Below are 72,089 nucleotides of genomic sequence, written 5' to 3'. Positions count from 1 at the left end.
CCTATATCTACAAATTATACCTTTCACGACGAAATCCAAGACTTTCTTCGAGGAATGGTGACTAGAGGTGATGGTAGCTAGATGTTCGGCCTTGGTCCACTTCATGAAATAATCAACATTGACCAAAGCATATTTTACTCCCCATTTTCCAGTAGCTAAAGATCCTATGAGGTCAATTTCCCATACTTCAAATGGCCATGGGGAGCTCATCATGGTAAGCTCGGTAGGTGGAGCTCGTGGGATTGAAGCAAACCGTTGACACTTGTCACAGTGCTTGACGTATTCAAACGATTTTGCTTTGATTGTAGGTAAGAAGTATCCTTGTCTAATCACCTTTTTCGATATACTATGCCTCCCAGTGTGGTCTCCCCAAAATCCTTCATGGATTTCTTGTAAAAATATTCTAGATCCGGGCCGAGTTACACATCTCAGTAGTGGCATGGAATACCCTCTTCTGCACAACTTCCCTTCCAAGATGGTGTATCTTGGTATTTTGTACATACGATTCCTAGCCTCGTTTTGGTCTGCAGAGAGGCTCCCACTTTCGAGGTAGTCAATTGTGGGCGTCATCAAGGAAGATATTGAGTCAATCTTGTTGACATCTTCTTCTTCAAGCTCGGCTATGCTTGGGACCGGTAGGAATTCAACTGGTACTACATTTAGTGCCTCTGCTTCTTTGATCTTAGCGAGCCTAGCTAGAGCGTCCACATTTGAGTTTTGATCCTGCGGGGCTTATTCAATGGCATATAACTCAAATTGCCCGAACGTCGCCTTAACTTTCTCCAAATAAGCTTCCATTTTAATGCCAGGAGCTTGATATTATCCTAAAACTTGGTTCACGACTAATTGGGAATCACTATATCAGTGAGTAGCCTTTGCTTTGAGCTCGGAAGCTAACAAAGTCCCGCTAATAGTGCTTCATATTCGGCCTTTTTATTTGATGCTTCGAAGCCAAACTGTAAGGCTGAATGAAAATGATTTCCTGTCGGAGTGATCAAAATTAGTCTTGCTCTCGACCCATTTTCAATTAGAGGATCCATCGACGTAAAGTCTCCACAACTCGCCAGCTAGGGTTATGATTTCCTCGTTGGTGATCCTCGTACATTCAACTATGAAATTAGCTAAGGCCTGCCCTATTATAATTGTTCTTCGATAATAGATGATCTCGAACTACCTGAGTTTGACAGCCCATTTTAACAATCTCCCGAAGGCCTTAGGCTTTGATAATACTTGTCTTAATGATTGGTCAGTCAATACGTGCACAGGGTGTGCTTGGAAGTAAGGTTGGAGCTTTTGACATGAATGTATTAGGCACAAAGTCAATTTCTCCATAATGGATATCTCAACTCTGCCCTAGTAGCATTTTACTAACATAGTAAATAGATTTTTGCACTTTCTTATCTTCTTGAACAAGTATTGCGCTGATTGCATGCTTGGTTGTTGTGAGGTACAAGTATAGTACTTCCCCTATGACTGGCTTGGATAAGATCGGTGGTTCGATGAGGTGCTTCTTAAGGACTTCAAAAGCAAGCTCACACTCGTCCGACCATTCAAATTTTGTGCCTCCTCTTAAGAGATTAAAGAATGGGAGGCACATATCTATAGATTTTGAGATGAACCTACTTAAGGCCGTCATTCGTCCAGTTAAGCTTTGGACATCATTATGTTTTCAAGGTGAGGGCATATCGAATAATGCTTTAATCTTATCCGGGTTTGCCTCTATGCCCCGAGCATTTACTATGAATCTGATAAACTTTCTCGAGGATACCCCGATTGAGCATTTCTGCGGGTTAAGTCTCATATTGTGCTTCCAGAGTACAGCGAAGCATTCAGCGAGATCATCTACATGGTTGCTATTATGCTTAGACTTGACCAACATGTCATCCACATAAACTTCCACGTTATTCCCTATTTTCTCAACAAACATCCTATTCTCCAATCTTTTGTATGTGGCCCCAGCGTTCTTGAGCCCGAAAGGCATCACATTGTAGCAATACAAGCCTTTATCGGTCATAAAGCTCGTATGTTCCTAGTCAGGTGCATGCATGGCTATTGGTTATATCCAAAGTATGCATCCATGAATGACATGATGTTATGACCTGCAGTGCCATCTACAAGTTGATTAGTTCGAGGTAAGGGAAAGAAATCCTTTGGAAATGCCTTATTGAGATCTGAATAATCAATGTTAGTTCGCCACTTTCCATTAGGCTTCGAAACTAACACATGATTGGCTATCCAATTGGGATAGAAAGCATCTTGGATAAGTCGTTTTGCCTTTTCAGGGCTTTCTTCCTTTCATCATCCAAGAGCCTTCTATTATGTTTCTTTGGAGGGAAGCTTTTGTCTATGTTGAGTGCATGGCTTATAATGTTTCGGCTGATTCCAACTATGTCTGAGTGCGACCATGCAAACACATCTTGATTAGACCTCAAGAAGCAAATTAATTGCTATCTTGCATCTTTGGGGAGGTTATTCCCTATCTTTACAACCCTAATGGTATCCTTTCATTGAGATCTACATCCTTGAGCTCCTCGATTGGTCCGAGATTGACCCTATCCCCTTCTACTCTAGGGTTGATTTCTTCTTTGAATTTGAAGAGTGTTCCGCTTATTTTCTCGATGACAAGTGCTTGTGCACTTGTTTGGCCCTTCCCTCTCATGGAAATTCTATAACATTCTCGGGCATTTAGCTGGTCTCCCTTCAACGTCCCAATGCCACTGGATGTTGGGAATTCGATGGCCAAGTGCCTCACAGATGGCACTGCCCAGTCAGGGCTAGTCTCCTGAGTAGTACTTCGTACGATGATGGGGTGTCCACCAATATAAACTCCATAATCTTGGTTACTGAGACTGGATAGTCTCCCAAGGTTACCGGGACCCCAATGGAACCCGTGCTGGCAATTCCTTCTCCTAAAAATTCATACAGCGTTGTCGCACATGCCTTCAAGTCTCGAACTGTGAGTCGCATCTTTTCAAAAGTGGCCTTTTAAAGGATGTTAATCGAGCTCCCATTATCTATCAGGACCAGGCGCACCCTTTTATTGTCGAGCTGGAGTGTGATGACCAAAGGGTCATTGCGGGGAAACTGGACATGCGAGGCATCTTTTTATGTGAAAGTAATGGGTTGAGTTTCAACCCTCTGTTGTTTTGGAGCTCATGGTTTAGGTTCATAGGGAGAGCCATCCTCATCATGAGCTCATTGACGTATCTTTTCTGGGCATTTCTTCCCGACCCAGTGATATGTGGTCCTCCGGCAATGGTTACCACCATCTATTGGGGGAGGCTGATCATCCTCCCTTGTGTGTGGGGCCATGTTCTGTTGGGCAGGCTATGTAGGAGTTACCCTCTGTGTAGCCGACGCTTGGGTCATATTTCTGTATATTACATATTGCCAAAAATATCCTCTCGAGATCAAACCATCGATCCCGTAATTTAGTTGTCTGCATTCATCGGTGGTATGACCGATGTCCCTATGGAATCTACAGAATTTATTGATATCGCTCTTTGACTTTTGATTTCGCATTGGGTCAGATCATCTAAATGGGACCTGATTTTCATTTGTAATAAAAATGTTTTTCCGAGTATCTGTAAGCTCAATATAAACTGTGTAAATGGAGAAGTATTTATCTCTTTTTTTATTTTTCCCTGGTCCGCCTCCGAGTTATTCCCTTCATTTTTCTTCCATTTTGAAGGGCTGTCTCCTAAGGTTCACGACATTAAGGGACCAGTCGAGGTAGAGGCTGAGTTAATGTTCGTCGTTGTAGTTATAACAGGCGAAGGGGTCAATTTTAATGTTGACCTCGCCTCTTCTACATTGACGAATCTCTAAGCCCTATTGTTGAACTAGGTTATTGTCCTTATAGGTTTCCTTTGCATATCGTCCCAAATGGGACTTGTAATGCCCTACACTCCAAGGACCATTACGGTGTGCCTTTTAAACAGTGATAAACACGCTAACCGAGTCATTTGGCCATAATCGTGTGACTAGGTAAGATTAGCGGTTTAGGGATTAAAATTTTTGGTTAAGATATAACGCATTAGAACGTTTATTATATACATTGGGATCCCAAAAATATAATTTAAAGGTTTATTACAACAAAATATTTACAACCAGCCGATCTAAGCGGCAAAACAGGGTTTAACCCTAGTTCCTCTCCTTCAAACCTCGGCCGTGGCGGTCGAGCAGCTGCATATGTACACATCATCACCTAAGCTCTCCAACTCAAGGATGGTCCAGCTTTCTTTTGCATTTACCTGCACCACATAGCACCCATGAGCGAAGCCCAGCAAGAAAACTCAATATGCTCAAGAACAATCATATCATAATATCAAATCATACCTGGCATGCCTAGCAAACATAGCTCTATTCAAGCATGGAAATAAATTAAGATAATGTTGGGGAATCGAGGATAAGAAATCCTGCCCTCCTGATTGGATGACTACCAAGTCGATCCTAATGAGATGAATGATTTAACACTTGAGGTTTTCGTAAACCATACTGAGTAACTGACAACCAAGTCACCACGGGGCTCAGTACCCAAAGCCATGCAAATGATGATCAGAATGATCATACAGAGCTTATAGTCCTGAACAGATGAGTGAATATCACTTTGAGGTTCTGTTACACCATAATGAGTGACTGACAAGTAAGTCACTATGGGGCTCGGTGCCCATAGCCGTGTAATGAACCCGTTACCTGGGCTTTCCTGCAATGGTTCTAATAAGATGAGTGACTAACAGGTAGTCACTATCTTAAACTGATGAGTGTCTCACGGGTACTCACTAGCTTGAACAGATGAGTGACTGATGGGTAAGTCACTAGCTTAAATAGATGAGTGACTGATGGGTAAGTCACACAAGCGCTTTTAGTTTTCATCGAACTTGAGGTCGGTCCAACATTAATGCTCTTGTTGAGTCATCTAATGCAGATGTCGATTAGATCTGACCTTTTATCGGCTCTGCGTTCATGATGCTTATGCCGTTTCTAGCTCCCAAGTCTGTAACACACGGCTAATGCCAAATCTGAGTGATCAGGGCCATGCATAAGTAAGCAATGCTAACAAACATATATCATATATCAAATATCCAAATACAGGGCATTCAGCATGCTTATTTAACAATTTCTAGCACAATTAGGATCATGCACAAACACAGAGGCTCAAGCTCTGAACAATCTCATATTCAATATTCAAGGCATGCCTTAATCACATGTTTCTCGTGCATCACATCCATCACATTTAGACATCCAACATGTCTCAAAAATAACCATTTACAAGTGAGCAAGATTGCTAAGCATTCAATATGTTATCAATGTTCACATTTAAACATTGAACATGCATAAAGAATAACCATGCATGTCACATATGGGGTGCAGTTTTCTTACCTTTGGTCCAAGCACAGGTTACCAATAAATGAGCCACAAGCACGATACTTACTCCAAGCCTCTAGTGATAACCTAGTCACAACCAGAAATGGTGATCCAATGAGCTCAAGTTCTAAAACCAATCCCGGAACCAAGACCTAGCCTTCGAGACATAAAATCCCACTAAACCGGGTAGTAGGAACGATTTTGAGGCCTAAGGTTTGAGTTCCCACACTCAAAACATTAATTTGGCCAAAAACAGCACCAAGCCTCACAGCCCTTATCCAAGCGCTGCGGCCCCCAGCACACACACATCCTTCCACCTGCTTTTTCGAGCCTGGGCCGCGGTGCCCAAGAACAGGGCCGCAGCCCAATCCTGGACCAGCCATTTTTCCCCGTTTTCAACCTTTTAAAACCTCCCAAAAACATATCCAAACATATCCAAACTCAAAAATCAAAGTTCCCAAACATCCCCATGATCTAAAACCCATAATTCCCAAGCTTCAATTCAATAAAAAACTCATCAAAACACAAAGTCCAATTAAAAACTTTTAAAAACTTAGAACTTAAAACTTGGATTACCTCCGATTGAGTTGTTTCCAACTAAATCCTCTGGCTAATAAGCTTATAATCTTCCCTAGGATCGCTATTCCTCGATCCTCGCTTGAATCTGAGTCCTAGAACTCAAGTTACCTTTGAAAATGCGATCGGGAGATGAAAATGGAACTTAGAGGGACAGAGAACGTACAAAACGTTCTTTTTATTTCTTTAAATGTTACTCCAAGCTTAAGTAGCTTCAACAAAATCCTAATGCTCGGGGTCCCGAAAACACCCCCGGGGACAAAATAGTCAAAACCTCCAGAATTTCCCCCTGATCTTACTAACTCGCAATTTATCACCAAATATTAATTCCCATTACCCAATAACCCGGTAGTGCTCTAAATACCCCTTGACTCACTCCGAGTCAAGAATAAATCTCGTTGTGACTTTCCCACTAGCTTACCTCTTAGGATCGTCTCATGCTAGGTAACCCTGGCATAACCAAATAATAATAAAGCACCACGCACATATCACATATATGCCAAATATGTCCGAAATGGCCAAAATATGAAAATCACCCAATTACTCAGAAATGGGTTCACATGCATATTTAATACACCTAAACATGCATATAATCATTTAATAACATAATAAAGCAATTATGGCCCTCTCGGCCTCCTAATCAATGTCATAAACCTTATTATGAAATTTGGGGCATTACAGGACTTCCTAGCAATATCCCAGCTCGTACTACCATAAGATGACCATTGTCATGGACATTCTGAGCTCGTGCCACCTTTATGTTAAACCTGGTCAGGTAGTTCTTTAATGACTCTCCCGACTGCTGTCTAACATTAGTCAAGGCAGAGGCATCGAGCCTGACACCTACCATGGCCTTGAATTGTTTCTTGAATTCCTTTGCCAATTGTTTCCAAGATGAGATCGAATGCCTTTGGAACTTGTCGAACCAATTTTTTGCTGGTCCCGTCAGTGTGGTAGGAAAAAGCATGCATCTGAGCTCGTATTCGATGTTGCTAGCACGCATTATCGTGTTAAACATACTCAGATGGTTGTATGGGTCTGAAGTCTCATCAAAAGGTGCCACTAGGGTGTCTTGATTTCATAAGGAAATAGAGTGTTCGATATGTGCAGAGCAAAAGGCTCAAGCTCCTTATCGGAGTCGCCAACCTTGTATTTATTTCTCCTCTTTAAGGAGCCTGAATGCTCTTTCAAGTTGGTTAATTCTGTCTTGGACTAAATCCATCGGAGGTTGAGCTTGCACTTGGTGTAGCTGGTTATTGTTTGTGAAAAATCTAGTTCCCTGCCCAGTACAGGGTTATATTGATTCCCGCATACTGGTTGCATGGGCTCTTTTCGACTATTTAAATTTGTTCCTAAATCCGGGTGTCAAGAGCTAGCCTGTCCTTGATTTTGATTCAATTGATCTTGAAGATCAGGATTATTGTTCTCATAATTCCCACTCACCGATCTACTAAGGTCAAAACTTCCACTTATAATGCTTACATTTATCTCAGGTTGTCGTGTGGCTCGATGGTTGCGAGGTGGGTTTTCCACTGGCCCCCTCACTCCAGTTGTTTGTGACCTCGATATATGGCATCCCGCTGGTTGAGATGCCCTATGTCCTCAGGAAGCTTCTGTTCACCTCTGTGTCTAGGTCAAGCCCTATGGTTTCTATCTCATCTACCACTCAGAGAGGGTCTTTGGGGTTCCCGTTCCCCCACAAGGTTCCCATTAGGAGCTGACTAGGGTGCCTCTCGAACTGGAGAGGGGTGTCTTATAGGCAACGGCAGGGGCCTTTCGTTATTGGGTCTAGAAGGTCAAGAATTGGCTTGGATTGGTTCCAGATTATTCCTAACAGGCTCATGGTTATTATTCTGAGCTACAGGAGGAACTCGAATATTCCTCGTTCCAGCAGTTACTCTCACTGTAGGGTTTCCACTAGTAGAATTTTGAGCATTTCTCCTAGGGTGACCATTGCCGATATTTTTCATGGGCCTCGGATGGGCCTATTGGGCCCTTTGTTCGGCCATTCTGGAAATCGTACTTTCACGGGGATGCCATCTACTCCTCCAAGGAGGTGCCTATAATTCAGCGACTTGCCTAGCCAATTCCTCGTTTCGCCATGTGACTTAGGCCAGCTGTTCGCACAATCTACGATTCTCTAATTCCAAAATGGGCACGTATCTTTCAGGATTATAGTACATATCCTCATCAAGCTTGGAGGTTGGATAATGTTTCCCCCTGGAGTCAGATGATGCACTTCCTTCGTGGGTAGTTCTCAGTTTGAGGAGTTTTTTCCTTAGGGATTTGTGCCAATGGTCGCCCACAATTTCCAGGATTGTTCGTAGCTGCCACTGATGATATGTAGGAGGTTTTTTTATTAAACAATACAAAGATTTTTTTAATGCCCTCAATGAAAGCATCAAACTGTTGATGTCGTTTTTTGTCAACATAGATATGAAGAGCACTAAACAGAGATATAGAAAAAATTGACGGATTCACAAGCTTTTTAAGTGGTTCAGCAGTTAAAATCTGCCTAGTCCACGAGTCACTATTATTATTCTCACAACTCTCTCACAGCTTTTTCAGAAAGAAAATTGACAGAGTCGTCTCGAATACAATTTTGTGTCTCCATACAAATGAAATACTCCATGCTATTTATAGACATGGTTTAGAGAATATCTTCCCTGATTCAGGGAAGTTGCAATCAATCAAATAAATTTGAAATAAATACCATAAATATGGTAATTACATAATATCCCATGACAATAGGGATTTAATATATGATAATAATGAATCCCTACGAAATAAGGATTTCCTAACAGTTTTTCCGCGTGCAAAACACGTCATTGAGCTCGATCATTGTGCTGACGCACTTTTGAGACTGGCCAAGCTTCGAGCTAGTTGCTCCAGTTATAACCCCCTCCTCATCTAATAATTTGGTCGGGTGCGTTCCTCGAAGAAGGTTGGTGTCTTCGAGCTTGGTGTCTTCGAGCCTGCAACTTAGACTCGAACAATGTGAATCATGCTACAGTGCTAATAACAGATCTGGAACTACTTAACAATTCGTATAAGTGTGCTGCTAACATTTGCAGATATGATCTTAACTTTTTCGAGCCTACATTTCAAGGCTATTTATTTTATTCTCGAAATTTGGGTGTAACAACACCATTGTCTCTTTACACCACTATGCTCTCATTTTAATCTTTCATGAAGATATGTTCAAATAATTAAATACATACATAGATAAAACTCTTAGCAATTTACAAGAAACTTTAGGTTACAAAATATGGAAATAACACATATTCTACTCTAAAATGCTTCCTAATAAAGCAAGAATACACATATAACAATAACATTCTACAAGATCATGATTTCCAAATCAGGCCCTAGCCTAAATCCATATGCTCAAAACAATAACCAATTCTTCCAAACCCATAACAAAACAAAGAGATCCTTAGCATGTTTCTAAAATGCAAGTATCAAATTATATATGCCATTTCATTATTCAATTAAAATGTCTAGTCTACAACAAAGAAATAACTCCTCCAAAACTAAAGAACCGTCATGCATATATCTTGTGAAAACACAAACCAATATTACAAAGCCACAATCAAACAACAAAAAGGCAAGGAATTCTCATTACCTCTCTTGATCCAAAAACTATGGCCACTCTCTTGAACATACCTAACGGTACCAAGTTTGTCCAAATCAGGCACAAATAGCTTAAGTTATGGCTGTTTTACTATGGTTGGGACGTGAGTTACGAGAATTAAAAAAGATGGCAACTCTTTCTCTTCTAACCATTTGTTTGTCATTTCTTTTTTGTGTGAACACAATCCTTCTAGAGAGTTCTCTCTTTATTTCTCCTATTATTTTCCTTCTAATTAAATTAAAACTAAATAACAATAAAAGGAAAAATCTTTAATAATTAATGGGAAAACTATTGCATGCTCACCATGAAATCATGCACATGCACACACACAAGTGCTAAGGTGTATTGCTACTAACCATGCACCTTGGTGCGTACAACCAAAACTCATGAACCTACGAACTAAAACATTTATATATAAAAATTAACAAATTAATTTCACACAATTTCTACCAAACAATTCAAACAATAAAAAAAAATTACTAACACTAAACAATTAAAAAAATAAAGCACAAAATTAATTAAACTAAAAAAAATAAAATTGGTGCGCTACATTCGATCATGATTTGTTGTTTTCAAAATACTTGATTTAGGGATTTTAAATTTTGGCAGTGGTATATGTTTCCAAAATTTTGTTGTTGTGTCACAACTAATTTTACTTTGAATTTTGTATGCTATGATTTAGTATACTTTATTTAGGTAATCAAATATTTGGTCTTTATATTTTTATTGAATCTTATGTTTGCTTTGTATTTTTTTTGAACTGTTTTAGAATATATACAAGTAATGTTTTAATTAGACTTTATTGTTTAGGTATATCAAGTGTCAATTTTTTTTCCCTTGATGTTGATAGGGTTGTACACGATTTCGTTTGGTGCAGTTTAGAATAATTTTTAAACCAAACCGCGCATGCAGTTTTGTCAAAATGAAAAACAAAACAAAACCATTTATAGGGGTGTACACAGTGTCGTTTGGTGTAGTTTAGAAGAATTTTTAAACCAAATAGCTCATGCAGATTTGTCAAAATGAAAAACCAAAAAAAACCATTAAAAAAACAAAAGCAAACCATAAATAAAAACCATATAACCAAATTATTAAACTTTTAAAATATTTTTACTATAAAATAATTATATTAAAAACTAATAATAATTTTAGCTTTACATTTAAGACAATAAAAAGCCTACAAAAATCTTAGTATCTTTGCTTTAGAAATGTAAGTATTTTCAATCATTTTATAGAAGAGAGAAATAGAAATTCTTACTTTCTAAATAATGTGGGACTTTACAATTCTCATTTCTTGGTTTTGGAAACTTGTGAATGTATTAAATACTACTGAAAATCTATTATTAACAATTAAATTACTTTGCTTTGATAGTTGGACATATTTATCAACTCAAGTGTAAAGGTTCAAAGCTTTGCACCCTCAATTCTAAAATTTATTTTTAGAGAAAATCATGGTCTAGTCTGGTGTAGTTGGTCTTAGAAAGTTAGAAACTGCGACTGAACCATTTAAAGTTGATTGATCAGGTTAAATTGAACTGTTGGAAAGTGTTTCACCGATCATGGTTTTTGGTGGTTTGATGTGGTGCAGTTTGGGTGCCAAATCGCAGTTTGTAGTTTATATGAACACTCCTAGATGTCGAAACAATGAGTATGCTTATTATGTTTGTAATTATAGCACTTATTGTGCTTATATATTGTTTTGGTATATCAAGTGTCATAAGTGCCCATAATTAGTCATATATCAAGTGTCTAAAATCCTTATGATGATTAAATTAGCGATGTTTTCTTCCATATAAGACTGCTTTTCTTTTGTTTTTTTATTTTCTATGTGTGGACACTATACACATGGGAGTAATGTTAGGACTGGTTAAACACAAAATCTAAATGGGTTTACACAAGGTGGTGTAATTTCATTAACAATTTCACATGATAGAGATGTAAAATTTGAGTTTGAGTTGTAAGCATTCAAAAATTATCTTTATAGATCTAAAGTTATACAATGATGTATTTAAGCATGCCCAAAAAGTTTGGGAGCAATTGGAGCTATTTAAGGTCAATTTTAAGCAACTTGACCAGAGGTTAGGCAACATGTCATAGTTCACTAGGTGACATGTGACCTATCCATGCATAAAACACATGTAACACCAAAAAGCAACAGGTGATATATCACCTGTGACCAGCGACATGTCGCGATACAATAGGCGATATGTCGTTTGTTCCTGATGTGGAAAATATGTTCTTAGCTCAAAATTTAAAACGTAAAAACTCTAATCCTACTGATTAGAGTTAATGACAGTGCATACAATATAAAAAGGGTCAATAAGAGTTGAGAAGCCTTGATCTCAATTCTTAATTCTTTCACTAACCTCTCCCTTTCTAGCTCTCAATAACACACTTTCTCTCCAAGAACTGCTTGACTTATGTGATTTTCAAGGCATGTTGTACCCCAATTATCATTTCACTATTGTAGAAGCTTCAAGCAACTTGAGAAAGGCTTGGAATAGAGAATTTGGACAAAGATTCTCGTCGTGGAATTTTTTTTTGCAAGGATTTTGGTATCTCTTAGACAAGAAGTTTTTTATTTTGTTTTTGAGTTTCCCATCTTCTTTCGTGTTATTACTTTTGATATTTACATTTGTTAGGGTTTGTGCCCTAAAATCATGTGAAAAGATATTTTTATTGATTTAAATAAAAGTACAATTTTATTATAGTTAAATATTATAATTATTTTTTAAATAATTTATATAAATATCATAAAATTACATATTCATTTATGAGAATATGATATTGCTAGTACGGTTTACTAAGCATGTGAGATGCAAGTAATCTAGATTCGGATTACTGATGTGGATAGACATCTTGGCAAAGTTATTATATATAGTAGTGATTATATTGTTAGATTAAAAATTAATCTAGATTCATAACAATCCTAATGAGGAATAAACAGATTGTTATATATAAATTAATAGGATCGAATATTGTACCTCCAGCCATTGCTATTGATAATCTTGATCTACAACTCTAGAACTACAAAAGAAAAAGAACAGAAATTAGAACAAGTACACGGGCTTCCAAGCTCTCACTATCTCTTTAGATGGAGTTATTGAAAGGCAGAATGAGCAGTGAGCTTGGGGACCAGTACCCTATATTTATAGGGCGAGACATTCCATCACAGTCTCTACCACAGATTGAGATATTCTCTCAATCAGTTGGCATATGCAAAATTGGGTAACAAATAACGTTGACCATTAATTAGAATATTTGCCAATAAATAAATTATTGACTTTGATATATTAAATGAATTTAAATCAATTAGTAGTAACATAATTGATTCTATATAGCATATAAATAAATATTCTAACATTCTCCCACTTGGTCAACATTTAAATGAATGTATTACTTAAGCCCAATGATTATCCCTATTAGATAATAAACACATGAATCATTGGATAGGTCCTCTTTTATGGCGAGTATTATCTTCCATGTATTACAATATATTTATTACATAACAATGTACTTAAACGAATAAACCCTATGTTTATTCTAGTCCTATGAAGAGAAAATTTTCTCAAATAAAATTAAGATGCGCATAAATATGAGAAAACATCAAAATAAGAGTTTCATTGATAATAACTTTAGTTTGTACAATAAATTTAGATAAGGGAACCAATTCCCATGTTCACTACATGATCCTTGAATTTATGAGGTGGTAAGCCTTTCGTCATAGGATCACCAATCATTAATTCAGTGCTAATGTGTTGAATGACCAATTTATTTTCTTTAACACATTCTCTCACGGCTAAGTACTTTATGTCGATGTGCTTGCTTCGACTACCACTTTTGTTGTTCTTAGCCATGAATACAACAGCTGAATTGTAACGACCCAAAACTGCTAATAAGGCTTAAGGGCCTTGATTAGTGTGCTTAGAGGATATTATTGGTATTTATGTGAATAAATGGTTAAATTCATGATTATGTGGCATGCATGATTATATGATTTTATGGATATGATGGAATGCATGTTTATGAGTATTAAATATGCATGTGGGCCCTGTTCTGCTAGAAGGGCATATTTGTAATTTTGGCCGGTTGAGGGAATAAATGTAATTATTTGTAATAAATTGTTGAGACCAAATTATTATGTGGATATATTTCCAGCTTATGGCTTGAGGTGATCCTAATGAGCGGTTTAGCGAAATAGTAACGACGGAGATTTATACCCGGCTCAGGGGAGGCTGAGGGTATTTTTGGAATTTGGGAGATATATTGGAGACCATTTGACATTGGGGAAAATAAGTGGTGATTAATTAGATGATGGGACTTAAGTGGGAAACGTTAGGGACACTCGAGGAATTAGCAGGAATTGGGAGCAAATGACCAAAATTCCCTTAGAGTGGTTAAAGACTTGGTTATATTTGGGAAGGCAAAAGGGTCTTTTGGTGTTTTAAAGGGGATAAGTGACTTTATGCCCATTTAGACTCTGGTTGAAAATTGTAGAAGGGTTAGAAACTGAAGGAAAAGAAAAGGAAAGAAAAACAGAGCATGCAACTCACCATTACACTCCCACACGATTTCTTCCTCCCCTCTCTCCTTCTTGTGGATTTTGGAGCTGTGAACTCAGGGAGGTCTAGGCTTGGTCTTGGGACTTTGATCCTTGTTGTGGCTAAGGAGCTTATTTGGAATTACCTATCAATTAAGGTAAGGGTTAAAGGTTTTTTTTGAGTTTTATGAGTTCTTATGGTAAATCTTTGAATTTGGATTTTTGGTGGGAATTTAAGGACTTGAGCTTGAGGATCTAAGGAACTAAAGTATGGAAAGGAATTTAAAGCAACCTAAAATTGAATTCCCTCAGCTAAGGTAACATATTCTAACTTTGAAAATCTGGGTTCCTGGTTTTCTGATGATGTTCATGAGCTTTTGAGCTCAAGTTGAGTTTTTGTGATTGATGATGTTTTTAACTAGGTTTTGGTGTTGATGTTGAGTTATAGTGAGTTGTAAGTTTGATTTTGATGTTGGATGAGGTTTGGTGGAGCTTTGGCTCGGGAAAGATTGAAGGAAAAACCCAGAAAGTGGGCTTGTGCTGGTTGTAGCGCTAGCAGTGGAGCGCTACAGCGCTATACCTCGTGTTCTGGGGATTTTGTCTTTGTCTATAGCGCTGTAGTGCCCTTCTTGTGGTGTTGTAGCAATACCCTGCCTCCAGAAGTGGGTTTAGGGTATTTTTCTTAAGGTTTTCGCTTGGGGGCTCGGGGATCAATTCCACCACCCCGTTTGGTGGAATTGGACTTCCCGAGAGCATTGAATTGGTTCCAAGGTGAGGTTACGAAATTGAACGATAATGAGGATTCTATTTTGTGGTTGTGATTAGGTGTTCACTAGGGCTCGGACTAGGATCGTGCTCGAGGGTCATCTCATTTAGCCAAAACGCTCAGAATCAAAGGTAAGAAAACTACACTCGGTTATGTGGTTATATTGGGACTAGGAGTTCCCTATACTTGCACGTGATGTCATATGATGGTATTATGCCATGGGAATATGAGATAAACATCCTAAGAGTGCCAATCTATATTTGCGCACATGATGCGGCTCGACCACTGGTAGCTGCGGATAATTAAATAATCACTGAGCTTGGCCTAAGCGAGCCAGAGTCAGTGGGTTGAACATTGGGCTCAACCTAAGTGAGCCGAAGACGGTGACTTAAACAGAGGGTACAGCCTAAGGGCGTCAACCCTAGTTATTGAATGATATGTTTATTGTGTTAGTCTAATGATTATGACATGCTAATTACTTGGTTAAGAGACTGTTGATTTGTCAATTACTATCGCTGATTATGTGAATGATGTGGACTGCTGAATAATTGATTATACTTTGTGAATTATTTGGTTATCGATATTGATTGTGCTATGACGTTATGGTTTTCTTGCTAGGCCTCGGCTCACGGGTGCTACGTGGTGCAGGTTAAGGCAAGGGTAAGAGGGATCAACCATGGGTTGCAGAGCTCTAGGGGTGAGGTGTACATTGTCAGCTGCTCGGCCACCACGGTCGAGGGTTTGTACAAGGACGAAGACATAAAATGTGTATTTTGCCATTAGATTGGCCTTGTTGATTTGTAACTTTTGGGAATCTTGTAAATATGTTCTTTAAACCTTGTTTTTGGGATCCCATGTACTAAACATTTATTTCAATGAAAATTATCCGTTTATGACCAAAATATTTTGAACCTAATGTGTTTACGACTTTAAATGACTTTAGGTTCACATTTTCTTTTAAATGACTTGATCAGCAAGTCTTGCACTACTTTAAACTCATAGTGTAACGATCTTGGATATTTAGGATGTTACATGAAATTGCATAGAACATTCTCAATGGCCTAGATATGACAACTCTAAGGCCTGATATGAAACTCTTTAGCCATACACCATGTGATGTAGCCTCAAAACATGAAATGAACTTGGCTTCCATTGTAGAAGTAGTATTCAAGGTCTATTTGTTACTCCTCCATGATATAGCTCCATCGGAAAACAGAAACACGTAACCAAAGGTTGATTTACGTGAATCAATACAACCAGCAAAGTCTAAATCTGAGTAGCCAACTACTTCTAGGTTGTCGATTCGTCTGAACATGAGTTTGTAATCCTTAGTACCCTAAAGGTACCTCATAACTTTCTTTGTAGCTTTCCAGTTGTCTAACCCCAGGTTACTCTGAAATATTCCTAACATTCAGAAAGCAAAGGCAATGTTGGGTCTTGTGCACTCCTGAGCATAGATTAAACTTCCATCAGTAGAAGCATATGGGATGTTCTTCATTTCATCCTTTTCAAAATCATTCTTTGGACACTGGCTCAAATTTAATTTATCACCCTTAACAATAGGAGAAACACTTGGTGAACATTCTTTCATCTGAAATCTCTCTAAAATTTTTTTAATGTAGGCTTCTTGAGATAGACCTAAGATACCCTTGTATCTATCTCGATGGATTTCAATGCCAATGACATAAGACACCCATATCCTTCATCTCAAAGTGCTTTGAGAGAAATTGTTTCACGTCATATAACATGCCTTTATCATTGATTGCAAGGAGAATGTTGTCCACATATAAAACAAGAAAACAAATCTTACTCCCACTGACCTTCTGGTATGTACATTGATCCATGACATTCTCTTCAAATCCAAAAGAAGAGATGAAATCATGGAATTTTAAATACCATTGGTGGGATGCTTGTTTTAAGCCATAAATGGACTTCTTAAGCTTGCACACCAAATTCTCACTATCACTAGAGGAGAATCCTTCTAGTTGTTTCATGTTTACCTCCTCCACTAGGTCACCATTCAGGAAGGTAGTTTTGACACCCATTTGTTGCAGCTCTAAATCAAAAGGAGCAACTAATGTCAGGATAACTCTGAGGGAATCTTTCTTAGATACCATAGAAAAGGTCTCTGTGTAGTCATTTCCTTCTTTTTGAGTGAATCCCTTAGAAACGTTTCCTGCTTTGTGCCTCTCAATGTTGCCTAATGAGTCTCTCTTTGTTTCGAAGACCCATTTACACCCAATAGCCCTCACCCAAATTAGGCAACTCAATAAGATCCCAGACTCTATTGCTCTTCATACAATTCATTTCTTCATTCATGAATTTGTACCACGGTTTTGATTATTTGCTATTCATAGCTTGTGAAAATGTTTCTGGATCATTTTTGGCTCAAATATTGTAGTCAGATTCTTGCAAATACACAACGTAGTCACTAGGTATCGCTGATTTTATTGTCCTAGTGGATCTTCTTAAGACTACACCACCAAGCTCTTGGGGAGCAAGTGGTTCAACTTGTTGTTCAACAATTATAGGGAACTCCTGAACAATTTGATATGTTTGAACTTCATCATCAACTTGTGGATCTTAAACAATTGGTTGTGGTGGTTCAACATCCATTTGGACTTCAGGGGTGTTATCAACCACAATCAATCTTGCTCTTGAGGTGGAGGGTTCTGAAGGATATTTCTCAGAACCTAAGTCCTTTGATTGATCACTCCAACAAATCAAGGAATTTTCAAGAAATTTTTCATTCCTTGATTCCACAATCCTAGTGCTATGAGATGGGCAATAAAACGTGTAACCTTTAGACCATTTAGCATAGTGAATAAAGGATCCACTTATTGTCCTTGGGTCCAGATTCTTTTCTTGTGGATTGTATATCCTATCATTAGATGGGTATCCCCAAATGCATACATGTTGCAAACTCGGTTTCCGACCTTTCCATAATTCAAAAGGAGTTTTTGAGACTGCTTGGTTGGAACTCAGTTTAATATGTACACAGATGTCTTTAAAGTCTCAGTCCGTAAGGATTTAGGAAGATTATGGTTGCTGCTAAGCATACTCCGCACCATGTCCATCAATGTTTGGTTTCTCCTTTATGCAGCACCATTTTTCTCGGGTATACCATGCATGGAATATTGGGAAACAATCCCATTTTCTTGAAGAAACTTTGAAAATAGGCCAGGTGCTTGTCCATCTTCAATGTATCTACCATAATATTCTCCACCTCAATCTGATCTCACTATCTTAATTTGCTTGTTGCATTGTTTCTCTACTTCAGCTTTAAATATCTTAAAAACATCTAACACTTCACTTTTGTTATGAAGTAAGTAGATATACATGTAGCGTGAGTAATCAACTACGAAAGAGATGAAGTATTTCCGACCCTATGAGTCCATGTCTGGACTACATATATCAGTATCTATGAAATCTAATAGTTCGGAACTCCTATTACCTTCTTTGTAGAAATCAAAGTTACACAAGATAAGATCAATCCTTTGACACCTAAAGACCTAGATTCAACCAAAACATATAGAAAATAGTCTATTGCATAGAACTCCAAATGAAGAAAATAGATGAAGAGAAGAAAAAAAATGAACTCTAAAACATGTTACCCTAGGATTTTGATATCCCCTCTTCTTCTTTTTCTTCTTCCTTTCACTTCTTTCTTTTTCTTCTTTTTCTTTTTCTTTTTCTTTTTCCTTCCTTTCTCTCTTCTCTTTTCTTTTTCTTTCCTTTCCTCTCCTTTTCTCATTCTGATTTAAGCGACCACACTAAGAGATGATGAGCAAAATGCTCTCTAGGTTCCTAAGGTTTTATATATGTTGTGTACTAGGTTTTCTAAAATAAATAAAAAATATTAATTTATTTAATTCCAAAAAAAACTAGTAAATTACATAAATACATTTTTATCTATCCAAAAAGGCAGCTGTAATTGTCCACTCCCCCTTTCTCTCCCCGACTTTCCACACTAACAAGGAAAGTGTAATTTTTTCAAGCTCTAAGGTCCTACCACTTTTGGACTCGATTTTGACTCTTATTTGTTGCGTGTTAGGGAAAACTCTATTTCACAAAAGTTGTAAATATTTTAATTAGTTTTCTAATGACACTAAGGTTTTCTAAATTGGACATTTACAACTCATGTTATGACTATTTTACTGAGGCTGGGTCTAGAGTTATGAGAACTCCAAAAATGGCAACTTTCTTCATTGTTCACCACTTCTCTCTTTGTGTCCTTTTCGCAGTATGAACATAAGAATTTCTAGAACCTTCTCTCTAAAATTCCCAATTCTACCTACTCAACAATAAGCAAGGACATCTAATAAAATAACTCACAAAATTTACTTACCAATATTTATTTTCTCTAATTTCAAATCAACAAAAGATGACAACAACTATAAAAGGAAAACTATCCATTTTCTCTTCCATTCCTTCCACACGCATCCCTCTCTCTCTCTCTCTCACTCTCTCTCTCTCTTCCTTCTTACTTGTTTCCTTTTCTTTCTATGTGAAAAGAAGCCTTCTAGAAATCCTATCTAATTGATAGTTTCTAAAATTAGGGAAATCATTCACATTTTCACAATTCGGTCTAGATTCATGCATTCCTATCACTACTTACCATGCACTCACATCCACACAATCAAAGCTCATGCATAGCAAAAAAAATTTAGAATTAAGACAATTAGAAATCAATTCACACAATTAACACTTAACACTTACATAAATAAATTAAAATAACTATTCACTTAAATAAATAATTAATAAAAAAAATTGGTGTGCTACAATATACCCACCTTAAGAGGAATTTTGTCCCAAAATTCTTTCTTACCAAAAAGCTTAGGGTATATTTCTCTCATGTATTCCTCCAGCTCCCATGTTGCCTCTCTCTTCGTACTACTCTTCCACACCGTAACTAATTGACTAAAAACGATACCAAGGTTGATTAGAAGACAGTTTGTGAGGAACAGATGAGCTGAAGGATCAAATCTGAGAAAAATTGAATTAAAGTTGCGACTTGGACTTTAGAGTCACGACTTGAGGGGAAGTCAGACGTATATGTTGCTGGAAAGAATTAGTGTCGCGACTTGGGCTTACAAGTCGCGACTCAAGAGGAAATAGAGGCTAAGCACAGGAGTAAAAGCAGACACGGGCCGCTACTTGCATAAGCTGAGTCACGGTGCCTGAAGCCTTCTCTATTCTAATATATATAATGTGTGTTTAATGCTAGTAAATACTTGATCACTGTTTGCTTCAAGTAATTTGAACTATGAGAATTGAATATGTTATCATTATATAGACATAGGTTTCATATTGGGCGAATGTACCTGTATGACTTGTGTAGTAATTAGGTTTCCATACTTAATGTCTTCTATATGTTTAAGTTATCACAGAGATGTAGAAAACCTGCATATAGGCTGACATCTTATATCTTGAAAAAGAATAGGAATTGATTTATGTTAACCTGCTATTAGAATAGAAAGAAAGAAATCTAGAATTCATTAATACAATTAGTAGAATGAAAATTTGATGAAATTAACACCCTAGGTCTTTTTCATAGTGATTTAAATATTTTATTTAGTTGTTTTCTTATTTAAAGTATTTTCATATTTAAAATTAAATTTAAAAGTCAAATTCTTAGTTGCCAAATAGAAATTTAAAGAACAATTAGTGGTACTTTGGAGATAGTCTTCGCGGGAACGATACCTTACTTATCATATATTACTTGAATCAATTACGTGCACTTGCGTATATAAATATATATATATATATATTCACGATCAAGTTTTTGGCGTCATTGCCAAGGAATTAATTTCCAATATCACATTAATTATTATTTGTTCTAATTTGGTTGTATTGTTTTCTTTTAATTCTGTTTAACATTTATTTGGATCAAGGTTATATTGTGTTTCAGGGCTTGTTGGTATATGTGAGGAAATAGACAAAATGAGATTATACCAATAGATCTAGAAATTGAAAAAACGTGCAGACAGAACCGAAAAATAAAGAAAAGGTTGGAATTCACCATGGCTGAAAACATGAATAATGGTGTGAACAACAATCCAAATATGGGTAATGTAGCTAAGGTAGATCCACCATTAAGTAATTACGTACTCTCTACTGTTACAGGGATACATTCAAGTATTCGACCTTCTACTGTAGAGGCGAATAATTTTGAAATAAAGCCCTCAATTATTCATATGGTACAAAACTATGTTCAATTTGGAGGGTTGCCACATGAGGATCCGAATCTACATATCACAAACTTTTTGGAGTTATGTGCTACATTTAAGATGAATGGGGTTAGTAATGATGCTGTAAGATTGAGACTCTTTCCATTTTCACTAAGGGATAGAGCTAAGAGTTGGTTGAATTCATTACAAGCCAACTCTATACTTACTTGGGAAGATTTAGCTCAGAAGTTTCTTGGCAGATATTTTCCTCCAACTAAGTCAGCGAGAATAAGAGGAGAGATTAACAATTTTCATCAACTGCATGGGGAGTCTTTCTATGATGCATGGGAATGATTTACGAAATTACAAAGAAAATGCCCACATCATGGAATATAGAAGTGGTTGTTAGTACATACTTTTTATAATGGTTTGGGGGGAAATACAAGGACAATTATAGATGCAGCATCTAGAGGAGCATTTATGAGAAAAAGCGCTAATGAGGCATATAAGTTGTTGGAAGAGATGGCTATGAATAATTATAACTGGCCTACTGAGCGAAAGAATAACAAAGTAGTGGGAGTCTTAGAAGTTGATCCAATTGCACTCTTAATTGCTCAAGTAGCATCTCTAACCAAACAACTACAACAAACTAATCTCGCTGCACAAGCAATGCAAGTATAGAATGTCATGAGTTGTGAGATTTGTGGAGGACCTCATTCTTATGAACAATGCCCGAGCACAGCTAGTTTCTCAACTGATGTAAATAATATGCCCTTGGAACAAGCACAAGTTATAGGTAATTTTTCAAGACCTGCACCCAACACTTACTCAAATTCCTATACACCTACTTGGAAAAATCATCCTAATATGTCTTGGAAAAATAATCAAGGGTTACAACCACAATATCCACAGTACCCACCTCATCAACCAACTTATGGATTACATGCTAGACCATATTATGATCCAAACCCATGCCAATCTCATCCAGCACCTCCTCAAATGCACCCAACAACAATTCAGCCAAACCAATTAAATCAATTCATGACAAAGACAAGGTCTTCCATCAGAAGTTTGGAGACACAAATAGGTCAATTGGCTAAATTTTTTTCTAGTAGACAACAAGGAAATTTTCCTAGTTCTACAGAGGTAAATTCTAAAGAGCGATTTCAAGCGGCCACTTTGAGGAGTGGGACTAAGTATGAAGGACTTACAGTGGAAGAGAAAGGGAAGAAAGTAGAAAAACAAAAAATTACTAGTCCGATTAAAGAGGAGGTTACTGATGACCTTCCAAAACTAGAAAAACCAAAATATTCTAAGCCCACACCAAAAATTCCATATCCTCAACGGTTTCGAAAGGCTAATCTTGACAAACAATTTTCCAAATTTCTTAAGTTATTTAAGAAACTTCACATTAACATCCCTTTTGCAGAGGCTTTGGAACAAATGCCTAGTTATGTGAAGTTTATGAAGGAAATATTGTCTAATAACAGAGAAATGGAGGATTATGAAATTGTTGCTTTAACTGAAGAGTGTAGTGCAATTATTCAAAAGAAGCTTCCTCAAAAATTAAGAGATTCAGGCAGCTTTACTATACCTTGCACCATTTGAAACTTTCATTGTGAAAGAGCTTTATGTGATTTAGGTGCGAGCATAAATTTAATGCCACTATCTGTATTTAAAAGAATTGGTTTGGGAGAAGCTAGACCAACTATTGTTACTCTTCAATTAGCTGATCATTCTTTAACTCATCCCAGAGGTACTATAGAAGATGTTCTAGTAAAGGTAGATAAGTTCATTTTTCCAGCGGACTTTATTGTATTAGATATGGAGGAAGATGAGGATGTGCCTATTATATTAGGACGACCAATTTTAGCCACTAGGCAAGCATTAATAGATGTTTAGAAAGGATAATTGTGGCTTGGAGTACAAGGTGATGAAGTTGTTTTTAAATTTTTTAAATCTTTAAAATATCCTTCAGCTAGTGACAGTTGTTTTTGTGTTAATGTATTGGCGGAACTAATTAAAGGGGTTGAGTCTATTAAAGATCCACTGGAGTTGAGTCTGATAGAAATTCCTAAAGAGTGTGCTGGTACTGAAGCCGATGAGTATGTTAAGTGGTTGAATTAATCAAGGAAAATATATAAAAAAAAAATGAGGAAATAGGTCAAGTACCTGAGAGACCTCTTCCATCCATTGAGAAGCCACCAGTTCTTGATTTAAAAACCTTACTTGATCATCTTAAGTGTGCTTATTTAGGTGAGAATAATACTCTCACATTTATTATTTCATCTTCTTTATCTGAGATTGAAGAAGAGAAACTTTTGAGGGTATTAAGGGCTCAAAAATTAGCAATTGGATGGACTTTAGCCGATATTAAAGGTATTAGTCCATTGACAGTAATTCATCGTATATTAATGGAGGAGGATAGTAAGCCTAGTATTGATGCTCAAAGGAGGCTAAATCCTTCAATGAAATAAGTGGTAAGGAAATAAATTCTTAAATGGTTAGACACTGGACTAATTTACCCAATATCTGACAGTCCTTGAGTTAGTCCTATTCAGGTAGTTCCAAAGAAAGGTGGTATGACGGTAGTTAAAAATAATAATAATAATAATGAACTTATTCAAACTTGTACAGTGGCGGGGTGGAAAATTTGTATTGATTACCGTAAATTAAATAAAGCCACCATGAAGGACCATTTTCCTTTACCCTTCGTTGATCAAATGTTAGATAGATTGGCTGGCCATCCTTATTACTTTTTCTTGGATGGATATTCTTGATATCATCAAATTCCTATAGCACCGGAGGATTAAGAAAAGACTACCTTCACATGCCCTTATGGTTCATTTGCCTTTAGGAGGATGTCGTTTGGGTTATGTAATGCTCCCGCCACCTTTCAAAGATGTATATGATGTCAATTTTTTCAAATATGATGGAAAAAGGTATTGAAGACTTTATGGATGACTTTTCAGGATTTGGTCCTTCTTTTGATGGGTGTTTGCTTAATTTGGAAAGGGTTTTTGAATAGATGTGACGAGTCAAATTTAATTTTAAACTGGGAGAAATGTCACTTCATGGTGACAGAAGGAATAGTCTTGGGCCACAAAATTTTATGCCATGGAATTGAAGTAGATAGGGATAAAATATCAACAATAGAAAATTTACCTTCTCAAGTAATTGTTAAAGGGATTCTAAGCTTCTTGAGCCATGCTAGATTTTATAGGAGGTTTATAAAAGATTTTTCAAAAATTTCAAAGCCCTTATCTTCCTTACTTATGAATGGTGTGATATTCAATTTTGATTCTAAGTGTTTAAAGGCATTTAATACATTGAAGGAAAAACTAATCTCCACTCCAATTGTTGTATCACCAAATTGGGAAATTCCTTTTGAATTAATGTGTGATGCTAGTGATTATGCAGTAGGAGAAGTTCTTGGACAGGGAGTTGACAAGGTATTTCAAACAATTTATTATGCTAGTCGAACCTTGAATGATGCTCAATTAAATTATGCAACTACTGAGAAGGAATTACTTGCTATAGTCTTTGGATTTGACAAGTTTAGGCCATATTTAATTGGTAATAAGGTGATTGTTTACACAAATCATTCAACTATTAAGTATCTTATGACTAAAAAGGATGATAAACCTCGCCTGATTCGATGGGTTTTACTATTTCAAGAGTTTGATATGGAGATTCGTGATAAGAAAGGGACAGAAAATCTAGTTGCTAATCACTTATCTAGATTGGAAAAAGAAGAAGAGCATAGTGTGAAAGACGAGTCAAATGATGAAAATTTTCCAAGTGAACAATTATTTTCAGTTGAATGTGAAGAGAAGATACCATGGTTTGCAGATTATGTTCACTATTTGGTAGCTAAAGTTGTGCCTCCTGACATGTCAAGGCAACAACTAAAAAAGTTCTATTCGGAAGTAAAACATTATTATTGGGATGAGCCCATTCTTTTTCATCATTGTGCTTACGGAGTGATTAGAAGATGTGTCCCAAAAGAAGAAATGATTCTATACTTACTCATTGCCATACTTTCAATGTGGTGGTTACTTTGGAGGAACGAGGACAGCAACAAAAGTTTTACAATGTGGGTTTTATTGGCCTACATTATAAAGATGCTAATGCCTTTATTAAGAGTTGTGATCATTGCCAAAGGGCCGGTAATATATCCAGAAGAGATCAAATGCCCATGACTGGAATTTTAGAGGTTGGGTTGTTTGATGTGTGGGGCATAGATTTTATGGGACCTTTCTCATCATCTTATAATAATAAGTACATTTTACTGGGAATCATGTTGGTAAAAGCTTCTAAATTGGTAAAAGCTGCAGCAACACCTACTTGTGATGGTAAGGAGGTACTTAAATTTCTTCATAAGAATATTTTTACTCGGTTTGGTACTCCAAGAGCTATTATTAGTGACAGAGGTAGTCATTTTTTTAATAAGACATTCACATCTCTATGTGCCCGATATGGAGTTCATCACAGAAAAGCTATGTTCTATCATCCATTAGCTAATGGTTAAGCTGAGGTGTCAAATCAAGAAATTAAAAGTATTTTAGAGAAAACTGTCAACACTTCAAGGAAAGATTGGTTGAAAAAGCTTGATGATTCACTATGGGCATATCGCATAGCTTTTAAAACTCTGATTGGTATGTCTCCATATCGGTTGGTGTTTGGGAAGGAATGTCATTTACCAGTTTAAGTTGAGCATCGAGCATATTGGGCAGTGAAAAGGTTGAATGTTGATTTATTTATGGCTGGGCAGAATAGGCTTCTTGAATTAAATGAGCTTGATGAATTTAGAAATGAAGCTTATGAAAATGCAAGGATTTATAAAGAAAATTCTAAGGCGTTTCATGATAAAAGAATAATTAGAAAGGATTTCCAACCAGGAGATAAAGTTTTGTTATTTAATCCTAGATTGAAACTGTTCCTAGGAAAACTAAAGTCTAGATGGTCGGGACCATTTACAGTTGTCGTATCATTACCTTATGGAGCAGTTCAAATTCATAGTGAGAAAACAGGACATTTTAAAGTAAATGGTCAGAGGTTAAAGCGTTATTTGGAAGGACCAATGGAAAAGTATAAATCAGTAATGGTTTTGGAACCCCTCTAAATGGGGTGTTCAGGGTCCGATTAAATGATGTTAATGACAGCGCTATAGGAGGCATTCCTATCTTTTATTTAAGTTTTTGTTTTGATTTTTAATTAGTGGAAAATTTTATTTAATTTTATTTTTGGATTTTGTAAAGTTTAGTTATTTTTTATTTTATTATAATGGTTGTAAAAATCGTGAAAATCGTGAAAAATGAGTTTTTCAATTAGTCATTGGGCCAAGTCGCAACTTGAATGAGCGAGTCGCAACATTACACAAGTCAGAGAGCGTTCAAAAAATGAAGAGGAGGCGGGTCGCGACTTGCCCACGCTAAGTTTCGACCCTAGGCTGAAACAGAGAGCAATTTTTTTTTGGAATTTGGGGCGGGTCGCGACTTGAGAAGCTGTGTCCCGACCCTTGGATGTGCAATTGTTGAAGAATTTAGGGGCGGGCCGCGACTTTCCCGAGCTGGGTCGTAGCGCGCCTGTGTCAAAAAGGTTAAAGAGGGCTTAAACTTGTGTTTGCTGAACCTTTTGCTCATTTTCTCAAATTCTCTCTTCCAAATCACATTTTCTTAAAGAAAACCTCTACATTTTTCCCTCTCTTCCCTCTATTTCAAATTTTCTTCATCTATTTTTCTCATCTCTACTTCATATTTCTTATTACCTTCTTCCATTATTATTTTTTTTGCTAACCCTGATTTGTGTGCTATTGGTGTTTAGTAAGGGATTGAAGGAGGATCAAAGGGGCAGATTTTTCAACTTGCAAGGATTGTAAGTTTTTCTTATTAAATCTTTCAATTGAGTTGCATTTATATGAAGAGATTTCCTTAGAGTTTTTGGACTATTTGTGGTTTATTGGGTGATAATTTTGGAAGATTTTAGTAAGGAAATTTCATAATTTTAGGAGAAGTGCTGTCAAATTTTTTGTGGCTATTTTTTTGGAAAAATTGTGAAGGTATGGGGCCTAGGAAACAACCCACTAGGGCAGCATCTTCAAAGAACACTAATCGCCCTTCCTAATCCCGTTCCCAACCATCCCAACCCCAACCAAATCCGCCAGCACCTCAGCCTATTTTAGAATATGATCCACTAAAAACTACTAATTCTAAAACCTCAGACCATTAAAAACTACCAACATATAGCCACTATTTTGGAATACATATATACTTAAAATATTATAACTTTATTAAAAATGCAAAATACGGTATGAAATAAAAAATATGGTATGGGATCCCATTGTAAAAGAAAAACATCAAGAAAACATAATCTTTAATTAAGTGTTTAAAAACTAAGTGCAAAAATATATAAGAACATAAATTAAAAGACTTGAAATAATATCATCCTCAATCTTCCAGCAATCCATTCAATCAGTCCATCCCCAATACACATGCCAAGTTGCCACGAATCCATCCCGCCTTCCAAGTTCATTTTCTTGCATCATCTAAAATAAAAGGAAAGAACCTAATGTCCAGGAAGGAAAATCTACTAAAAACATCTATCATAAATCATAAGACTATATCATAAAACATATGACGTAAAAACGTATATGATATAGGACTACAATATTAATGGCCATTAACTCATTACCATAGCATGTGATAAAACCATCTAGGTCCTCATTCTACTAATTGAGGTAGGTTAGATCACAAGGTTGTATATGATAACTCATCTAGGTCCTCAGTCTACTAACTGAGGTTGGGTAAATCATAACTCTAAACCACGATAATGATAAAAACTTAGGGTTTGCTATCTAAGCAACTATAAGCCCCAAGAGACTAAAACCATATTCATACATATATACATAGCATATAAACATATCATAACACATATAATCTAACCTAATTTCCTTAACAAAAACTGGGATATTGGAGACAAGAACGAGATTGGAAAACACCTAAAATCAACAACAAGAACCATGAGTTTCTAAAGAAATGGAGATGAAAAAGAGATCTAAACCATCAAGATAGAAAATTACCGAAGAACTTTAAGTTTCAAGAACTTAAATACCTAACCAAGAAGCCATAAAATCAAGTTAGGATCTGAAAGAAAATAAAAGAACTATGATGGACTAAATCTGAGGATAAGAATATCTTGAATGGACTAGAACTTTGATCTACACCTCGATACTGAAATGTCACTCTATCTTACTTCCCAAGTGTTTATAACGCTTAGATTGGAAAGCTTTTAAATCCCAAACCCTAGTGTTTTCTCTCTAGAATAAACTTAAAAGCTTGGAAGCTCTGAAGAATGCTTGAATAACGAATGAAATGGCTGAGTGCTAGGTCCTATTTATAGAGTTCAAGGAGTGAAACTAACTCCTTTTAAAATGAATAAATAAATTAATAATAATTGAATATATCTGAATTTTCGGTTCAACAAATGCTAAGAACTCGGTCAAAAACGTTCAAGAGAAAGTCCAAGTGGTTGAGGGCTGTTTCTAATTTAATTTCACAAAATTTCAAAAATGGCTCCAGGAGCCGATATGTAATGCCCTACTTCCTTAGAGCCATTTCTAAGTGAGTTTGAAACGTGTAATTAACTCGCTAATTAAGGTTTTAGGTTAAAAGTATAGTTAAACAGTATTAAAAGTCATATAATTTGAAAATGTAACCATTCATTGAAATTATAAACGTTATACATTTGGGATCCCAAAATACTGTTTAGAAATATTTACAACTCAAAAATATGATTACAGTCGACTAAACGAAAAAATTTGGATTAATACAAAACATCTCCCGAAAATACCCCTGGTCGTGGTAGCCAGGTAGGCCGAACATGTACACGTTGCTTCACGCTCTGCGTACTCATGGTTGATCGACCTTTCCCTTGCCCTTACCTACACCATAGAGCACCTGTGAGCCGAAGCCCAGCAAGAAAACTCCACACAAGCAATCAATATATGCATAACTATCAATCAGCATATAACAAAGCAGCCAACAGGCTAAACACATAACGGCCATGCCATCCCAAGCGCTTTACCAGAGCCTGGGTTTGTGGTCTACACCGTGAGGATGTCCCAGGCATCCGAGAAGGGTCTCACCCTAGCAACTTTCTCTCCGCAGCTTGACGCCTCTACTGACCCTTTTTCGTACTCGGCCTTCGCCGTACCCGACCCTTGCCGTTCTCGGCCCTCGCCGTTCCCGGCCCTTGTCATTCATTCACAAATATGCAGCACATGGTATAAATTTAACATATACCTAAACAAATACAAACATAATCAATAGGGCTACGCCCTGCAACACAATCATATAGGGTCATGCCCTGCAATACAAACTATAGGGCCACGCCCTGCTCTATGGGTACAACAGTTTTCTTACCTGTGTCCCGAGCACCAATATCCTGAGCACAGTCTCCTAATATGAGCCTCGCTGAAAACCTAGTCACTACATATCAACAACATCCATCCATCAAGTTCTAATCCATTAAATAACTTTGGGTTATAATTCTAGTCTCCGAGACCTTGAATTCTATCAATCCGGGTGATAAAATCCATCCCGAGCCAAAACCCTTCTTAGGGTCAAAGATCCTTTGCCGTGGCCCACCTCAACTAGAGGATCAGCCTCCCATTTCTGCAAACACGCGCCGTGGCCCGCCCTTCATTTTTCCCTCCCATCTGCTCTACAGGGCCGCGGCTCACCAAGAATAGAGTCGCAACCCAACCCCTTCGAACCCAGAAAATCCCCCATTTTAACAAACAAAACCCAACCAATTTACCCCAAAACCAATCTAACAACTCAATTTAATCACCACAGTAGTTCTAGAATAGTCCCAGCAACAAAACCTAACGAAAAGCTAGCTTAAAACCTCATCAAATCCCAAATTCAATCTTCAACTTCAAAGACTCAAGAAAGCTAAAACTCAGCCAATAACTACAGAATTTAATGGCTAAAATCACAATTCAAAGCTTACCTTAACCTCTGCTTGAATCCACAAGTTGAAATTGAGCTAATCCTTACGTTTAGAGCCCTAATTCCTTGCTTAAGCTTCAATGTTTCCATTGGTAAAGTTTAGAGAAAATAAGAGGAAGAGAGAAGATGATAGGGTTGGTTTAGGAAAAATCTGAGTGTTTCTTATGTTTTGTCTTACTTATCATAGGTCACTTAAGTTACCTCCAAGGCTCGGGGTATCAAAAACATCCCCGAGGGAAAAATGGTAAATTTCCCCGATATTCTCTCCTAAACACTCTAACTTCAAATATATCTCCAAATAAAAATTCATAACCCGATAAACCAGTAAAATTTCTAATGCTCGAAATAACCCTCAACTCGCCCCGAGTCGGGTATGTTAGGAGTGTGTCCTAAAAGCATGTAAAGACATTTGTTTTTTCTGTGAATAAATAAATACAATGGTTTATTATTATTGCCATATTTAGATTATTAAATTATTGTTTGAATAATTTTGTAAATATCAGAAAAATTCCATATTCATTATTGAGGATGTGATCTTGTATTAGTACGAGAGAATTAAGATCGCATGAATGAATAAAAATAGTCAACATCAACAAATTAAAGTTATGTAATTCTTTAATTGAAGTTGTAAGTAGGGTTTACTGAGTATCATAATGATACAAATAATCTAGATTCTGATTAATGATGTGGAAAGACATCTCGGTAAAGGTGCTTTATATAATATGATTATATATGACATGGACCGATATGAATTAAAGTATTTATCCAAAAACCATTTAACAATAAAGACTTGTAATTCATATCATAACTGATGATCATTTATAGATCAACCTATATCCTAAGTGTTCATGAACTCCTGTTCATGTTTATTAAATCTTTTGATTCATTCGTTAAGGTCTCTTCAAAGAATGAGGCTAATGACTTTTGTTTTGGAGATTTAATATCATGGATGGCTGGGAACATGTATCAACAATACGGAATCTAATATTTCCTAACGGACCGTATATTAGTTCCCTTAAGGGTTATTTATGGAACTGAATGATTTTGAGCTCAAATCTATAATTAGATTATAAATTAATTATTCACTAGTGAATTAATGGTACTTAGGAATAAGAAGTAAATTAGAAAGGTAAAATGGTAATTCTTCCATTCTAATTTATGAACTAATTAATTAGAGGGTTGAACTATTGTAAGATGGTTATATTAATGAACGACTTAAGATAAGATTTCTGTAAAAGTATATCTATGACATAAAGAGTGCAATTCTGAATTTATAGTGGAGTAATATGTCAGAATTAATAAATTAACTATTATAATTAAAGAGTTTAATTATTTAGTTTATTTATTGGAGCTTAATGTTATAGGTCCATGGTCCCCGAAATGGCTCAAACAAATACTGACAAAGGTAAATACAAAAATGGGCAAAAAGGACTTATGTGATAAGTAAAATATTTTTCTATGTAATTAATTAATTAATTATTTGATTTAACAAAAATATAATTAATTTTGAATTAATTTATTTTTGGGATTTTTGGTATTTAAATAATAATAAAAATTGGAAAAATCACATGCCATCATAGGCATGTGGTACACGTGTGGCATAGTGCACAAGCACTGTGCTACACGCATAAGAGAGTGTACTCAATCTCTTGATTCCACAATTTTAGTTATTTAAATATTAAATAAATAATGAGATATTTTAATATGATTAAAATATTATTCTTTAAACAAAAATCTGATAACTGATCAGTTATTTTGAATTTGTTTAAAATAACAAATATTTTAATATATAGGATATATTAAATATAGGATATCAGTTTTTCACAGAACGTAACTTTTCAGGGATAGAAAAATATCTAGAAATCTCTCTCAGAGAAAGAGAACAGTGACATAATCAAAAGTCATTGTTCTTCTCAAAACCTAGGTCCAAACTTTATCAGATCTCATATGTTGAGAACATCTGATAAATAGTTTTTTGCCTATTATTTGTATAGCGAGCCCACACTCATTCTTTGTGTGCTGAGAACATTTTGGAAGATCTTGGTGTGAGATCTCAATGATTTAGCCATACAAAAAGATAGCAGCAAGGAAGGACCTGAGGTATTTTTTTTCTATTCTTGTCTTTGATTCAATATATATGTATGTGAAGAAGTAGATCTATAAATCTTTTGGGATTAAACTGACAATTTGATTGTTGTTCCGCTGCGTATAATCTCTGATTTGATCAATAAAAACCAACAGGGTATTGGGTCCTGTTGTGACTTCCTAGCTAAACTGCTCCCTAGGACTATCTTGGATCGTGCATCTCAAATATATCACCACTAAAACGTGGTAAAGATCACAATAATCACAAATATTGCATTTATGCCCTTAGCGGGATAAAATTACAAACATGCCTCTAATAACCAAATGGGGCCCACATGCATATTTAATTCACCTAAACATGCATTTCTAATCACATACTCATCAAATTCACATATTAATATAATAAATCACTTATTGCCCTCCAGGCACGCTAATCAAGGCCCTATGCCTTATTAGCAAATTTTGAACGCTACATTAGCGTTGTAAAAAGTGAAACCTTAAGGTCACTAAATTTTAATTAAGTCACAATTACATGTAAATTGGGAAAAGCCTAACTATAATTTCATTGATTAAATAATTCTTTGGTCATCTTTTAGAAAATAAATTTACTTGATTATTTTGTAACTATATTCTGCATAATTATTTATGAGAAAATACACATCTAAAGTATGGAAAAATCATATTTTTCATGTATAAAATTTAAGGGATAAATTATTAAAACATATATTTGATATCTTTTAATTAAAAGAGATTTTCCATATAGTTAAGTAAAAATCAGCAAGTTTATGATCACATTAATTTTAAGGCATGAGTTTTCAAAACATATTTTTACTATCCTTTTAAGTAAAAGCAATTTACCATATTACTAAGCAAAATAAGCAAGAAAAATATACCCGATTTCACAATTTAACAATATGCTCATCACCCAAAAATTAAAAATAAATTCAAGAAGTTACACACTACTCATAACCCTAAAATCAAGCACTAGACCGAAACCCTATGCACACTTCCATTTTTCAATTTTTTCACTTTAACCACTTAAAAATTATTATCCAAAGACATAACAACATTCCAATAAAAATCTTTTAATAATTATAAATCAAGCCTTAACATACTTTTTATAAAACAAATAATCAAGTTGATAGAGTATTAACCAAAGTAAAAACAATTCTCATATGCAAATATACAACACAGTACACCCTAGCATGCATTCTAGTAATACAACATAGCCATACACTCAAATCCATAAGCATGCTTATCAATACTCAAAAGAAACAACAACAAGAACCTAAAACATGTACTAGCCAAAACTTGCACCATCTTCCAACCTTCTTTTCATTTTCCAATTCAAACCCAACGTGCCTTTAATTAAAAAAATATATATATCTTATCAACACATAATATCAACTTTGTGACATAAATAATAAAACAAAAAATGAACTAAGGCCTAAACACATGTTGGCTGAAATCCACAATCAAACAACCTACCAAAATCAACATATCTCCATACATCAACTTCATGTCATAACAACAAAACTGCAACACATAAACAAAGAAAAACAATCATCAAAACAACAATAGGCTAGGGACTTCCATCAAGTTGTGATTGTTTTACTGAGGCTAGGTCCAGAGTTACGGGAACTCCAAAAATGGCAACTCTCTTCCTTGCTCACCTCTTCTCTCTTTGTTTCCTTTTCACAATATGAACATAGGCATTTCTAGAATCTTCTCTCTTAAATTCCCAATTCTACTTACTCAACAATAAGCAAGGACAACTAATAAAATCTCTCACCAAATTTACTTGCCGATATTTTATTTTCTCTATTTTCAAATCAAGAAAAGATGACAACAATTATAAAGGGAAAACTATCAATTTTCTCTTCCATTCCATTCACATGCCTCCCTCTCTCTCTCTCTCTTCTGTCTTACTTGTTTCCTTTTCTTTGTATGTGAACCGAAGCCTTCTAGAAATCCTATCTTATTGGTAGTTTCTAAAATTAGGAAAATCATTCACAATTCCATAATTTAGTCTAGATTCATGACATTCTTTTGCATGCTCACCATGCATGCCATGCACTTACACACTCACAACCATACATGCCTATCACTACTTACCATCCACTCACATGCACACAATCAAAAATCAATTCACACAATTAACACTTACATTAATAAATTAAAATAGTAATCACTTACACAAATAATTAATAAAAAAGAAATTGGTGCGCTATAGACTTAAAATTATTTATACAAACAAATAAAATAAATTAGGGATACAATATCTAGCACACGCCACTCACTGTCTGGAATAGTGAGTGCTGCCACTTTATGGTGCCAGCAATTCCTGTAATTTGAATTTTGAATTTATTTATTTGTTTATTTAATAATTTAATTCTTATTTTTAAATTTGATTTAAATAAATAATTAAATTAAATTATAACCGATGAGTTTGAATTAGTGAATTTTAAAAAAGATAAAATTATTTTAATTTTTTGTCCCAATGAAATATATTCGTTGAGAAAAGTTATAATGTCATACAATCTAGAAAACTAAACAACTTGAAGAAAAGAATGGAAATCTTCTAGCCATACAAATTCGTCGTCCACCCTAGGATCATGCACTGCTAATCCATGTGCAGCCTTATAGGATGTACGACGTACGTGGATTAGGGACACTCTTGGAAAATTGGACAACAAACTTGCAATATCCTCTAACAAAGAAACTAAATTATTGCAATAAGAGGATGTTTGGAAAAGGAAGTCACAACTGCTATATAATATGTGGATTCAACAAAACTCAAAGAAAGACCTAGCATTAGGCTCAAATCTAGTGCTACCATTAAAGTACACAATTTCCGTGACAATCGAAAAGTAACCTACAAAACAAAATATCATACAAACACAACATTAGTAAAAATAAAAATCATTATAGAAAAATAAAATAAAATAAAGCAAAACCTCTATTGTAAATAACCAAAGAATATAATAAGAAGAAATAAAAAAATTAATTGAAAAATAAAATAAAAATAAATAATGAATATATTTCGTTACAACAAGAAATTTAATAGATAATAATTTTTTTTAAAATAATTTGTAAAAAGATAATATAATAATTAGTAAAAGTATAATATATTAAATTAAAAATAACTAACAATTTTTTTAAAAAAATCAATTGCTACATATCTTGAAAAACTGAAACAAATAATCTTCCAAAATAAATAAATAAATATAACAAAATAAAATAAAAAACTAAAACAAATATGAAATGAACTAAAATTTTAATGAATAAATAAAATAAAATAAATATTTTGAGAAAAAACTAGAAAACTTATTTTTTAAAAAAATCATCATTGAACATCAATCAAGAAGATAATTTTCTAACAAAAAAAGCACAACAATAAATATTACCATCAAATAAAAATCATACACAAAATAAAGACTTCATAGGTTGTCAATTTTCATTCACTCCATACAACAAAACTTAACAAAACAAAACTTAAACAAAACACAAATGAAACATTGACAATACAAAAGTAAAAAAAAAAGATGACAATATTATAAGATCTTTGGCATACACTTGAATATCTGTCAAGACTCAGCACTTAAGGCAAAGTGAACTGTCAAAACACAAATTTGAATAAGTATATATAGAAGTGATAGAAGAGATTCTTGTTCCAAATATTCTATGGAGAACTAAAGAGATAAGTGGAAATAATGCTCCAATTTCCCCAAAATAAGGTCAATCACTAAGTAAATTAGGTTAAACAAGGATAAAAATGATGATAAAAACTTGGGTTGAGTTCAAATTCATTTAGAGAAGGAGAAAAAAAAACTTTTTGTTTGGTAAATTTAAACCTAAAATTAGAGTAGAGAGGGAAAACGGTTGCAGTCATAGTTAAAAAAATAACAGATGATATTCTTTTTTGAAAAAGGGGAAAAATAATAGAAAAATAAATTGGTCGAATTCCTCTAAAATATCAAATGGTTAATTTTGAATTAGTAATTCAATTTCAATTGAAATAAATTTAAGGGTCCAAGAATCAAACTTTGTACCCACAGAGTGAAGAGATCAACACTATAAATCTCGTTCAGCAAGATCATTGGGAAAATCGAAATCCAATTACATTTCCAAAAATACAAGTGAAGACCCGAAATTTTCCATAAATTTACAAAAAAGATATATTTTTTAAGTGAAAACAGAAGCTTTAAGGCACAATTTTACTGGGTTTTGTCATTTCAAACCAGATCTATCAATTCGAATTACTATCCTTTCAAAAACATGCAGAAACAATTGATAAATTACTTTTTTTTTTTTTAAAAAGGAAAAAAGAAGAAAAAATTTGAGATGAAAAATACCTTGATAAAAAAAACTGAATCTAAATTGTGGTGGTGGAGATTCTTTTAAAGCAGTTGTTAATTTTTGTCATTGGACACTCAAAAAGGTATCGATAGAATTTTCTAGGCCTTAAAATTCTATAACTTTCTACAAGCCTTCTCTCTTCTCCAAACTCTCTAGATCTAATGTATTGAGAACATCTAGAGAGCCTAAATAATCAACTTGCGAATCCTACGTGCACACACACATCCTTGTGTGTTAGAGGAACAACTTGGAATGCTAAGGTGTGAGTCTTCACTATAGGAAGATCGTTAATTATACTAAAAGACTCAAGGAATCTTGATAAGCTTCAAGAGGTAATCAATTTTTCCTTGTATATGTTGATTTAATGTATAGATATAAGTATTGATTCTCGGTGGTATTAATGATTTTTTTTAACTTCCCCTCCCCACCATCCCCTATGTTCATGATTTTATTCAAATTAATACCAACAATATTGTACTTACTATTTAGAGTTGTAAAATTAGGGAGGTGACTACTCACTTTCCCAACATTCAATTTTTTTTTTCTTGATTTTAAGGTCTAAGCCTAACCACCATGGAAGAAAGGTCCTCCACCTCCGCTCTGAAGTTTATGTCACAATATTTTTTTCGTCTAAATCGCTTTGATGGGAACATTTTCGTTCATTAGTGTTTAACCCAATTTTGACTTAATGACGTGGCTTCTACCAAAGAGACACATGGCGTCATACCACATTAAATTCAGAAAGCTGGTAGTAAGGAGTAGCTGCTCGAGGAGGCTACATTAGAATATAACATATTGTTTAGCAAAGATGCAATAACCTGCTCGGTGATGGAGCATACTAGTACCATCCCATGAAGCTGCTCAGAGTACAAGACTTCCTTGATGAGCAGGACGCTTTAACCCAGAGATCTAGGTTTCACGAGATACAATCAAGTATCCCAAGATATTTATGTAACCCATATTTAAATTGTATTATTCCTATATTATTTGAATATGTAACTGAATGTATTGATCCCACACCTACACATGTAGGGCCTAGATTTTCTCGTAAGGGCCCATAGCCCATTAAGACTCTTTACAAATAAGGGGTTCATTCAATCATTAAGGCTATGAGAAAATTACAAGAGGAAATGCTAGAGATTTCTTTTGCAAGCACTTTACGTAAAAATCCCTTCGAATTGTATTCTTTTGTCAGCTTAAGAAACTCAGTTGAACCTTGTTTCTTCTTGATCTTGAGTTTGACAAGTCTTTGATAAATAAAAATGCAAGTGGAGTACGTAGGTCATTTCCAACTCTTGGTGTCGAACCACTATAAAATCTTTTGTGACGTTTTCTTGATTTCAGTCGGTATAATTTCGTTCTATAGTTTAAATTGACTAAGTGTCGTTGACCAAAATGCTGGTCAACATTTTGGTGCTTTCATTGAGAGTTGAAATCAAGATCTTATTCTATTAGATCCACCAAAACAATGGCTATCACTACTATAAGCCAAAGTCAATAACCACAAGGGGGGAACCCTGACACTGCCCAACCTGAATGCCCCTCGAGAAGTCAGATCCCTTCTTTGGACCCTACTCATCCATTTCATCCTCCATGAAACCTGCCTCCACTAGCCCAAAATACTGTTTAGAAATATTTACAAACTAAAAATATGATTAAAGTCGACTAAACGACAAATTTCGGACTAATACGAAACATCTACCAAAATACCCCTGGCCCTGGCAGCCAGGTAGGTCGAACATGTACACGCCGCTTCACACTCTCCGTACTCATGGTTCATCAACCTTTCCCTTGCCCTTACCTACACCATAGAGCACCCGTGAGTCGAATCCCAGCAAGAAAGCTCCACACAAGCAATCAACATATGCATAACTATTAATCAGCATATAACAAAGCAGCCAACAAGCTAAACACATAGCGCCCATGCCGTCCCATGCGCTTTACCAGGCTCTGGGTTCGCGGTGTACACCATGACGATGTCCCAGGCATCCGAGAAAGGTCTCACCCAAGCGACTTGCACTCCGCGTGCTTAACGCAGCTCCCAGTTCCTTGTCGTACTCGGCCTTCGCCGTTCCCGACCCTTGTCGTTCATTCACAAATATGCACACATAGCATAAAATTAACAAATACTTAAATATATATAAACATAATCAATAGGGCTACACCCAGCTACACAATTACATAGGACCATGCCCTGCAATACAAACTATAGGGCCACGCCCTGCTCTACGGGTACAACAATTTTTTTACCTGTGTCCCGAGCTTTCTGAGCACCGGTATCCTGAGCACAGTCCCCTAATCTTAGCCTCGCTGAAAACCTAGTCATAACGTATCAACAATAGACCTCTATAGATTGACAACGTAAGTATGCCAATTGTCGGCGGAGACCTTTAGAATTTAAAGTTAGGGAAAAGGTACTGCTAAAGATAGCTCCACAAAGAGGAGCTATGAGGTTTGGGAAAAAGGGAAGGTTGAGCCCTAGGTACATAGGACTGCTTCAAGTTTTGGGACGCATTGGGAAGGCAGCTTCTCGATTAGCCCTTCTGCCCACATTCTCTAGAGTTCACGATGTGTTCCATGTGTCAACCTTAAGGAAGTATGTGAACGACCCCACTCATGTGCTAAGTTACAATGAACTTAGCATATATCCTCATCTGAGTTATGAGGAAAAACCAGTCGCAATTCTGGATCGAAAAGACAAGGCGTTTGGAAACAAAACAATACCTATGGTAAAGGTGCAGTGGTGTAACCATGACATTCAAGAGGTGACTTGGAAGGTGGAAGCAGAGATGCGGGAGCGGTATCCCCATCTGTTTTGAGTTTCGGGGTCGAAACTTTTATAAATTATATGTATTATGACGTCCTGTGTTTTGAACACGCGTTAGTAGTCGATTCGAGCCGGTGAAGAATTATGTGGAATATTATTTTGATAAATGCTATTATATGAACTTGTGATAATTCGTGAAATTTTATAGTTTTTGTGATGATTTGGTAAATGATTTAGTTTTATGCAAAGAAATATTGGTCTCGGACCAAGGGGTAAACCCTAATGGGAGAAAAATCTCGGATTAAATAAAATAGGAAATACTTTGACATAAAAATATTAATATTTTGGCAACTGGGAATTTATTGTTGAGCCAATAAATTTTAAGAGAGTTGATTGAGGTTGAATTCCAATTAACCTGGCTTAAGAATGAAAATTTCTTGCTTGGGCCTTTAAGGGTTTTGGTCAATATGTGATAAATTAACAAAAAATCTTTGATAGTGTGACAAAAATTATTTTTGGTCACAAATTATTCAATTAATTTTATGCGTGAAATTTTAAAAACTATATGTTAAAATTAAGGGAAAAATTAAGAGCATAAAATTACCATAGGGCCCTTAAGTTCTATATGTGTGAGGTAACTTAAGCAAGGGCAAGAAGGTAAATTCAAAGGGGAAGAGAGAGAGAGGGGGCAACATAGACTAGGAGTAAGTCCCTAGGGCTCTCATAAGCTAGGTTACATACCCCAAAAGCTAAGGAATGTGAAAAGTCTCTTACCTTTTATACAAGCCAAAACTAATCATTTCTCAAAAAGAAAAACACTCTCTCAAGCTCTCTCTCTCCAAAATCGAATACACCTCTATTTTCTCCTCCATTGCTGCAAAAAAAATTCAAATCATAGAGAGCTAGTACTTGTAATGTCCCATAAAATTTCTTAACATAATTTGTCAAAAAACATAACTATTTGCTAAAAATAAGGTAACCGAAAATATATATAAATTTTTTTTTTCAAAACATGCAATAGTTCGAAAGTATGCACGTACTTAAAAGTGAGTTACAGTGTCATAATTTAAAAATATTCAACAAGACAAAAATAAATTTTTAATTATCATATGGGTTCTAGTCCCCAAAACATAAAATTCCAAAAAGGTCAGTCCACATGTACATTCTCGCAGATAAACTCCAGCGCTCACTGATCCACTTTGCTTTTAAGCTTACCTACAACACAAAAAAAACTAGGTAAGAGAAACACTTAGTGTAATGCCCTACTACCCAGGGACCGTCACACTGTGTATTTTAAATAGTGTTAAACTCGCTATACGAGCATTTGGCCATAATCGTGTAGCTAAACGTGATTAGCGGTTTAGGATTAATTTTTTTTGTCAAAGATACAAACGTTTCACTAAAACGTTTACTATGTACATGGGATCCCAAAATACATTTAAAAGTTTAATTATAATAAAAGAGTTACAACATGCCGACCTAAGCGACAAAATAGGGTTTGACCCTAGTTCCTCGACCGTGGTGGTCGAGCAGCCGCATATGTACACATCGTCACCTAAGCTCTCCAACTCAAGGTTGGTCCAACTTTCTTTTCCCTTTACCTGCACCACATAACACCCGTGGGCCGAGGCTCAGCAAGAAAACTTAAAAATGTTCATAAATAGTTAATAACATTGTACCAAATCACAATAATCATGTATAGCAGTAATAACCCTACTCATGCATGCATACAAGTATAAATAAATGATTATGGAATCATTTTTGCACAATGCTCTAGGATATGGGACTAATGAGTCACCCTGGGGCCCTCTACCTTGTCCTTTGTATAACTAGCTTTGGAGTTGATCTAGCGTACTCAGTGCTAAGTTGTCTTCGGCCAATAGATCGGTCAAGCTTATGATGCGCTCCTGGTTAGGCTAGATCATATGGACCAGCGCTTAGCGCGCTATCGCCATGCTTGACTTAATAAGTCAATGCCTTACGAGCATCGTTCAGTGTGTTAATGTCATCCTTGACTAAAAAATCAACGCTTTACGACTAGCACTCGCCGTGCTAATGCCATCCTTGACTAATAAGTTAGTGCTTTACGACCAACACACACCATGCTAATACCGTCCTTGACTAATAATTCAATGCTAGGATATGTGACTATTGAGTCACTTCAAGTCCCTTAGCCATATCCTCTGTATAAGCGTACCTGGCACTAACCAGCACTCAATGTGCTAAGGCCGTTCTTGACTAATAAGGCAATGCCCTGGGTCGCCAAGACCGTTACATTGTGTGTTTATAAAGGTGCAAGACTTGCTAATCAAGTCATTTAGTTAGAAGTGTGTTACTGAAACTATAATTGAACTAGGGTTAAAAGATTTTGGTCACAAAAGATAAATTTCATTTAAATAAATATTTCATATATGGGATCCCAAAAGAAATAAAGTTTAAGGAAAGTTTACAAAATTCCAGGAAATATACTACCAATGGTCACTCTAAGGGCAAAGTAGACATATTTGGTTCTCCCGTCCCTGTACCAATCCTCGGCCGTGGCGGCCAATCAACTGACTATGTACATTCAGCCCTAGAGCTCTCCTACTCAGGACTGGTTCACCTTGCCCTTGCCTTTACCTGCACCACGTAGCACTCGTGAGCCAAGGCCCAACAAGAAAACTATAATGCATAACATAAGCGACAACCAATAGACAGATAATTCACAAATCATCAATCAGATATACAACAGGTCATATTGCTCACATAAACAATGATACCAACCTACAAGCAAGTAATCAATTATTCAGATATCAAACTCATCACAATCATTAGTTTAAACAACAATAAACATATCACACCAAAATCTAGGGTCGATGCCCTTAGGTTGCACCCTCTGATTATGCCATTGACTCCAGCTCGCTTAGGCCGAGCTCAATGATTATGTACTTAACCTCAGCTACCAGTGGTCGAGTGATAAATGAGTTTTAGACTTATTTATCTATGTGTTTTTCAGGAAAAGTATTAGGTGTTTGTTTTGTTTTGTTCTATTTTACGTTTGTTTTTGTATGTTTTCAGGTTTCGAAGGGCTTAGGTGACTTAGGTGTGGAAACATTGGTGGAAAAATTGACAAAATGACAAAAATTGGTGGAAGACGGTGTTTCGGAGCACTTTCTACGACCTCAGGAATGACATCCTGCAACCGCAAGATATGTCTACAAATGAGAAAAACGCATATTTTTAATTAAGGGTGTTTTGGTCCTCTCATGTTTAAAAAATCATTAATTAGGTTTAAATTACGATTAAGGAGGCTGAGGAGTGCATCTATCATTTAGAGTTTAGTTTCTTCTTTTTTTATTTTTTAGTTTATGTTAATTTCAGGTTTATGGATTTCTTAGTGATGTTTATGAACTAAATTCTGTTTAGGTTTTCTAATTGACTCTCTTGAAACTCTGTTATGATTTAATGCATTTATCTATTTCTTCTTCATCTGAAATCTATTCAATTTGTGTTTATTGTGTATGTAATTGACTGCGCACCTTTTACATATGATTTATGAATTTGAATCAAAATCTGAAAAGTGAGATTTTAATATGCTAAAATTGAATAGACATAGATTTCAATTTAGAAGAGTATCAAATTGGTTTATGCAATTTAGGGTTGTATTCATTGCTTCCTATTGTTTGAATTGACCATAGAAATATAGGGAATTCACATTAGGTCAAGTTTTCTATCTCTTAACTCGAATAGTTAACACTTTTGCATGCCTATCATTTTAGTGAGAAGAGTTTCAGTAGTAATTGAATTAAAGAATAATAGAGTGGATAGTAAAGAAGATTAGGATTCCTAATTGTTTCATAGTGAATTTAATCGTTGTGTTGTTTTTATTATTTGATTTCTGCCATTTTTATTTATTTCTGTTTTCTTATTTGCAAATTTCACAAATCTAGTTTTCATTAGCCAAATAGAAACTAGAAATTAATTATTTGGTAATGGATAAATCAGTCTTCGTGGGACGATACTCGTTCTTATCGAGATCTATTACAAATTGTGATTACGTATACTTGCGTAGCTTTAATTTTCGCAACAATTTTTTGGCACCGTTGCCGGGGACTGAAAAATGATCAATATTAAAATAGTTAATTTTATTTCTAATTTGGCTGTTTTTTTTACATAATTTCTAATTTGTTTGGCTGCGGTTGTTCTTTATCTCAGGTATTTTCCTTATATGCGCAGTAGAAGGGAAGTTGACAGTCCAATTCTAATTAATCTTGAGATTGAGAAAGAGTGCAAGCGAAACAGAAAAATAAGAGGGCTGAAAGTTCCATTGTTGTTACAGTAGATATTAATAACAACAGTGTGGAAAACATGAGCGGGGGAGCACCACAAAATCATAATCCTGCCCGTCAAAGAGCTCTACGGGACTATGTACTCCCTACTATCACAGGGGTACACTCATCCATCCGCCCTCCAGTAGTAGAGGCAAATAATTTTGAGATCAAGCCTACTATATTGCAGATGGTCCAAACTGCTGTTCAATTTAGTGGCCTCCCCACTGATGACCCCAATATGCACATAGCCAATTTCCTAGAGTTGTGTGCTACTTTCAAGATGAATGGGGTGAGTGATGATGCCATTAGATTGCGCTTGTTCCCATTTTCACTATGGGAGCGAGCGAAAAGTTGGCTGAATTCACTTGAGGCCAATACTATCACCACTTGGGATACTCTAGCTCATAAGTTTTTAGCGAAGTTCTTTCCACCTGCTAAGGATGCTAAACTGAGAGGGGAGATCAATAACTTTTCTCAATTTGAGGAGAATCCTTGTATGTTGCTTGGGAGAGGTTCAAGGACTTAATCAGAAAATGTCCCCACCACGGTATTGAGAAGTGGATGTTGGTCCACAACTTTTACAATGGTTTGTGCGGTACCACTCGCACAATCATTGATGCAACAGCGGGAGGAGAGTTTATGAGCAAAAGTGCTAATGAAGCTTATGAACTCTTAGAGGAAATGGCCACTAATAATTACCAATGGCCAAGTGAATGAGCGGGCAGTAATAACACGGTTGCAGGGGTTCACGAATTAGATGCAATCACAGCCTTAACTGCTCAAGTTGCGTCTCTAACTAAGCAGTTGCAACAAAATACCATGTCTGTCCAGGTTGTGCAATCCTAAGTAATGTGTGAATTGTGTTGGGGGTCTCATCCTTTTGACCAGTGCCAAGATGTTTTAGATCCCAACAATGTCCCATTAGATCAAGCTCAAGTTCAGGCAGTGGGTAGTTTTCAGGGGCCCTACAATAACCCCTACTCTAACTCATATAATCCGGGGTGGAGAAACCATCCTAACTTTTCCTTGAGAAATAATCAAGGCCAACAACAACTGTTTCAACCATAGTATCAGCGGCCTATGACTCAAGCTCCACCACAAGCATCAATCTCTCAGCAACCTAGGCTGCCAACTCCTATAGAACAGCCTAGTGAATTACAGGCTGCCCTATTGACTCTCACCAATACTCAAACTCAGTTTATGACTGAGACTAGATCTTCCATCAGAAATTTGGGGATGCAAGTGGGGCAGTTGGCCAATATGTTGAATACTAGGCCTCAAGGGAATTTGCCTAGCAATACTGTGATAAATCCTAAGGAGCAATGTCAAGCTATCATCTTGAGGAGCGGGAAAGAAATTGAGGGTCCTTCTCTTAAGGGAACTCAAGAAAAAAAGGTTGTAGAAGAGGAGAGTTGTAAAAAAGTTGAGCCCCAAGTGGAGGAAAAGGTTACTGAAGGCCTATCAACCAAGGAGAAGATTCAACTGGTAGTTGTTGATTCTAATGTCAAAATCCCATATCCACAACGACTCCAGAAGAATTCCCTTGACAAACAATTCTCAAAGTTTCTTGAGGTGTTTAAAAAGCTTCACATTAACATCCCATTTGCTGAGGTTTTGGAGCAAATGCCGAGTTATGTGAAATTCATGAAAGAGATTTTATCGAAGAAACGAAGGTTGGAAGACTTTGAGACAGTGGCACTTACTGAGGAGTGCAGTGCAATTCTACAAAGGAAGCTTCCACAAAAGCTTCAAGATCCGGGGAGTTTTACTATCCCTTGTACTATAGGGAAATTTGAATGCAAACATGCTCTTTGTGATCTAGGAGCAAGTATCAATCTCATGCCTCTATCTGTTTTTTGGAAGCTTGGTTTTGGTGAGGCAAAGCCTACTACTATTACTCTTTAGCTCGCAGATCGATCAATCAAGCACCCAAGGGGAGTTATTGAAGATGTGTTAGTCAAGGTTGACAAGTTTATTTTTCCAGCGGATTTCATTGTTCTAGATATGGAGGAGGATACAACGGTACCCATTATTCTTGGGAGACCATTCTTGGCTACCGGGCAAGCCCTTATTGATGTGCAAAAGGGTGAGTTGATGTTGAGATTTCAAGGGGAAGAAGTGGTCTTTAATGTATTTAAGGCTATGTCTTATCCAAGAGCAAGTGATAGTTGCTTTAATGTTGATGTGATTAATGAGGTGGTTTCAAAAAAGAGGATTACTAATGATCCTCTTGAATTGACTCTGGCGTTGGGTGGTGATAATGAAGAGGAGGATTTGGAGACTCATGAGTATGTGAAATGGATCAATTCTTATGGTCCATATTACAAGAAGAAATTTGAAGAATTGGGGCAAGTGCCTGAGCGCCCCAACCATCTATTGAGAAGCCTCCAGTCCTTGAGTTGAAGTCTTTACTGGAGCATCTTTGTTATGTGTACTTGGGGGAGAAAGATATGTTGCATGTTATTATATCTTCATTGCTGTCAAAAGGTGAAGTAGAAAAACTTTTGAGGCTTTTGAGGGCTCATAAACGTGTTATTGGGTGGACTTTGGCTGATATTCGAGGAATTAGCCCTTCAACTGTTATGCACAGAATTCTTATGGAAGAAGATAGCAAACCTTCCATTGAAGCTCAACGAAGGCTAAATCCCTCTATGAAGGATGTTGTTCAGAAGCAAATACTTAATTGGTTGGATGCGGGGGTAGTCTATCCTATTTCTGACAGTTCTTGGGTGAGCCCTATTCAAGTGGTACCTAAAAAAGGAGGAATAACTGTGGTAAAAAATGAGAACAATGAACTCATCCCTACGCGTATTGTGACGGGATGGAGGATTTGTATTGACTACCGCAAGCTGAATAAGGCGACGAGGAAGGACCATTTCCCGCTGCCATTTGTGGATCAGATGCTTGATAGGCTTGCATGCCACAATTATTATTGTTTCCTAGACGAGTATTCAGGTTACCACCAAATTCCCATTGCTTCGGAGGATCAAGAGAAGACAACATTCACCTACCCATATGGTACCCTTGCTTTCCGAAGGATGCCTTTCGGTCTTTGTAATGCACCAGCCACCTTTCAAAGGTGCATGATGGCTATTTTCTCTGACATGGTAGAAAAAAGTATTGAAATTTTTATGGATGACTTCTCGTTGTTCGGATCTGATTTTGTTGAATGCTTGAATCACCTAGAAGCGGTTCTTAAACGTTGTGAAGAATCGAATTTGGTACTTAATTGGGAGAAGTGTCACTTTATGGTGAGAGAAGGGATTGTCTTGGGACACAAAATTTCTAGTAAAGGCATTGAAGTGGATCAGGCCAAGATTTCTACTATAGAGAATTTGCCACCTCCAATTTCAGTTAAAGGAGTGAGGAGTTTCTTGGGCCATGCGAGGTTTTATCGGAGATTTATCAAAGATTTTTCCAAGGTCTCGAAGCCGTTGTCCACCTTGCTAATGAATGGGGTACCTTTTGATTTTAATGAAGAATTTTTGACTGCTTTCAAGACTCTCAAGGAGAAGCTCATTTCAGCGCCTATAATGTGTGCACCTAATTGGGACCTTCCATTTGAGCTTATGTGCGACGCTAGTGATTATGCGGTTGGAATGGTTCTAGGGAAGCGAGTGGACAAGGTATTTCAAAACATATACTATGCTAGTCGAACTTTAAATGATGCTCAACTTAATTATGCAACAACAGAAAAAGAACTTCTAGCTATAGTTTATGCTTTCGATAAGTTCCGTTTGTATTTAATTGGCAATAAGGTGATTGTGTACACGGACCACTCCACAATTACATATCTAATGACAAAGAAAGATGCTAAACCCCGTCTCATTCGGTGGGCTTTATTACTCCAAGAATTCGATATGGAAATCCGAGATAAAAAGGGTACCGAGAATCTTGTGGCGGATCATTTGTCTAGGCTGGAAGTTGAGGAAGATCAAATTACCAAGAAAGTGCAAATCAATGATTATTTTCCAGATGAGCAATTGTTTGGGTGAGTGACAACACCAAAGCACCATGGTATGCAGATATGTCAATTTCCTCGTGGCCAAGGTTGTGCCTCCTGAGATGTCTAGAGCATAGTTAAAAAAAATTTACTCTGAAATCAAACATTATTATTGGGAGGAGCCCATCCTCTATAAACATTGTGCTGACCAAATAATTCGTCGTTTTGTACCGGAAGATGAAATGATCTCTATTCTCACCCATTGTCACACTCTTCATTGTGGGGGTCATTTTGGTGCTACCAGGACAGCAGCAAAGGTATTGCAATGTGGTTTCTTTTGGCCTACTTTATTTAAAGATGCAAATACTTTTGTTAAGTCTTGTGATAGATGTCAACGTACTGGTAACATATCACGAAGAGATGAGATGTCGCTGAATGTTATTCTTGAAGTTGAGTTGTTCGATGTGTGGGGGATAGATTTCATGGGTCCCTTTCGATCCTCCTACAATAACAAGTATATACTACTCGCTGTGGACTATGTGTCTAAATGGGTGGAAGCAGCGGCGACTCCTACAAATGATGGTAAAGTAGTTCTAAATTTTCTGCACAAGAATATTTTTGCTCGGTATGGAACTCCTCGAGCTATCTTAAGCGATGAAGGGAGTCATTTTTGTAATAAATGGTTTGATGCTTTGCTTGCTCGTTATGGAGTACGAGATAGAACTGCTTTACCTTATCATCCACAATCTAATGGGCAAGTGGAAATTTCTAATAGGGAGGTCAAGAGCATTCTTGAAAAAATAGTTAATAGCTTAAGGAAGGATTGGTCTAAAAAGATTGATGATGCCTTATGGGCTTATAGAACGGCATTTAAGACTCCCATTGGCATGTCTCCTTATCGGTTGGTTTTTGGTAAGGCTTGCCATTTACTGGTGGAATTAGAACATCGAGCGTATTGGGCAATGCGAAGGTTGAATATGGATTGGAATGCAGCAGGGAAAAAGAGGCTAATGCAATTGAATGAACTTGATGAGTTTAGGAATGAAGCCTATGAGAATGCTAAGATTTACAAGAAACGCACCAAGAGATGGCATGACAAACTTGTCTCGAAAAGAATTTCAACCCGGTCAGCAGGTATTATTGTTCAATTCACGATTGAAACTTTTTCTAGGAAAATTGAAATCAAGATGGTCGGGTCCGTACACAGTAGTAACAGTGTTTCCTTATGGATCGTTGGAGTTAAAAAATCGAAATAATGAAACATTCAAGGTGAACGGTCAACGAGTGAAGCCATATTTTGGTGGTCCTATTGATCAAGCCAAGTCCATTATTCTATTGAAGCCTCTCTGAAGAGGAGTTCAGCGTCCGACTAAATGACGTTAATGACAGCGCCATTGGGAGGCATCCCAAGTTCATTTAAGTTCTTTAAGTTTTTAAGCGATTTTAGTTGAGACAATTTTTATTTTATTTATTAGTTTTTGGTTTATTTTATTGTAAATATTATGGTTTTGTCATCGAGAAATACGTGAAAAAAAAAGAAGAAAAAAATAAAGAAGAAAAGAAGACGAATAAAAATTGATGAGAGTGTGGTTTATAGAGCAATCCTGCTACCGCAGGAATCACTTTCTGCGGCTGCAGGACCAGAGATCTGGGCGAAATGAACGCTATCCTGCGACCACATGATGAGCATGTTGCGGCTGCAGGTCCAGAGCTCCACGCCAAATGGGACAATTCCTGCGGCCGTTGGAACGATATCGGTCTTACCGAAATAAACTACAAAAGCAATTATGTATATTTGCGTAGCCTTAATTTTCGGAACACCGAGCCGCGCCCTATGCGCAAATATTGATTCCAGCACTCTTAGGCCATTTATCACATGTCCCCATGACATAATACCATCTCATGACATCACATACAAATATAGGGAACTCTTAGTCCCAACATAACCACATAACCGGGTGTAGTTTCTTACCTTTGATTCCGAGCGCTTTGGTTAATTGAAACGATCATTGAGCACGATCCCATCCGAGCCCTAGCGTACACCTAGTCACAAACATAACATAGAATCCTCATTAACATTCAATTCTGTAACCTAACCTCGAGACCAATCCCGAGCCCTCGGGAAGCCCCAACTCCACCAAACAGGGTGGTGGAATCAAACCCCGAGCCTCCGAGCGAAAACCCTAAGAAAATACCCAAAAATCCATTTATGAAGGCAGGGTAGCGCTACAGTGTCACAAGGTGGGCGCTACAGAGCTACAAGTAGAGGAAAAATCCCCCAGAAAACCCAGACATATCGTTGTAGCGTCTACTGCTAGTGCTACAGCGCTATAGACAACACCAAAAAATCCCCTGAGTTTTTCCTTTGAATTTCCCCAAGCCAAAACTCCCTAAAACCCCTCCAAACCTCAACCACACTTCAAATTAAGCCTACCATCCACTACATCTCATCCCACATGGCCCAACAACATCAAACTTGGCCACATGCATCATTAAACACAAAAAAATAAGAATTGTGTTTGAAACCCAAGAACTCATCAGAAAAAACCAGAAACAACCTAGAAACTCAAATGATCAAGTCCAGAATTGTTACCTTTAATGGAGAATTCAACCCTAGGTTTCCCTTTATGCTCCTCCAGTCTTTAGCTCCTCAGTTCCTAAAGCTCAAATCCCTTCATTTCCATCCAAAAACTCAAATTCAAAAACAACTCATCGAAGTCAGAAAATTCAAACCAAACTCTTTAAGCTTTACCTTAATTGAACTTTAATTCCAGCTGAACTTCCTAGCTTCACCAAGGACCCAAGTTCCAAGCTCTAGCCTAAGCCTCCTCTGAGTTTACAGCCTCAAATTCTAGAAGAAATGGTGAAGGGAGAGGAAATCGTGTGGGAGAGCAAAGAGTCCTTGTTTTTCTTCTTTCTTTCTTTCCTTTAGTTTCTACTATTTTCTACAACTTCCACTAAGTATAAAAAGTAGTATAACCCTTATCCTTTTTCTAACTATCAAATGACCATTTTTCCCTCCCATTAAAACCTAAGCCTTTAAACATTTTAAGGGCATTTTGGTCATTTGTTCCCAATTCCCGCTAATTCCTCAAGTGTCCCTAATAATTACCGCTTAAATCCAGTCACCTAACTAATCACCAATTATTTTTCCCAATGTCAAATAGTCTCCAATATATTTCCCAAATTCCTAGAAATACCCCTAGGCTCCCCCGAGCCGAGTATAAATCCCCACTGTGACTATTTCTCTAAACCGCTCACTAGGATCGCCTTGAGTCACCAGCTGCAAATATATCCACATAATAATGTGGTCTCAACAATTTATCGCAAATAATCACGCTTATGCCCTCAACGGGCAAAAATTACAAATATGCCCCTATAAGCTAAGCAGGGCCTACATGTATACTAATACTCATAATCATGCATCTCATATATCCATATAATCATATAAGCATACTCATCACATAATCATGCATTTAACTATTTAAATCACACATAAACAAATTATGCCTTCCCGGCACACTAATCAAGGCCCTTAAGCCTTATTAGTAATTTTGGGTCGTTACAAATAAGCCAATGCTAGGATATGTGACTGTTAAGTCACCTCAGGTCTATTAGCCATATCCTCTATATAAGCGTACCTGGCACTAACCAGCACTCCACGTGCTAAGGTCGTTCTTGACTATTAAGTCACCCCAAGTCCCTTAGCCCTATCCTTTATATATGCGTACTTGAAGCCTCTGGTTCGCCTAACCAAAATGACTACTGCTCAGCACTATTACCGCTCTGGACTACTAAGTTAATGCATTTCGACCAGTGCTCAGCGCTATTGCCGACCTTGACTGATAAGTCAATGCTTTACGACCAGAGCTCAGCGTTATTGTCATCCTTGACTGATAAGTCAATGCTTTACGACAAGCGCTCAACGCTATTGTCATCCTTGACTGATAAGTAAATGCTTTACGACCAGCGCTCAGCGCTATTTTCGTCCTTGACTAATAAGTCAACGCTTTACGACCAGCACTCAGTGCTATTGTTGTCCTTGACTGATAAGTCAATGCTTTATGACCAGCGCTCAGCGCTATTGTCATCCTTGACTAATAAGTCAAGCCTTTCTCAATAGGATGCTACAAATAGGCATATATCATATGTCAAATATCCAGATATAAAGCATTCAACATGCATAATCATAATCATGCACATTTACAGAGACTCAAGCTCTGATCAATTCCATATTCAACATTCAGGCCATGCCATAATCACATGTATCACATGCATCACATGTATCACATACTGGGTGAAGTTTTCTTACCTTTGGTCAAAGCATAGGTTACCAATAAATGACCCTCAAGCATGATCATGATTCTGAATCCCCTAGCGCTAACCTAGTCACAACCATAATATAGAATCCCATAAAAATCGAGTAAATAAAGGCTTCCAGACTGAGTCCGAGCCTCCGAGACGTCGAACCCTACCAAATCAGGTAGTAGGATTTATTCCGAGCCCTTAGGTTTAAGTTCCCATGAATAAAACCCAACCTGACCAAAATTCTCATGCAGGGTGCGACTTAGCCCTGGGGGTCGTGGCACGCCTCCCAGACAGACAGCCCTCCACTTGGGCTTTAGGGCAAGGGCCGCGACTTACCCCCTAGAGTCAAGGTGCGCCCCCCAGGCAGAACCCCTCCTGGTCCTGGGTTCACACAGTTCGCGGCGCCCAAGAACAAGGCTACAACCCGACCTCGAACCTAGCCATTTTCTCCATTATTCCCATTTAACATCCTCATTAAACCTAACCAAACATATCCAAATTCCAAAAAAAAAATGTTCCCAAACTTCCCACTGGCCTAAAACCATCAAAACCCAAGCTTCAAATAACTCAAAAACTCATCAAAACATAAAATCCAATCAAATCTTAAAAACTCGAATACTCTAAACTTAAAGCTTGGACTACCTCTGGTTGAGTCATTTCCCAGTTAAATCCTCCAACTAATAAGCTTCTAATCTTCCCTAGAACCATTATGACTCTAACATTAATTGAATCTGAGTCCTAAAACTCGAGTTTCCTTCGAAAATGCTATCAGGAGTCAAATGAACGAAGGGAAGAGAGAGAGCGTACTGAACGTTCTTTTTATTTTTGACAGGTTACTTTGAGCTTAAGTAACCTCAAGCAAATCCTAATGCTCATGGTTCTAAAATGCCCCCCGGGGTAAAATAGTCAAAATTCCCAGAATTTCCTCCTTATCTCATTAACTCCCAATATATCAGCAAATATTTATTCCCATTACCCAATATCCCGGTAATGTGCCAAATACCCAATATACCCCTTGACTCACCACAAGTCAAATATGGGTTTCGTTGTGACTTTCCCACTAGCTTGCTCCCTAGGATCGTCTCGTTTCGAGTAACCGAACCATATCCACATAATAATGTGGTCCTACACATATATCACATATATGTCAAATATACCCATAACGGGCCAAATTACGACAATTTCTCTATAAATTAGAAATGGGCTCACATGCATATTTAATGCACATAAACATGCATATCGAGTCGTATTATAATATAACTCACATAATCACATAATGATACACATATATGTCACAAAATCAAATAATCTCCTTAATTTGTCATCTTGGCCCCCTAATCAAGGCCCTAAGCCTTATTAGGAAATTTGGGACGTTACAATTAGTAAGAACAACTTAACAAACATAACCACATAAATAGAGCAAGAACTTAAACCAACTGTAACAAGGAAGATAACCAACCAAGAATAGGATTATGGTGAAACTGAAACCCTAGCATACAATTTAAGAATATGCGAACGTTCTGGAAAACTTATGGTCATGCCTCATAACAAAAATTCATATCCTGAAAATACACCTACACGCAGAAGATCCCAGAGCATACATACAATCTTGATTGGTAACATACATAACATTATTAACCTACTTAACATTCTTATCATCCATACTTAGTTTTCTTACATACTCATTAATCTTAACTTACATACTTACTCATTCATCTTAACATACATACTTACTTACTCATTCATCTTAACATACATACTTACTTAGGATTCCAAAGGAACAATCAAACATAACTTCACATATCTTACCATAGCGTCGACGAATGTAAACTAGTTACACTGGTTACCCAGACTCCTAGAAGAATTCGACATACTTTCATAGTCATAGAGATTTGATTCCGGAATCAACTTACTTATGTGTCACGAAGCTTAACCGGACTCTTATGTCATGGGTGTTAAACCAGACTTCTTACATATCGCGGTGGCCAACCGACCTTAGTTACATAGTCACCGGTGGTGAACCGATTTCTTACTTAGTTTCCGGTGGCTAACCAGAGTTCATAGTCGTCATGGTAGCTAGACGGACTACTTACCTTAGTCAAGAGTATGCAAATCCTCTAGAAGCACGGTCTTGAGTAAACCTCCCGAGACTAGTTCTAATTATTGGCTTATATCTTAGCTATCTAAACAAATCATAATCGTGTTATAGCCAAAAAAATCATAAGTTTTCTTACCTGGATTCCTTAGCGCTTGCTTGTGGAAATCTTCTATCCAGAAGCAAGCCTTCCCACTTAGATAACATTGTAGTGAAACCACACAGTGACTCGGATTAATTATGGCAATTATCTAAGATTGTTCATTTGTAATTTAGGCATTGAAAGTCTAACTTAATTCTTCTCATGCATTAGCGTTTAGAATTTTTTTATTCTCAAGGGTTGGGGTAAATTGGTTTCCATAACTAGTTTAAAAATAGGGTCCTTAGTTATCTTGGTCCCCAAGACGTACCCTTGAGTATTTGTAATCGTTAATTAGCATGCGTAGTCTTAAGTCAAGTAGTAGCGGGGTCTACTACGTGTTCTTGCAAGTTTTGTAAAAACGTCATTAATTCATCTTGTTAAGAAAATACCCTTTTTTATTTCTTACTAGAAAATACCATCAAGGTACCTCTCTTAGGGAGAATTAGTTAAAAATTCTTATTCTTTTTAATTTCTTAAATTATTTTGAAAAGAAATACCCTTTTAAAAAAGTGATGACCCTCTAGAAGGATTTTTTGGTCTATTTTTAAGGAAATCATACTTTAGTGTTTATTTTTCAAAAGTGGGCAAATGGATCCATTAATTATTTTTAAGAAAACTTTTCTTTAATGAATTTAAGGAACATTCTCTAACCAAATTAAAATGATTTAAAGTCCATTAGCAACAAAATTTGTGAATAAATAGGTTTTGTAGAAATTTGTTATGAAAACCTAATATTTTCTAAGTGTTGGAAAATTGTCCTTTTTGTGACAAAGTCCCAACTTTGGAATGCTGTCATATCTAAACCGCTTACTGTTTGGGCATAAAATTTTACAGTTTCAAACCTTGCTATAAGAAAAAAAAATCTTACATAATTTCCGCTCAAACAGAGCTCTCTTTCGCAATGAAAGTCATTCACAAAAACCTTTACTTAAACTGTCCAGCTTTTGCAAAATTCCAGTTTTAAACCCCCAACTTTGAAAATCATAACTCCGAAACTACAAGGAAATTTTATAAACTGCTTCATGAGCTTAATATTAAATATCTAGAGAACACGCAGTAAAAATTTCAGCCAAAAATAATAATTTTTACCCATTCAACTAATTATTCAAAGTTTTAAGGTCGAAACTGCCAAATCCTAATCCAGCTTGCACTAGATTCACCAAAAGCTCATAACTTGAGTTATATGAAATATTTTTCAGTTGTTCAACATGTTAAAATCATGTACTCTTTCCAAATAATGCATTACAAAAACTTTCATTGAATAATTACGTCATTTAGGTAAGATTTGGCCATTTGGAAGCCACTGTAAAATTTTGGCAGCATGCATGCATCAATAAATCCTATGGAACTTTGGATTCCAAGCTACCAAACACCACATAAACCACATGCATGCATCATAAACCAACTAAATAACCTTATTACAACCCAAATAACTAATTTAACTCACAAAACAACAATCAAACTCAGATTTTCTAAAGCCATTAAAATATTATGGTAAGAATCAAGATTTTTACCTCTTTATGCTTGATGAAGGGCGTAAGCTTCTAAGGTTGGCTTTAGACTTTCCCCAATGTTTCTACACCTCCAACAACACCCCCAAACCATAAATATCAGATTCTACTCAAGAAAAGTGAGTATAGACTTAATAGAATAAGACTTAAAACTCTGGAAATGACTTTTACCTTAAACTTGGTGCAAACTTGTGTATGCAATAACCAAGATTGCATGTACTTGGAATGGGCTCTATGGACAGCAGCAAGTCTTGTTCTCCTTCAATATAAAGTAGATAATAATGGAAAAAGATTAAAAAAATGGAAAGAAATGGAGGAGGAGTTGTGATGTGGAGATCCTACAAGAAGAAAAAAAAAAAGAAAGGATTAAATGACTTTCCTTGGACTTTGTTTGAGCTCTAGGGTTATGTAAATGTGGAATTTTTTCCTTGTGAATTCTATTCACGAGTGAAGCTCTATACTACGAGACATCCTGAAAGGTCACCCTCACTAGGCGAGGGACTTCGGCCACTTGCCAATCCAAACTTCACCCTCGCTATGCGAGGGTCCCCAGCTGGTCATCCGCGTGCGCCCCATTCCAGCAGGCATCAAGCCTCGTCTACACTCAGGAGAAGAAGGTCAGCCTCGCTACACGAGGCACCCTCGTTATGCGAGGGTGAGGCTTCGTGGTGGCATCCATGCCCCTAGCCTCGCGACGCTGCACTCGGGGGAAGGAAAGGCAGCCTCGCTATGCGAGGGTGCTGCCTTGTTACGATGCCTGTGTCCTGAGCCATGCCTACGCCTGGGGGAAAAGGACCAGCCTCGCTACGCGAGGTACCCTCGCTATGCGAGGGTATGGCCTTGCCACGACGTCCATACTGCGAGTCTCGTGTCCATGTGACCCGCATAAGCCAGCCCTGACCCTTGACACCTTGACTTCTCAAGACATGCATAGGTTGAAGCCTCCTTGGCATAGGCACGAGATCACTTGGGGGAATCTTGTTGACATGTCTAACGAACATGGAGCATTGAACGGGAATTGATGAGGACAACCGAGTACGGAACACGTGCGCTGACACGGGGTGTACGATTATGGAAAGAATAGAGGCACGACCCTATGATCTGCGTCTGAGGAGTAGTGGCGGTACGGACCTGTACGAAGCATAGTGGTACCACTTGGACACCCCCGACCATACGCCAGAGCCGACAGTACTTTGTCCTGGGCCACGACTCTGACACCATCAGGGTAGACACCACTACGCCCTGGGCCACTACACTATCAGAATACCTGTGTACATCCCTGTGGTCCGGGACCTGTTTGTATCCTGGGCCAATAGAGCCCCTCCCCCCTATAAATAGGCTCCAACCCCTCAGGCTAAGGGGTTGGAAAACTGAATGTAAAAACGAGACTTAAGAAATATATGCTTCTGGTTCTCATGCTCGCCTGAGTTTTTCTCCTGTTTATTAGAGTTCTTTCTATCTAATTCATAGCTTCCTAGAGTATACAGATTGAAGTTTTCTAACCATCAATCGTTGATGAGTTCTTACCGTCAACAGTTTGGCGCCGTCTGTGGGAACGTAAGCACCAAGCTACTGTTCTTCCATTACTTCCGGCAAGGAGAAATGTCAAGACGTTCGAAGCGACTCAGGGAGCCTCGAGAGGTGGAGGTCCACCTTACCGGAGTCCAACTGAAGGCCTCCATGATGGATCCACCTCCACCCCGAGACGCAGAGCTCCCAAGGGACCCTGAGGTTCACGATAATGACAGGGAGGCCTCGTCACCGGCCCCCCCGCCTGGTGAGAATCCTCCAAGGACAACTACTGTACCACTCGGGAAGGCCAACGAGTTCCCTCCCCCTAAATCGCTACAGATACCGAACTCCGGCCGGCAAAGACCCGGGCCCCTCGACGGGTAGACATGATAAGCAACCCCGGGTCCATTCCGTGAGCTCGAGTTCTAAATCTCGTTTCTATGAAGAGGAGATTCATGAACTGCACCGTAAAAACCAAAGACTGGAGACTACCTTGGAGAACATGCGGGGGGTGCTAAATGGCCTGGTGCAAGGAAAGTCGAATGTGACCCTGCCCAAGAGGGAAGAGAAGGGTCGGGAAACCACTGTCCGAGTAGGCGACGGGAGGACCAGGCACTCCACCAGTAACACCCCTAGGAGAGAAAGGCCGAAGTCGGAGGATGAGCCAGTGATATCTAAGACGCAAAGAGATGCTCCAGAGACTCGGGGAGAAGTGGGAACTATTTTCGGAGGTCCGGGGTTTGGAGGGGACTCCCGCAGAGGACGAGATCGGTATGCTAGAGAAGCCAGGCGAAGTCCACCACCCTGTGTCATGAGTTTGGAACAACGACCCCCAAAAAGCTTCAAGGGAGAAAACGATTCGATCACCTTCACTGAGGAGGACGCACGGGGGGTACACTTTCCCCACAATGATCCGCTGGTGTTGACAGTTCAATTGGCGAACATGCGTGTGCATCGAGTCCTAGTGGACAAGGGGAGCTCAGTGGACATCCTATATCGCCCTGCTTTGGAAAAGATGGGACTGGGCATTCGTCATCTGAAGCCCTGCCAGTCGTCCCTATACGGATTCACAGGGGACTCAGTACAACCCCTTGGAATGATCGAACTGACACTTACCATGGGGGAGCAACCCCGACAAACTACAGTCATGTCTAACTTTGTTGTAGTAGATTGTGCATCAGCTTTCAACGCGGTATTGGGGAGACCCTCCCTGAAAGAGTTGAAATCCATAACTTCAATATATCACTTGGTTGTCAAGTTCCCGACTCCAGGAGGGGTCGCAAGTATGAAGGGAGAACAGAAGGAGGCGAGGGAGTGTTACAACACCTCACTCCGCACGCCTGTAAAGCCGCGTGAGCCAATGGCCATGGTGATACATGAGGCGCTATGTACGCCCACAGGGGGTCCACAGGAGCTGGACCCTCGGGTCGTGGATGAGTCAAGAGCAGCACCAGTGGAAGAAGTAGAGGAGGTTACAGTGACGAAAGAACCCTTAAGGAAATTGAAGATAGGGAGGAGCCTGCAAGGTGACGTGAAGGAGGAATTGATGAAATTTTTGAAAGATAATCTAGACGTGTTTGCATGGAGTCATGAGGACATGGTGGGCATAGACCCCAGTGTGATGTGCCACCACCTGAACATCTCCCCAGAAGCAAGGCCCGTCAGGCAAAAGAGGCGGGCGCTAGACCCAACGAGATACGCAGCATTAAAGGAAGAGGTCGACAAGTTGAAGGCCAACGGGTTCATCCGTGAGTCTTTCTACCCTGTGTGGGTATCAAACCCAGTACTCGTGCCGAAGCCAAATGGGAAGTGGAGAACTTGCGTCGATTTCATGAACTTGAATAAAGCTTGTCCTAAGGACAGCTTCCCACTTCCCAGGATAGATCAGCTAGTAGACGCGACAGCAGGACATGAGTTACTAAGTTTCATGGACGCCTACTCAGGATACAACCAAATCCCAATGAACCCGGCAGATGAAGAGCACACGTCATTCATTACAGACAAAGGGCTCTACTGTTACAAGGTGATGCCCTTCGGGCTCAAAAACGCAGGGGCCACCTATTAGAGGCTGGTGAATAAAATGTTCGCCAATCAGATAGGAAGGAATATGGAGGTGTATGTGGATGACATGTTAGTGAAGACCAAAGAAGCAACGGAGCTCAACAAAGACCATGGTGAGATGTTTGACACGCTAAGGAAATACCGGATGAAGTTGAACCCAGTCAAGTGCACCTTCGGGGTATCCTCAGGAAAATTCTTGGGCTTCATGGTCAATTCCAGGGGCATCGAAGCCAATCCTGACAAGATAAAGGCACTAATAGAGATGAGCTCGCCAAAGAATAAAAAGGAGGTGCAGTGCCTAACGGGAAGGGTAGCGGCCCTTAACAGGTTTATCTCCAGGTCCACTGACAAGTGCCTCCCATTCTTTGACATCCTCAAAGGGAGCAAAAAGTTCGCTTGGGATGAAAGATGCGAGGAAGCATTCGTCAAGCTGAAAGAGCACTTGGGGAAGCCACCCCTGTTGGCAAAGCCAGAGAAGGGCGAGAAGCTGTACCTGTACTTAGCAGTGTCTGAGCATGCCATCAGCGCAGCTTTGGTTAAGGGAGAGAAGAAGCAACAACAACCTGTATATTATATCAGCAAGCGTTTGGTGGACGCGGAGAGTCGGTATCCAGAGATCGAAAAGTTGGCCTATGCGCTAGTGGTGGCTTCGAGAAAGTTGAGGCCTTACTTCCATGCACATACAATTGAAGTCCTAACAGATAGTCCGTTGAGACAGGTCTTACATAAGCCTGAGACTTCGGGGAGACTAATGAAATGGTCGATCGAACTAAGTCAATTTGATATTGTATACACTCCAAGGGCCTCCATCAATGGACAGGTGCTGGCAGATTTTATAGTAGAGCTCACCCACCAGCCGAATGAAGGAAGGAGTGAAGGAGGGGAGCTGTCTGTTATGGAGAAAGAACTAGGAGGTGTAGAGGAGTGGAGTTTGCACGTTGATGGGGCGTCAAATGAAGGAGGATCAGGAGCGGGCATCATGATGACTGGGCCCGAGGGACATAGAATGTATTGCGCAATCCGATTTGGGTTTGAGGCCTCCAATAATGAGGCAGAGTACGAGGCGCTCTTAGCTGGCCTGCGTTTGGCCCAGGAACTGAGAGTGACGCGCCTTCAAATCTTCAGCGACTCTCAGTTGGTGGTATGCCAAGTAAAGGGAGAGTACCAGGCAAGGGGACCCAAGATGGCAGCATACTTGGCGAGGGTGAAGGGCTATCTGGGGCAATTGGTGGCATATACTATAGAGCAAATCCCCAGAGAAAAGAACACCCATGCCGATGCACTCGCAAAGCTGGCATCCACCAAGGATAGTGATGTCTTGGAATCAATACCCGTGGAGTACTTACCAAAACCCAGCATCGAAGGCGCAGACGTGCACATGATTAGCGTCCCAAGGGAATCATGGACCGAGCCAATCAAGAGGTACCTGGAAGAAGGAACCTTGCCTGCGGATAAAAACGAATCCCGGAGATTGGTGTACAAGGCCGCAAGATACACCCTGGTAAATGGGGTCCTTTACAAAAGAGGACTCTCAATGCCACTCCTGCGGTGTGTAGAAGAAGAGGAGGCGTTGAAGGTGTTACAGGAGATACATGAGGGAGAGTGCGGCAACCACGAGAGCGGACCCTCCACGGCTAGGAAGGCCATGAGACAAGGATACTACTGGCCTTCCATGGAGAAAGATGCGCATGACTTTGCCACAAAATGCGACAAATGCCAGAGGCACGCCAATTACCCTCGGAAACCCCCAAGCGAACTGACCAACATGACCAGCCCCTGGCCCTTCGCTATCTTGGGAATAGACTTAATCGGCGCTCTTCCTACAGGGAGGGGTGGAGCGAAGTACGCAGTAGTGGCGGTGGATTATTTCACTAAGTGGGTAGAAGCGGAACCCCTTGTGAAGATAACCGCCAAACACATCACCTCTTTCGTCAACAAATTCATTGTGTGTCGATATGGAGTACCCTACAAGATTATTTCCGACAATGGTACCCAGTTCGAGGGAGGAGCTTTCGATGAATATTGTAAGGAAAGAGGCATAAGGAGGAGCTTCTCCGCGGTTGTGCACCCCCAGGCCAATGGGTAAGTGGAGGCCATCAACAGGGTCCTTAAGAAGAACCTAAAGACAAAGCTGGAAAAGATGAAGGGAGCCTGGGCAGATGAGCTACCAAATGTGCTGTGGGCCTACAGAACCACCCCACGCACGACTACTGGGGAGTCCCCTTTCTCCCTGGCCTATGGGTGCGAGGCCGTGCTCCCAGTCGAGATGCGAGTCGAGTCCCACAGGGTACAGGCGTATGGAGACGAAGCCAACCATGTAGTCGTGGCCGAAAGCTTAGACATGCTGGAGGAGAAGAGAGAAAAAGCCCAAATGAGGGTGGCGGTATACCAGCAGCGCGCCGCAAGGTACTACAATTCGAGGGTGCGAGAGAGAACTTTCAGAGTGGGCGACCTAGTGCTAAGGAAAGTACTCCCAAACACACGAGACCCAGGCGCAGGAGTGCTGGGGGCGAATTGGGAGGGGCCCTATCAGGTGGCTCAGTGCATACCCCCGAACACTTACAAGTTGGCGCGCATGGATGACACCATCATACCCCGAGCATGGAACGCGAAACACCTGAGGAAATACTACCAGTAAGACTTCCACTCCCAACACAGGCAGTAGCTGTGTTTAGTTTGTCGCAGGATAGGCTATCTCAGTAGATGAGAATCAAAGAGGTTACCTACATAACCCCCAAGTAAATGTAAGCCCTCTATATGCATGTCGTTGTAATCTGATTACTATAAATGAAAATGTTCACAACTTCACATGTGATTTTTTCTTTTTCATGCGAGCATCAACCGAACTGCCTGCTGAATTAAATCTCACCAAGCACTTGGGGGGTAGGACAGGAGGCATGAGCAAAAAAAAAAAAAAATCTCTCTTATATTCAAAAGGATTAGCTACCCTTATGAATATCAAAGGAACGGTCTAAAAGGATGACCTCTAACTAAAGGCCGACACCCCAAGAGGTGAGGCCGTAAGGAGGGAATCGCCCAATAAGTCTAGATCGGCCATTAAGCCGGCTAGCCAAAAAGGGTCTTACAAGTGACCCTTGGAAAAAATAGTACTATGTATAAGGACGAGAAGGACGCTTCTCGCAAAAAATAACAAGTGCGCGCAATGAATATAAAAGGACCCCAACAGCCCAACGGGTTAATGTGTCCTTACAAGTATAATCAAGGTGCACCAGAAAGATTATCGCCATCAGATCAAAGAAAAATATGTGATCCACGAACAACAGCAATAAGAGGGATCTACTAGAGCACCTCAAGAGCTTTGGAGGAGGATAGAACCCTTGAACTCGTGAAAATAAGTTGGAGAGCATGCCACTAGGCTACGCAGATCTTGGTGTGGACAAGTGGCTTCGAAACTTGGGTTCTGCGATTGAGGATGATTAGTCCTTACGCAACCTTAGGAACTTACGTGGAGCCCCCAAGTATTAGGTGGCTATTGTGTTTCTTCAAACACTAAGAAGAAACACAACTCCAAGCCACACTTCGGGCTTCTTCGAGCGACGTTGGAAAAATTTCCAAGGCTAAGTCCCCCAAGGCTGGCCGTGCGTGTCAAGCAAGAAAAATAGAGAGAGTCTACAAACACACTTAAAAGTGTACTTATAGACTCGGGGGGAAGTGTAAATGTGGAATTTTTTCCTTGTGAATTCTATTCACGAGTGAAGCTCTATACTACGAGACATCCTGAAAGGTCACCCTCACTAGGCGAGGGACTTTGGCCACTTGCCAATCCAAACTTCACCCTCGCTATGCGAGGGTCCCCAGATGGTCATCCGCGTGCGCCCCATTCCAGCAGGCATCAAGTCTCGTCTACACTCAGGAGAAGAAGGTCAGCCTCGCTACACGAGGCACCCTCGTTATGCGAGGGTGAGGCTTCGTGGTGGCATCCATGCCCCTAGCCTCGCGACGCTGCACCCGGGGGAAGGAAAGGCAGCCTCGCTATGCGAGGGTGCTGCCTTGTTACGATGCCCGTGTCCTGAGCCATGCCTACGCCTGGGGGAAAAGGACCAGCCTCGCTACGCGAGGTACCCTCGCTATGCGAGGGTATGGCCTTGCCACGACGTCCATACTGCGAGTCTCGTGTCCATGTGACCCGCATAAGCCGGCCCTGACCCTTGACACCTTGACTTCTCAGGACATGCATAGGTTGAAGCCTCCTTGGCATAGGCACGAGATCACTTGGGGGAATCTTGTTGACATGTCTAACGAACATGGAGCATTGAACGGGAATTGATGAGGACAACCGAGTACGGAACACGTGCGCTGACACGGGGTGTACGATTATGGAAAGAACAGAGGCACGACCCTATGATCTGCGTCTGAGGAGTAGTGGCGGTACGGACCTGTACGAAGCGTAGTGGTACCACTTGGACACCCCCGACCATACGCCAGAGCCGACAGTACTTTGTCCTGGGCCACGACTCTGACACCATCAGGGTAGACACCACTACGCCCTGGGCCACTACACTATCAGAATACCTGTGTACGTCCCTGTGGTCCGGGACCTGTTTGTATCCTGGGCCAATAGAGCCCCTCCCCCCTATAAATAGGCTCCAACCCCTCAGGCTAAGGGGTTGGAAAACTGAATGTAAAAACGAGACTTAAGAAATATATGCTTCTGGTTCTCATGCTCGCCTGAGTTTTTCTCCTGTTTATTAGAGTTCTTTCTATCTAATTCATAGCTTCCTAGAGTATAGAGATTGAAGTTTTCTAACCATCAATCGTTGACGAGTTCTTACCGTCAACAGGTTAGAAGCTTCAATGAAGCCTAGCTTTTTGAGAGAGAGAGAGAGTGTGTGTGAATCATACAAGAGAGGGAGGGAAACAGAGAATCTGATTTTTATATTTATTTTTCCTCTATTTCTTTACTTGTTGAATGGTATTTGAAAAGTACATAAGTACTATCTAGGTGTAGGTAAGAGTAGTCTTTTCATATCCTTTTATTCTATTTTTTTTTCTTGAAGAATAAAACCAATCATGGCCTTTTAGGATCACATGATCAGCTAATCCTATAAATTACCCTCCTACCCTTACTTTTAAAAAAAAAAAAAACAGTGCTTTAGAAATTCCACAAGGCCAAAAGAGTTATTTTGCTACTATAAATTTCCTGCATAGTTTTGCATAGTTTCATGAAATAAAACCTTATGGTAAAATTTTAAATAGTATAAAGTGTGACACCATGAATAAAATAAATTCATGGTCATAAATTAAAATGATACTTTAATTAAATTATGTAATTTCCCACTAAAGACTATTCATACCACTTAAGTGACTTTCCATAATAAATGTCTCTACATTCTAATTTTTTTACAATTCATGAGAGACTTACTTTATTAAAGTTTTTGATTTTATATTATCTCTTTATTTTATGCCCAATAATAATCTTTGCCATAATTAACCAAATTCTTAAAATATATGCAAACTGAGAATTTCCCGGTTAGGGATTATTTTGACTTGATTAAAAATCAAGAGTCTTCATAAGGTCGGAAATCTCGTAATTTCCATAAAGGCTAACATTTAACATCATGAACTTCTTGTAACATAAAATGTTCCTCTAAAATAATACATAATACAGGGAATTAAAATACTCAAAACTAAGGTTTACTCGTTTCCCCAAACGCGGTGTGTTAGAATACCTATAATTTATACAAGTTTTGTCCTCGAAACTTGGAATAGATGTGGTCTCATTCGGTCTTCGGGTTCCCACTGTAGTTACACCACTGCACCTTAACCAAGGGTATAGTCTTATTACACAGCACCTTATCCTTACAATCCAGAATCCTTATTGGTTTCTCCTTAACCAAGGGTGTTGACGCGGTTCTTCGGCAACAGATAATTATATGAATAAGGAGAGGGATTAGTGCTAAACGATGAACCGTAATAGATGAATGATCTCAAAGGAAGATGATAACTCGAATACTTTTTTTAGGTGGTTCAAAGGTTAAAATCCTTCTAGTCCACTGGCCAATATTATTGATATCTCTCTGATATTCCTTAAAGGGTATTTCTTTACAAATTAGAAGTCAACCCTTTGCAACACCCAGGGTCTCCATATTTATAGGGGGAGGACACCTGGATGTTGGCCAAGGGGGTCATCTCGTGACCTTCTTACCCATCATGTCACTTCTGTGACATTCATGATTAATTCCTAAAACCTGACAATGAAGTGTGGCCTAATCAATAGGTAAGGGGGATAATGGGCCGCATGGCCCAAACTAGTCGTGGGATGCCTGAACACGCACGTTTAAGCTGCATGTCTGAGATTTCAGGAATGGAATAGACACGTGATGTCTGATATGCGCACGTTTGCATTGCGTGGTTGACTTGATAAAGGGTCAGACGTGTCAGCCCCAGCTTGTACCCCGGGCTCGAAGTAGTCTCAGCTCGTGGTGTCCACGCTGCTGACCCGATCCCTGAGTATTCTTACTAAACCATTGGCTACCTTGAGATAAAGAGGTAGAGATTTGTAACAGCAGCTCTGGGTAGGAGCTTCCACGTGGCTGATAGGATTATGCCCATTTCCAGCTCGCTAATAACCCGTGGATATTTAGGGCGTACAAAGGGTATAGTCTTATTACATAGTTTCAGATTCACCTCCAACTGTTCGTAAATAAGTACACGGCTCGGGTCTTCCACATATTTTCTCAACATAGATACATGGAATACATCATGTAATCGAGTCAAAGCAAGCGGGAGAGCTAATCGGTAGGCTACCATGTCGATTTTATCCACTATCTCAAAAGGTCTTATATACCTTAGACTTGATTTTCCTTTCTTACCAAAAAGCAAAGCTCCCTTCAACGGTGCCAACTTTAGGAGCACCTTATCTCCAGCTTCAAATGCCAAGGGTCTTCGGCGTTGGTAAACATATTTGCGTTGTCGATCAATTGAGGTTTGCAGCCTCTCTTGAATCTTCTCGATATCTTCAGTAACTTTGTCCACTTCCTCTGTACCCAAGAATTTTCTTTCACCTGCTTCATGCCAATGAATTGGGGATCCACACTTTCTCCCATACAAGGCTTCATACGGTGCCATCTTAATAGAGTCATGGTAGATATTGTTGTAAGAAAATTCCATCAGTGGAAGTTTTCTGCTCCACGACCACTAGAAGTCGAGTACACAGGCTCTTATCATGTCTTCCAAGGTTTGGATTGTTTGCTCACTCTGGTCATCTGTTTGGGGATGGAAAGTAGTGCCAAGCATAAGTTGAGTCCCCAAACCTTCTTGCATCCTTTTCCAAAATTCCGAGGTGAAACGTTCATCTCAGTCTGAAATGATGGACTTAGGTACTCCATGTAGTCATACAATCTCTGCTATGTATAAGTCTACTAACTTATCCACATAATAAGTTATCTTAATGGCTAAGAAGTGTGTCGACTTGGTCAATCTATCAACAATAACCCATATCGTATCTTGACCTGTAGGGGTATTAGGCAGTTCAGTGAAAAAGTCCATTGTGATCATCTCCCACTTCCATTCTGGAATCTTTAGCGGTTGCAGCAACTCGGCTGGTCGCTGGTGCTATGCCTTGGTTTGTTGGCAAGTGAGGCAAAGAGCCACGTATTCTGCTACTTCCTTTTTCATCTTCAGCCACAAAAATACTTCCTTAAATCCTGGTACGTTTTTGTAGCGCTGGGGTGCATTGCGTAAGGGGCATTGTGTGCCTCATAAAAGATTTGCTTCTTAATCGCTACATCTTTGGGAACACAAATTCTACCATTAAATCCTAACACCGCATCTTCTGATATGTGGAATCTCGGTCGCATATCCTTCCTCACCTTGTGTTTGATCTGCTCATACCAAGGTTACAAAAGTTGTTGTAACGCCCTGGATGGCCAAGACCGTTACACTGTGTGTTTATAAAATGCTAGACTTGCTAATAAAGTCATTTAATTAAAAGCTTGATACTAAAACTATAGAGGAACTAGGGTTAAAGTGTTTTGGTCTCAAAAGTCGCATTTTCATTAAGAAACATTGTTAGTTTACACAGGATCCCAAAAATAATAAGTTTAAAGACCGTTTACAAAAGTCATAAGGTTTAAATACAATAACAAGCCATATTAAGGCAAAACAAACAGTTAGGCAATCCCTGTCCTGATCCACTCCTCGACCATGGTGATCGAACAGTTGGCGATGTACATTCAACCTCGCAGCTCTCGATCTCAAGGTTGGTCCAGCTTGTCTTTGCCTTTACCTGCACCACGTAGCACCCGTGAGCCAAGGCCCAGCAAGAAAACACAACAACAGAGCATAAGCAATCAACAGACAAATCAATATCTCATATCGCATTACAAGTTCTCAACCATATAATCATTCAGTATAATCAAGTATTCAGCACACTAACATGTCATCTCATATCATATATCAGTTCACAAGTGATAACTAGGGCTAGCGCCCTCAAGCTGCTCCCTCTGTTATCCCACTGACTCCGGCCCGCTTAAACCGAGCTCAGTGAATATTAAGCTGTCCTCGGCTACCAATGGCCAAGCCGCGGCATGTGCGCAAATATTATGTACGACACTCTTAGACCACTTTTACATGTCCCATGGCATAATACCATCATTGACACGATACAAATATCGGGAGCACTTAGTCGCATCACAAATATACAACCGGGTGAAGTTTTCTTACCTTTCAATTCGCTAGCTTTGATCACTCGACTCCTTGAGCACGATCCCCCTTGAGCCCTAGCGCTCACCTAAAACCAACCATAGGCCAAAGTCATCACCGATCCTCAAGTTCAAAACCTAGCCTCGGGGCCAATCCCGAGCCCCCAGGAAGTCCTAGTTCCACCAAACAAGGTGGTGGAATCAAAACCCAAACCCTTGGTCAAAAACCCTTGCAAATAACCCTAAAATCCCTTTCAGAAGACAGGGTAGTGCTACATCGCTCATTGGAGGGCGCTACAGCGCTACAAACAGAAGCAAAATCCCCTCAGCATGCATGGCCTAGTGCTACAGCGCCCAAAGGCTAGCGCTGTAGTGCTAGTCACAGACAGACACCACCCTAGTTTTCCTTCCTGCGATTTCCTAGAACCAAACTCAACCAAAACTTCTCCAAACCTTCACCAAAATAAAAAAACAACCTTATGAACATACTCCACTCATCCCAAGCACCCCAAATACCCAAAACTCAAGCACATGCATTCCTAATCCCAAAATTCACCATAGCTGACCCTATACTCAGAACTCAACATAAACCAGTCAAAACACCAAAGTCTAGAGCTCAGAACTTCATACCTTTTAATGGAATTCGATTTCAAGATAACCTCTACACCTCCTTAGCTTGCTCTTCCTCAGCCTTTGGCCTGAATTCCCTAAAGTTCCCATCAAATTCAACTTAAACACCATAGTTCAAAAACTATAACCAGAAACTGAAGAACTCTAAAGTCTTACCTCAAGTGTTAGTGTGTTCTTGCTAAACCTTTGCCAATTCTTCAAGCTTAGCTCAGAAACCTCATGGCTTAGTTGACCTAACTCCCCTCTGAAAGTTACTACAAGAAAACACCCAGAAATGGTGAAGAGATCACCAACCGACTCCAAGGAAAGCAGCTCTATTTTTCCTTCCTTTTCTCTTTTCTTTCTTTTCCTTCTTTTCTCTCTGTCAGACTTCTACACTTTTCTACAACTCCCACTAAGTATAAAGCCTTAACTTATCTATCTCTGAGATGCCAATTGACCAAAATGCCCCCCCTTTTATTTCTAACCCTTTAGTCCACTTAGGGCCATCTTAGTCATTTTACCCAATTCCCGCTAACTCCTCGAGTGTCTCTCATATTTCCCGCTTAACTCCCGATACCCAACTAATCACCAACTATATTCCTTGATGTCAAAATAGACTCCAGTATACTCACTAAATTCCTATTTATACCTCTAGGCTCACCCCGAGCCGGGTATAAATCCCTGCCATGACTTTTTCCACTACTTTGCTCACTAGGATCGTCTCGAGTCACAGATCACATATACATCCACATAATAATGTGGTCTCAACAATTATCACATATATCAATACAGTTATGCCCAAAATGGTCAAAATTACAATTATGCCCTTCTAACCTAATCAAGGCCTACATGCATACTAATACACATAGTCATGCATCTCAGATATTCAAATAGTCATATATCTTGCTTTAAATCATAATCATGCATTTTACTCATTAAAGTCACACATAATTCCCATTATGCCCTCCAGGCACACTAATCAAGGCCCTTAAGCCTTATTAGCAAATTTGGGTTGTTACAGTTGTCCTCCTTATATGGCTTCAATAATGGTGGGTTGCACTGAAAGATTTGCTAATTTTCCAACAACTACCTCAAGATGTCACCTTGCAGTTCCAAGGGCATTTCCCGCAACGTCATCATGTACGCCATCAACTACTGACTCAAAGCATCTGCCACCTTATTGGCCTTTCCAGGATGGTATAGAATATCACAATCATAATCGTTAAACAATTCTAACCACTGGCGGTGCCTCATGTTCAATTCCTTCTGGGTGAAGAAGTACTTGAGGCTCTTGTGGTCGGTGTAAATGTCAGAATGTATCTCGTAGAGATAATGCCTCCATATTTTTAATGCGAACACTACTGCAGCCTACTCTAAGTCATGCATCGGGTAGTTCTTTTCGTAATTCTTTAGCTTTCGGAACGCATAAGCTATCACCTTGCCATGTTGCATCAGTTCACCCCTAGTCCTTGTCCTGAGGCATCACTGTATATCACGTACCCCTCTGTCGCACTGGGGATAGTTAGCACTGGGGCATTGGTCAACCTCGTCTTTAGTTCTTGGAAACTCCTCTCACACTGTTCGGTCCATACAAACTTAGCATTTTAACGGGTAAGAGTGGTCATTAGCGTAGCTATTTTTTAGAACCCTTCTATGAACCACCTGTAATACCTTGCTAATCCAAAAAAACTTCTCACTTCCTGAACATTTTTCAGAGGTTTCCACTAACTTACTGCCTCTATCTTGGGAGGATCCACAAATATCCCTTCTCCTAACACCACATGGCCCAAGAAACTCACTTTTTCCAGCCAAAATTCACACTTGGAAAATTTGGCATAAATTTTATGTTCCTTCAAACGTTGAAGAACCATCTCTGAATTCCTCGTATGTTCCTCCGGGTTCCTAGAGTATATCAAAATATCGTCAATAAACACGATGATGAATTTATCCAGAAACTCGCTAACACACTCGGTTCATGAGGTCCATGAATGCAACGGGTGCATTGGTGAGTCCGAAGGACATCACTACGAACTCGTAGTGCCCACACTATGTTTGAAACGCTGTCTTAGGTATGTATGACTCCTTAACTCTCAGCTGATGGTAACTTGATCGGAGATCTATCTTGGAGAATATCGATGCTCCTTGGAGTTGATAAAATAAATTGTTGATCTTAGGAAGCGGGTACCGGTTCTTAATCGTCACCTCATTCAACTCTCGATAGTTTATACACAGTCTCATAAAGTCGTCTTTCTTCTTTACAAAAAACATCGGGACTCCCCATGGAGAATGTGTCGGTCTTATGAACTTTTTATCCAACAACTTCTACAGTTGAGCTTGCAACTCCTTCAATTCCACTGGAGCCATCCGATATGGAGCTTTCGAAATGGGCGCCATCCCTGGAATAATATCTATTTCAAACACTACTTCTCACTCCAGCAATAGCTCGGGAAGGTCATCGGGAAATACATCAGGATATTTGCATATGATGGGTAATTTAGCTGGTTGTAACGTGCCATCTTTATCCCTATCCACAATGTGGACCAGATATCCAATGCAACTGTCCCCTAACATCTTCCTTGCCTTCATAGCAGAGATCATCGCAAATTTTTTTTCCCTGGCTGCACCTTGGAACGTAAACGGCTCCTCTCCTACCGGTTTGAAAACCATTATCCTCTTCTTACATTTCACTATGGCGCCATACTTAGATAATCAGTCCATCCTTAATATTACATCATATTCATGTAGGTCTAAAATCAACAGGTCCACTGTCAATTCTCGTCCCTCTACCGAAACTGGTATGGCTCTTACCCATGACCGCACCAACAAATCTTTGCCTGAAGGCAATGACACCCCACAGACAGTAGGCATAGGTTCAGACATTCTATTCATTTTTTTGACAAAAGAGGAAGCTACAAAAGAATGTGATGCACCAACGTCCATTAATGCTAGCATATGCTGAGGTTTGGGCAATAGAAATCTAACCAGACACCATCTCAGATGGTCCGGCTTCTTAGTTTCCTTGAGTAAGAGCATAGACCTGTGGCGGGGCTCCTAAATGCTTTTGTTGGTTGTTGATGCCCTTCCCATTAAGACTTGGGAAATTCTTAGCAAGGTGCCCTGGTTTTTCGCAGGAATAGCATACCTCTGCCTTACACTCACCCAGATGTCGATGGCCACACTTATCATAAACAATCTAGTACTCAAAATCGTGCCTCTGTTGTTTGTTGGAATCCCTGGTCCGACTGTCAGACGGTCCCCCTTTTCTCTTGTTATTCTCGTTGCTACTCGACCTTGAGCCTCCTTGTGCTCCAAAATTCCCTTTATTGCGGTTGGTCCTGGGGAAGATACTTCCCTTGGAGCCACTCCGGTTAGCTTGGGTCTGATTTGAATTGCCAGAGGTAAAATTTCTTTCTTCAAACTTCTAGGATTCCTTCATTTCCAGCCTAGACCACGACTCTTGGCGAAGAGCTCGCTCCACTGTTTCTGCATATGTTTCTGGGCTTGTCTTCTCGGTTTCCACAAGTTTTCCAATCTCTCTTCGAAGTCCTCTCATAAACCTCCATACTTTAGTTGATTCAATACTAACCAGATCCAATGTGAATCTGCATAACTAATCAAACTTCTTGGGATATTCTTGGACGCTCGAATTCCCTT

General features: G+C 38.6%; 1 protein-coding gene and 2 non-coding genes across 3 annotated transcripts; 1 reads left to right on the top strand and 2 right to left on the bottom strand.

Moving 5' to 3' along the window:
• Window positions 1-21,338: 21,338 nt before the first annotated feature.
• Window positions 21,339-21,445, bottom strand: LOC133820111 (small nucleolar RNA R71). Its single transcript, XR_009886544.1, has one exon. It is a non-coding gene; the product is annotated as a small nucleolar RNA R71 (small nucleolar RNA).
• A 17,513-nt stretch (window positions 21,446-38,958) lies between these two features.
• LOC133814541 (uncharacterized) lies at window positions 38,959-43,599 on the top strand. The gene is made up of 2 exons (XM_062247487.1): window positions 38,959-39,311; window positions 43,473-43,599. The coding sequence occupies exons 1-2, from the start codon at window positions 38,959-38,961 to the stop codon at window positions 43,597-43,599; spliced, it is 480 nt and encodes a 159-aa protein (XP_062103471.1).
• Window positions 43,600-44,033: 434 nt separating this feature from the next.
• LOC133820626 (small nucleolar RNA R71) lies at window positions 44,034-44,139 on the bottom strand. The gene has a single exon (XR_009887031.1). It is a non-coding gene; the product is annotated as a small nucleolar RNA R71 (small nucleolar RNA).
• Between the last annotated feature and the right edge of the window lie 27,950 nt (window positions 44,140-72,089).

The sequence above is a fragment of the Humulus lupulus genome, chromosome 2, assembly GCF_963169125.1.
Source record: "Humulus lupulus chromosome 2, drHumLupu1.1, whole genome shotgun sequence".
NCBI lineage: Eukaryota > Viridiplantae > Streptophyta > Magnoliopsida > Rosales > Cannabaceae > Humulus > Humulus lupulus.
The sequence above is the reverse complement of the archived record's forward strand: the minus strand, read 5'-3'. Positions and strand labels throughout refer to the sequence as shown.

Excerpts from the sequence above, each read along its gene's own strand:
- LOC133814541 (XM_062247487.1), top strand. The coding sequence starts at position 38,959 with ATGAGGTTTGGGAAAAAGGGAAGGTTGAGCCCTAGGTACATAGGACTG. Across the intron at positions 39,312-43,472 it reads GAAGCAGAGATGCGGGAGCG|GTATTTTCCTTATATGCGCA; the intron begins GTATCCCCATCT and ends TCTTTATCTCAG.